This window comes from Stenella coeruleoalba (assembly GCF_951394435.1).
Source record: "Stenella coeruleoalba genome assembly, chromosome: 15".
In the NCBI taxonomy this organism is placed as follows: Eukaryota; Metazoa; Chordata; class Mammalia; order Artiodactyla; family Delphinidae; genus Stenella; species Stenella coeruleoalba.
The window spans coordinates 24,771,837-24,829,425 of NC_137161.1; the positions used below are offsets into that span (position 1 = coordinate 24,771,837).

A 57,589-nucleotide genomic window follows, 5' to 3' on the forward strand; every position below is an offset into this window, starting at 1 on the left:
AGCTGGCAGTTCTTTAGAATCTAAATTTTAAGGGAACAGAAAAAGTGAATGCCTTCTCATTGTCTATAAACTGTTTAAAACTCATTAGCCTGGTATTCAAGGCCCTCCATGAACTGGTCTTAACCGCTCCAACCTTATTTCTCTCTACTACCTTACACTATACCTATGATGAGTAACTTTTGACCCACTAGCTTCGCAATCTAATTTCAATGCAGCCTTTCAGCTTGAAGGGTCTGAGGAACTTATTTAATCTGCTGTAAGGGAAATGCTCCTATTTTATTCTGGCTTATTATATTTCTTTTGTTGTACCTTTACCATCCTTTTGTGAAAATGTGGGCTCCACAAGGGCAGGGACTGTATCTACCTTGCTCACTGTGTATCTCCAGTGCCTAATACAATGCCTGACACATAATAGACATTCAATAAATATTTATTGAATGAATAAAAGAATGGCTTAAATCACTGGAAGACTGTTGGGTTGAAATGGCCAGACAGTGAGTAGGGGATAGGAGAAGAAGAAGTACTCTAGACTGAATAAGAACAAAGTTTGAGGTAATCTTAAAGATGACACTTTCTGAGGCTTAAGAGTAAATCAGTTTTATGGGAATTTCTTTACAGAACAAATGATCAGAGGTAAGAAAGGGGCAGAATTAGAACAGTACTCAAGGAAGATTAACATGGTGGTAACCTGAAGGATGGATTAAGTTGGATGAGGCTGGAGCCAAGGAACTGAGCAGGAGAGCCTGGGCATAGTCAATGGCCATGAGAATGGACCAGAGGCAACTCATTGGAGAGACACTGCAGAGGTGGAATCTATTGTTCCTGCCAAGTGCCAGAAAAGTCAAAGGTGGCTCCAAGGTGCCTGGCCTGGGAAATTGGCACAGAGGTGGTGATGGCAGGAGGAGTAGCAATAACAGAAATAGGGAACACAGGAATCACAGAGGTCACTAGATCACCAGGAAAATTCACATAGTAAAAAAAAAACTATGGCAGAATGTCTAGAAAAATCCAATATCTAAATTTTAAGTAGTCCACCTATGATAATATAATAAATAAAGTTTATGCTAGATCCTTAGGTTAGATTTCCCCACCCCATCCCCCGAATCTCTTTGTCCTCCCCAGGGACAGAGTTAGCCCTGATCTCATGGGTTTCAACTCTTAGCAGTTATTTCAGCCTTGACCATAGCCAAGACATTTAGCCATTAGTATTAACTATAAGGACAGGAGAAACAAGAGAAGGATTTTCTTTACTGAGCTTTACCTGAGATTTGTTACATGAGCCTGCTTTGACGAACTCCATGATGAATTCTTTCTTGCCTCAGGACTAAAACATGATGTTTCCTCTGCCTAGGCTACTTTCTCCCCATTCTTCTCAGGACTAACTCTTACTCATCCTTCAAGTTTCAGTTTAAATGTCATTTCCTTAACAACGCACATCTAAAGTCTCCACTGTTATTTTAATTCATAGCAACTTGTTCTTCTCCTTCATAAAAGTTATCACAATTTGTAATTATATGTTGACTGCATATTTATTTATGTATTTTTTACTATCTAACTCTCCCACATGACTGTAAACTCCACAAGGGCAGGCACTATGTTGTTGTTTTGCGGCTGAAGTGCTTTCCCAGCTTCGTGAGGGGGTTTCCATTGATTCACCCTGGGCACTCGCTGGCTCCCTGCCTCCTCCCCCTCCTCCTCCCCCTCCTCCTCCTCGCCCTCACTCCTCCACCTCATTCACTGGCTGAGGCTGAGGCATCCCACACAATCGGCAGGCACTATGTTTTATTCAGCCACTCTACACCTAGCACCTGACCAAAAAACCTCATGTCCTATATGTATATGTTGAACGAATGAATCATTGATCCCTGGTCTCACCTGAGGACCAATTCTTGCCATGTTTTCTAGTTTCTTTATAAAAAAACTTTGGTGGATTATCAAGGAATATTGTTAGTATTCAGTTTCAATTTTAAGAAAATGTTTTCTCATATGAAAACATGTCAGACTTCTTTGAAGAAACATTCCCCTCTAAGGTATGGTTTTTAGAAGAATTATATGTTTGATCAACTAAATCATCTTTTTAAAAAAGTTGTAAAATCTTTGCATTGACTGAGGTATATAGTTCACAGAAATACTAATTATTATACATAATAACAAACCTAAGTCAATATTTCCAGGAATCATGTCTTGCTAGCAACAATATTAATAATGAGTTGACATTGTCCAGACATACATAAATGATATTAAACAGAACAGTTCCTCTCCTTTCCCTTGAGGTTCTTATAATACTTAAAGAAATGAGACATAAATAAGAAGTCTGAAATAGGAGACATTTTGGGAAAGTCATTGTATTTTTCCTTTCTAGTTTCTTCTCTTATTGTCTTCTGTTTTTATATTCCCTTTTGTGGCTCTCACCCCTTGTTTCTCTGCTTTTGTCTACTTTCTCCCTTCTTTGTTTTAGTGATATTAAATATGCCCCCAAATTCTAGCATTTACTGAAATCAAACTGCACTTTTTTTCTTTCCTGGTAATCAGATCCAAATAACCCAGAGAAGAGTCATATTTTTCTCAAATGTTGATACAACTATCACCCAATCAACTCCTGTGACCTGGGGATCACCATCCAGAAGAAAGAGATACTCTAGGGCTCATATCTAGGGCTCCTGGCGGGTAACTCAATAAATCATAGCCACCAAATTCTCTGTAAAGAATATCTGTTTCCCACTCCCACCTACAGACATAAAAATATCCTTTGGGAGTACCAAGGAGAATAAATAACAAATGTACGGGTCTCTACGAAATACTTTTCATTCATGATCTCATTCAATTCTTTCAACAAACCTGTGAGGTAGATATTATTATCATCCCATTTTACACTAAAAAAGACTCTGAAGTTCAGAGAGATAAAATGACTTCCCCAAGGTTACTCACCTAGTAATTATGGCTCACCAGAATTATGGCTCCAAGTAGCCACAACTCTATAATTTGTGATCTTTCTACCACAGCAAAAACAAATCTCCATAACAAGAGTAGGAACAGGAATAGAAACGGTGACAAGTAAAGGAACACAATCCAAAGTTAGGGAACCTTATAAAACCATGATGTGGTTGAAAAATCCTTCATGGAACTTCTTGCCGCCTAATTCCACCTACCCTTCTCCTCCAAACCAAATGTGCAGAAACATCTTATATAGTGAAAGTTGTCCTAGTGGGAAGAGTCACCAACTGCTCATGGGCCACTCTATCCAGAAGTGACGAATATTCTAATCAGGCAGCAGTCTGTGAGTAGGCTCTCTAATTCAGGCCCTTATCATCTCTTGCCTGGACAATTCCGAAAGCCTCCTAACAAGGCTTCATGCCTCTGGTCTTGTCCTCCTTCAGTCCATCCTCCACACTATTACCAGTAATGTTTCTGAAGTACAGATCTGTTCATGCCCTTCCCTGCTTAAAATCCTTCAATGGCTTCTGTTATGGGCTGAATTGTGTCCCCTAAAAATTCATATGTTTTTATGAAACATATGTCCCCTAACCTCTAGTACCTCTGAATGTCACTGTATTTGAAGATAGGGTCTTTAAGGAGATAATTCAGTTGAAATGAGGCCATTAGAGCGGGCCCTAATCCAATCTGACTGGTGTCCTTAAAAGAAAAGGAAATTTAGACACACATACAGAGGGAAGACCGTGTGAAGACACAGGGAGAAGAGAGCCATCTGCAAGCCAAGGAAAGAAGTCTCAGAAGAAACCAAACTTGTCGATACCTCGATCTTGGAATTCTAGCTTCCAGAATTGTGAGAAAATAAATTTCTGTTGTTTAAGCTCCCAAGTTATGGTACTTTGTTTAGCAGGTCTCAAAAACTAATACAACTTCCCAATGTCTACAAGGTAAAATATAAACGTCTTACATTAGTGTGGCATTCTAGGTCTTTCATGACCCAACTCCTGCTTCTACAGCATTATTTCTGGCTATGCCCTATCTTTGACCATATACTCTAGAACACTAAATGTTTCTTGTCTCCATATCTTTGCCTATAGTGCTCTTGTCTCTTTCTCATTTTATCCTCTAAGATTTAGCTCCTTATAGCCCTCACCTCCAGGCTGAGTGAGTTATCCCTCCTCTACTAGTATGTGAGGTCCTGGAAGGAAGAGACTGTCTTATTCACCTTTATATCCCCAAACTCCACCACACTAGTCTATTCACAGGCAGGTATCAATACATATCTGTTGAAATGAACTGTGGATGGGTGGAGAGGCAAGAGTGGTAGGGAAACGGTTCTCTTAGTGATATCCTTGATCCACGGTGAGGAGTCAACTTACCCCTCTTTGTCAAGGCCTCAGGCTGGCAGCTTCCTTGTTTAATTTCAAAGTTAAGAAAAGGTTGGCATTATGGAACTCAGGACATTGAGAATATGATCCATGAGTTTCAGCTGTCTCCACTATGTCTTTCTCCTTTAGCCTCCATTTGCTCTTTATTAGGTTCTTTGGATTCCCAGTTATGTCTAAATGTGGGTATTCCTGTCAGGCATAAGTAAGTCCTGGAGGAGGCAGGAATTCTCTTTCTCTCTCCCCCCACCCCCATTTCCCCCCATACATTGTTCTTATTCTCTCCTACCACAGAAGGGCTTCCTCTATGGCACCAGGGAAGAAAGATGTGGCACCTTCAAGCTTATATAGTCCCATTTTAGCAACCCAAGGGAAAAAAGATTTTCTTTCTTCTGGGAAAAGACTCTAACTAATCTTTGGTTGCATGCCTGCTCCTCAGACCAATTACTGTTGCAGGGGAATGAGGTACCATGACTGTCCCAACCTGAAACAAATTCTTCTTGCTGCCTTCCCTTCACTCCCAGCAACACACACAGATACTTTGGCTAGAGGTAGTGGGATGGTAGGGTCTTTCCAGAAAATTTATTAGCTACAACACATGTTAAAGTGACTACTGACAAAGACCTATACACAAATGTTTATAGCAGCTTTATAATAGCCAGAAACTGGAAATGACCAATGTCCACCACAGGTGATTAGATAAACAAAATGTGGTATATAAAACTAATGAAATCTCAGCAATAAAAAAAAAAACTACTGTTATACACAACAACATGGGTGAACCTCAAAAATATCATGCTGAGCGAAAGAAATATATACCTACACAAGAGTATATATTATGTAATTCTATTTAATCAAAGCTTTCAAAAATCTGTATCTAATTTATATTGACAGAAATCTATAGTGGTTGCCTAGGTGTGTGTGTTGGGGGTTGGGGAAATTGAGAAGGGGGCACAAGGGAACTTTCTGAGATAATGGTAAAATTCTATAGACTGAGTGGTAGTGGTTACATAGGTATATAAATTTGTCAAGTCACAAAGATGTACACTTAAAATAGGTGCATTTTATTGTATACAAATTATGCCTTGATAAAGGTGATATTAAAAGTACATATAAAACGAGTGCTAAAGTGCTGTGATGGTAATCAAAATATTGATCTTTCAGGATAAAACCCAAGATCTTGGAACGCAAATCCTCTTTAGTCAGACCTCTAACTGCCCATGTAGCCCTGTCTTTCACTGCACCACTCTCAATTGTAGTTCTCCCCACATCCCAAGCTCTTTTCCCCACCTCTAAGTCTTTACATATGCTGTCCCTCTGCTGATAGTAGTGCAGCAGGCAAAACAGCTCTTCTTTTAGGACTCAGGTCAAGCATCATCTGGGCTGACTTTCTGTGTTGCTTTAGGTTGCAGTACTAACCCCTCCTTTTCTCTGTACCATTCCCTGCACATTCTATTGTTTTCATTTGTTTGCACATTGACTCCTCTACTAGACTGAGGGCAAATATGAAAGAAGTTTCTTCCATTGAAATAAGTTTAGGGGTGTTTCAAACACATGAAAAATAGAGATTAACCTAAAATTTCTTAAATGCTTACTATTTGCCAGAAACTACTAGCTTTGTCACTCGCTGGTTGGGACTATTTGGTCTATGGCTGTGACATCAGAGTTTCAGAGGGAATCTTTATAAGCTGAGACAATACAGTCCAGCAACATTTTTTATTTCTCTAACAGCTCAAACATTATCCTAAAACTTTTTTTTGATTAGAAGGAGCTTTCCTGCTAATTATTAAATCCATATGTATTTTAACGAAAATTTAATCCGTTTGATTCATTCACACTCAATCTATCACAGTTTTACTTTTAAGATTTATTTGATGTTCAAGAAGCCATTAGAACCCCCATATAAGGCCCATCTCTGAGAAAACAGGATGTGGGTAAAATTAAGCAAAACCAAATGTTAACAAAATCTTTAAGGATTAAGCAGAATCTTAATGAGGAAAGTTATGCTACACTGTTTTGACTTTTCAGACTCCAAGTAAGTCTGCATTGACTAGAGAGGCTCTCACATCTTTATTACATATTTTCTCCCAAGGGACTGTGAGGAGATGAGAGAAGGAATGATTTGATGGGTACAGAAATATTTAGCATCGTATTCCTACTAATATTTCAGTCTATATTTTCTGAAAACCCCCCTGCTACAAAACACCTAAAATTGCTGATTAAAATACCATAAACATTATTTTAAATAGTACATTTGAGCTCCTAAGAAAGGTTTTTTTTTTTTAAGTTGAGGGACTAAAAATAAAGAGGGAGTTAAAATTGTTGGATAAATATGACTTGATCAGGGGGTGGAGGAGGTTGCCTGTCTCAGTAATCAAGGACCTGGTGTTTTATTTATTTATTTATTATTTATTTATTTATTGGTTGCATTGGGTCTTTGTTGCTGCACGCGGGCTTTCTCTATAGTTGCAGCAAGCGGGGGCTACTCTTCGTTGCAGTGCGTGGGCTTCTCATTGCAGTGGCTTCTCTTGTTGTGGAGCACAGGTTCTAGGTGTGCAGGTTTCAGTAGCTGCATTACGCGGGCTCAGTAGTTGCGGCACGCAGGCCCTTAGAGCATGCGGGCTTCAGTAGTGGTGGCGCATGGGCTCTAGAGCTCAGGCTCAGTAGTTGTGGCGCTTGGGCTTAGTTGCTCTGAGACATGTGGGATCTTCCTGGACCAGTGATCGAACCCATGTCCCCTGCATTGGCAGGCGGATTCTTAACCACTGTGCCACCAGGGAAGTCCCAAGGATTTGGTGTTTTAAAAGACACCTGGACAGAAAGTGAAGCAGGGTACCGAGGAAAAACTGGGATCAGAGTTTTTCCACCATCAAAAAGAAATAACAAGGAAGTATGTCTGTTTTAGCTTGCTCTGCATGAAAAAAAGTCTCCCTCAAGAATCTGTAACCATAGGCTCACCATCAAGTGGGTTTGAGGATCATATTTGCACTAACTGTATGTCTTTAGACCTTCAAGTCAAAACATTAAAGTAAAAAATTGGTCCTACATTAAGACACTTGACAAGAGCAAATACAACCCCTCTCTCGAGGGGAAATCTCAACCCAGATCATATAAAAAGTTGGGTTCTTGAAAATTACAAAATGTAATTCAAAAATTACAAAATTTACAATGAAACATCCCACAATATGCAAGAATTAGCCTATAAGCTCATCAACAGACACCATTAAGAAAGTGAAAAGGTAAGGCACAGACTGGAAGAAAATATTCACAACACATACAACTGTCAAAGGATTTGTATCCATAATATATAAAGAACTATACTAATCCATAAAAAAGAGACCACAACCCAATTAAAAAACGGAGCAAAAGGTTTGAACGTATCACAAAAGATATCCAACTGGCTATCAAACAATTGATAAGATGCTCAACATCATTATTCACCTAGAGAATGCAAATAAGAACCAGAGATACCACTACACATTCACCAGATTGGTTGTTTAAAAGACTGACAATACCAATTGTTGATGAATATGTGGGATAACTGGAATGCTCATACACTGTGGATAGGAGTGCAAAATTAACAACCACTTTAGAAAACTGATTGGAATTTCGAATGAAGTTAAGCATTTTTCAAAACTGATGTAGGAAACAAAACCCTCAGCTTTAGGAAGCATAATGGATACTGAGCATAAAAATAAACCTAAGTCCATACTTAGATACAGTACAGTGAAATTATCAAAAACTAAGGGAAGATGTTAACACAACCAGACAAGGTCTAAAAGCAGTGACCTAACCAGTAGTAATAAGAATCTCTAATGCTCTGATTGTGATGTTGAAATACCATTCCCCACTAAAAGAAACTAGGGTGTCTTAGAGAAATAGTTGATTCTAGAGCCGGGGCAGGAAAAGTACAAGATGAATCTGGAACATTTTGTCATACCACCTAGCAAGGAAGCTGTCAAAGACTACTGGTCGGGCTTCCCTGGTGGTGCAGTGGCTAAGAATCTGCCTGCCAATGCAGGAGACACGGGTTTGAGCCCTGGTCCTGGAAGACCCCACATGCCGCGGAGCAACTAAGCCCATGCGCCACAACTACTGAGCCTGCGCTCTAGAGCCTGCGAGCCAAAACTACTGAGCCCACACGCCACAACTACTGAAGCCCGTGTGCCTAGAGCCTGCGCTCCACAACAAGAGAAGCCACTGCAATGAGAAGCCTGCGCACTGCAACAAAGACCCAACGCAGCCAAAAATAAATAAATTAATAAATTTATTTTTTTAAAAAAAGGACAACTGGTCATGTCAAAATGACTCAGGAAACAACTTGAAAAAGCACTAACTGGGCAAAAATGGGACAATTGGAGTGTCAATATAAAATAGTAAGTGTAATGGATTAAAACTGATTATATATGCTTAAGTCCTTGAGCTCACAGTGATATTTTAAAAAGTTGATCATATTTGGAGTATGAGAGTGAACCAATTCATTATCTTGAAAACTGGCAAATAAAGGGAAAGGATCAAGCATTTATCCTGCCTTCCCATTAGGAATTCTACCATTGGGTAAGTAAGTAGTAGATAATTGGGAGCATGTCTTTATAGATATATTTCAGCAAATAAATCAAAAGGATTAGAACATTTCTAACCTCCATTGAATGAATGGATCTCCATTGAATTAATGGATCTAGGCAAGGAGCATCAGTGGCTGCTAACAGCACACACAAAAAAGCAACAACCAGGCAATCACACGTAATGTGTAGTCTTGTCAAAGGAATCAAACCTGGAGTCTGATAAAGCCTCTGCATTCAGCTTCTAATTTGTAGGTAATACAAAGGACATACAACAATGCTGAACTGTCCTTGAAATGCAGTTAGTAAAATCCAAACTGTGGGAACTATACAAGTCAAATGGACCACGTTCTTCAACAGATAAATTCTAAGGAAAAGAAAAGGATGGAGAAAGAAGCAATAAATTAAAAGAGACTTAAAACACAGAGCAAAGAAAACAGATATATTAATTTTTTAAAAGGGCAAGACTAAACTGTAGTATCACACTCCTATAAAGAAATGCAAGGAGATTATTGCTATAAAAGTCAGGATAGTGGTTATTTTTGAGAGGAGGAAGGTGATTATATGATTGGGATAAGGTACAAGGAAGTGTTCTGAGGGAGCTAACGAAGTTTTATTTCTTGACCTGCGTACAGTAAGTCCCCTACGTGTGAACAAGTTCCGTTCTGAGAGCGCATTCGTAAGTCCAATTTGTTTGTAAGTCCAACAAAGTTAGCCTAAGTACCCAACTAACACAATCAGCTATATAGTACTGTACTGTAATAGGTTTATAATACTTTTCACACAAATAATACTTTAAAAACAAACACAAAAAATGAAGAAAACATTTTTAATCTTACAGTACAGTACCTTGAAAAGTACAGTAGCACAGTACAACAGCTGGCATACATACAGGGGCTGGCACCGAGTGAACAGGCAAGAAGAGTTACTGACTGGATGAGGGAGAGGTGGGAGATGGTAGAGCTGAAGGATCATCAGCAATAGGAGATGGAGGGCAAGCTGCAATTTCACTCACGCCTGATGTTGATGGCACAGGTTGTTCCTTGCTGGATTCAGTTCTATTTACCCTCTTGAAAAAACAATCCAGTGATGTCTGGGTAGTAGCTCTTTTTTTCTCATCATAGATGACATGGTAGTACTGGATTGCATTCTGAACAGCTGCTGCAACCTTCATGTTCTATTCTATGTTCCGGTCCTGTGCCTCAAAAACTAACAGTGCCTCCTTAAATAAAGAAAATCCCCTTGCCAGTTCCTGAGTGGTGAATCTCTTTGGTTCTTCAGTTACTTCTTCTTCCTCTTGTCTCTCTTTGTCCTTTTTCTGGGCCTCCAACTCCATCAGGTCTTCATTAGTAAGCTCCTCATGTTGCATGGCAAGGAATTCAATGAAGTCATCCTCTTGCAGATCTAGCTCCAGCTTCTCTCTGAGGGTCACTAAGTTGCTGAAGACCTCTTTCAGCTCCTCATCCACCTTCTCAAATCCACAAAAATTGTGAACCAATCGCAGGCAAAAGTTCTTCCAAACCCCATTCATGGTGATGGCCGTAACCTCGTGCCAAGCAAAGTCAATGTTTTTTATGGCCTTGTAGATGTTATAGTCCTTCCAAAATGTTTGCAAGGTTGTTCCTGATTTGTCACTTGCCTTTACTTCCTGACGAAAAGTATGACATAAATCATATTTCTTGAAAGTCGCTATAACTCCCTGGTGCATAGGTTGGATGAGTGATGTAGTATTCGGTGGCAGATGCACTATTTTGACACTGGGATGAAAGTCCTCCATGAATGGGGAGTGGCCTGGAGCATTGTGGAGCAGCAAAAGAATGTTGAATGGGACATCCTCCTCCAAGCAATATTTCTCTACCTCCGGGATAAAGTGGTAGAAAAACCAGTCCTGGAAAATGGCCTGTGTTACCCAGGCTTTGGGGTTACTCTTCCACACAACAGGAAAAGAGCTCTTGGCTATGATTTTAAGGATTCTTGGGTCTCTGAATGATAAACTAAGAGTGGCTTCAGCTTCATATTGCTGGGAGCATTGCCACGAAACAACAGAGTTAGCCTATCCTTTGCTGCTTTATAGCCTGCCATCAACTTTTCCTCCTTACTGATGTAACTTCGGTCTGGCATCCTCTTCCTATACAGTCCTGTCTCGTGCACATTAAAAGCCTGCTTGGTTAAGTACGCACCTTCATCAATAATTTCTCAAAGTGTTTCAGGAAATTCCTGGGCAGCTACCGTATCTGCACTCGCTGCCTCACCACTTACTTTTACGTTGTGAAGGTTGGCTCTAGCCTTGAAACGATGAAACCAGCCATGGCTGGCATTAAAAGATGCACCCTCTGATTCTTCACTGTGTTTCTTCTTCAAGTCTTCATAAAGGCTTTTAGCTTTCTCTTGAATCAGCATTAAGCTGAGCCGGGACTCGATGCTGATGCCGATCCTGCATCCACAGACTGAGAAGTTTCTCCATCTCCTCCATCACTTTTCCACGCTTCTTCGGTATTACTGTCAACATCACTGGCACAGCAGACTTCACATATTTCATGGTCTTGTCCTTGTTCTTTAGAATCGCACCAGTGGTTGAACGATTCATATTATAAGAACAGGCGACGTCTACCATCTTTTCGCCTCGCTGCACTCTCTCAGTTATTTTCACTTTTGTTTCCGTCGTTATCACTTGGCGCTTCTTAGCAGTACCAGCTACGTCACCGCTGCTTTTATGCTTGCTTCCGGACATCCTGGGCTTGAAATAAAGATGCTGTACTATATCTATACAGTACTGTACAGTAAAGTACACAAAAGCATAAGCACTTGTAGAGGATGCACGCACGTGACAATGTATGCCAGACACGTGAACTAACTTACATGATTGGACATGCGAACACACGTTTGCATCTTTGAAAGTTCACATCTTTCTGGACTGGCTAAAAAGGAGTGCACTTTGTAATAATTCGCTAAGCTCTGTGTGTGAGTGTGTTTTTCTGTATCTGTTTTATTTTATAATAAAAACCACCAAAAACAAAAACAACCAGACATGTTATATCACATAACAAACATACTAAAACCACTGAAATATATACTCTCAACCTCACTGATAATTAAATAAATTCAATTTTTTTTGACTATGCCGCACGGAGTCCTAACCACTGGACCTCCAGCGACTTCCCTATATAAATTCAAATTAAAACAATAATAGGAATCATACTGGCAAAATTTTAAATGATTAGTGATACCTGTGTTGGTGAATTTGTGGGGGAAGAGTCAGTCTCATGTACTGTAGGTGGTCATATAAGCTGATTCAAATGTTAGTGGCAACATAAGCTGATTTTATTCTGTGGAAGGCAGTTTGGCAATAACATCAAATTTCTAATGTCATCCATTTTGACATTAAATGTCCCATTAGAAGAGGACTGGTTAAATAAATTACAGGATATCCACACAGTGGTATATAGAGTGGCCACAGAGTCTGGAAGCATAAGTTTATTAAAAATCAGATAGAAGAAAAACAAATACCATATGCTAACACATATATATGGAATCTAAGAAAAAAAAAAAGGTCATGAAGAACCTAGGGGCAAGACTGGAATAAAGACACAGACCTACTAGAGAATGGACTTGAGGATATGGGGAGGGGGAAGGGTAAGCTGTGACAAAGTGAGAGAGTGGCATGGACATATATACACTACCAAACGTAAAATAGATAGCTAGTGGGAAGCAGCCGTATAGCACAGGGAGATCAGCTCGGTGCTTTGTGACCACCTAGCGGGGTGGGAGCGAGGGAGACGCAGAGGGAAGAGATATGGGAACATATGTATATGTATAACTAATCCACTTTGTTATAAAACAGAAACTAACACACCATTGTAAAGCAAATATACTCCAATAAAGATGTTAAAAAAAATCAGATAGATACTTACCCCCTTGGTTACTTCTGGTGTACACCAAAGGAACAGGCTTATTCAGTGAAACCAAGTCCACAATCAACTGAGGTAATGCATTTCAGATGCATGTGTAGGAGTTGATAGAAATTCTGTATTTATCTACTATGTTCACTGCAATATTGCACAGAGCATTGAACTACACATTGTTAATGAACGACAAAACATTGAACATATTATGTATTGTAATGTCATATCAATAAATCAATTATGTGTATTTCCCTATTTTTCCAGACTTTATGGCCCCCCTTTATTGCGCAGTTTTTTGGGGTTTTTTTTTTTGCGGTATGTGGGCCTCTCACTGTTGTGGCCTCTCCCGTTGCGGAGCACAGGCTCTGGACGCGCAGGCTCAACGGCCATGGCTCATGGGCCCAGCTGCTCCGCGGCATGTGGGATCTTCCCAGACCGGGGCACAAACCCGTGTCCCCTGCTTCAGCAGGCAGACTCTCAACCACTGCGCCACCAGGGAAGTCCCTATCGTGCAGTTTTAATAATCATAAGATAGATCGGTTAGTACTGACATAGAAAAAAGACCACAATTTATTAACTGAAAAAGTTATAGAAGAGAATGTGTTTTACAATGCCAGTTGTGTAAAAATATATGTGTTTATTTGTATATGCATAATAAAAATTCTGGAGAACTTTCAGTTTTTATTTCTCTATTGTTTCATTTTTTATGAGCCTTTATTTCCTTTATAAACAGAAAAACAATATAAATTTCCATTTTGAAAAACTTGAACAAAGCCAACGTCATGCTTAGGGTTGAATGAGAGTTTTTAATGCCTATAGACTGGCCAATGCTCTGTTCCAAGCTGTCTCTCTGTGAATGATGGGACTGGGGCAGGAGAAAGGAAAGAGGTATTAGTGAAATATCCAGAAAGTGAGAATGAAGGACTCCAGGCTTAAATTGGAAAAGAGGGGAATGCTTAGAAAAAGAAATCTCCTTTCTTTGTAAAACTGAGTAGTAGAGTCAGAATATAAAACCAGTTGATTCGGGACTAAGGAGGGATCAAAAGCAGGGAAAAGAATGGAATCTGACAACACTTCTAGGAATTAGAAGGGGGTAGGGATTAGAAAGGGGGTATCAGAACCCAGACTTAAACACCTCCTTACTTGCTGATTATGGAACTTCCTGGACGACAGGATAGGGAAAAGGGAGTAAATGTACAGAGGTTATATGATTTATTCCTTGCTTTAGATATTTGTCTAATGAAAAGGTAGAGGACTAGATTTAAATATTTTAGCTAGGGGCTTCCCTGGTGGCACAGTGGTTGAGAATCCACCTGCCAATGCAGGGGACACGGGTTCGATCAGTGGTCCAGGAAGATCCCACATGCCACGGAGCAACTAAGCCCGTGTGCCACAACTACTGAGCCTGCGCTCTAGAGCCTGCGTGCTGCAACTACTGCAGCCTGTGCACCTAGAGCCTGTGCTCCACAACAAGAGAAGCCACCGCAATGATGTTGTGTACACTGCAATAAAGAGTAGCCCCCACTCACCGCAACTAGAGAAAGCCCATGTACAGAAATGAAGGACCAACACAGCCAAAAATAAATAAATAAATAAATTAAATTAAAAAATATATTTTAGGGCTTCCCTGGTGGAGCAGTTGTTGGGAGTCCGCCTGCCGATGCAGGGCACACGGGTTCGTGCCCCGGTCTGGGAGGATCCCACATGCTGCGGAGAGGCTGCGCCAGTGAGCCATGGCCGCTGAGCCTGTGCATCCGGAGCCTGTGCTCCGCAATGGGAGAGGCCACAGCGGTGAGAGGCCCGTGTACCGCAAAAGAAAAAAAAAAATATATATATATATATTTTTTACCTACTGTTATAGATATTACTGCTCACCAAATATTCCAATTTCTCTCCTTACTATACCTCTCTCTGCATGAGGATTATATATTCTGCCCCATTGAACTAAGGGGTGGCCGTATGTATTAGTTATCTATAGTTGTACAACAAATTACTCCAAAACTTTACCATTAAAAACAATGAATATTTATTATGTCATAGTTTCTGTATGTCAAGAATCTGGGAGTAGTTTGGCTAGGTAGTCCTGGCTCAGGTCTCTCATGGTTTTGCTGAGGAGAGGAGCATTGGCCAAGATGGCTCACTCTGAGCTCACGTCCTCCCACAGGCACACCAAAATGACAACTATTTATAGAGCAACTATCTATAAGAACGACCTGAAGACTAGCACAAAAGATTTTCTACTATGAAAGATATAAAGAAGGAACCACAACAAGTCTAGTAGGAAGGGCAAAGATGCAGTATAGTCAAGACCCGTACCCCTGGGTAGGTGAGCCACAAACAGGAGGATAATCACAATTGCAGAGGTTCATCCCAACGAGTGAGGGGTATGAGACCCACATCTGGCTCCCCAGCTGAGGGGTCATGCATGAGAAGAGGAGCCCCCAGAACAGAGTCGGAGGGCTCTAGGAAACAGAGGCTCTGCTCTTAAAGGGTGTGTGTAAAATCTCACACTCTGAGTCTCAGCAGAGAGGCAGTAATTTCAAAGTGGGTCAGACCCACTTGCTGATCTTGGAGAGACTGCTGGAGAAGCAGGAGGCAACTGGGACTTCCCCTGGGGATGCAAACACTGGCAGCAGCCCATTTATGGCAGCTTGTTCTACCATGAGGACACTGGTGCTTAGAAGCACCATTTAGAAGTTCTCCCTCTAGCCTATTAGCACTGGGGGTTTACCCACCCACTAGCAGGCTAGCACCAGCCCTGGGAACCCCCAGGTCATGCAGCCAGCTGCTCTGGGACCCAGTCCTCCCCATTAGCAGCCCGACAACCACCACACAAGGACGGGCCTGGCAGCCAACCAGGCCAGGGGTCACCTCTGCCTACTAGTGTACTCTCAGCAGTTGGCCCTACCACAGTAGAAGGGTCCATGCAGCCCACATAGTGAGCACTCCTAGAGCATACAGCTCTGGTGACCAGGAGGAATGTGCTGCTGGGTCCCAAAGGACATCTCTTATATAAGGCCACTTCTCCAAGATTAGGAAACATAACTGACCTACCTAATACATAGAAATAAACCCAGAGAATTAGGCAAAATGAGGAGACAGAGGAATATGTTCCAAACAAAGAAACAAGACAAAACCCCAGAAGAAGACCGAAGTGAAGTGGAAATAAGCAACCTATCCGATAAAGAGTTCAAGGTAATGGTCATAAAGATGTTCAGTGAACTTGGGAGAAGAATGGATGAACACAGGAATAAGTTTAACAGAGTCACATAATTAAAGAAGAAACAAACAGGGCTGAAGAATACAATAACTGAAATTAAAAATACACTGAAGGAATCAACAGTAGATTAGATGATACAAAGAAATGGAGCGAACAGGAAGAAAGAGTAGTGGAAATTACCCAAGCTGAAAAGAAAAAAGTATTTTTAAAAAATGAGGATGGGCTTCCCTGGTGGCGCAGTGGTTGAGAGTCTGCCTGCCGATGCAGGGGACACAGGTTCGTGCCCTGGTCCGTGAGAGGCCCGTGTACCGTAAAAAAAATAAATAAAAATAAAAATAAATAAAAAATGAGGATAGTTTAAGAGACCTCTGGGTCAACATCAAGCATACTAACATTACATTATAGGGGTCCTGGAAGAATAAGAGAGAAAGGGGCAGAGAACTTATTTGAAGAAATAATAGCTGAAAACTTCACTAACCTGATAAAGGACACAGACATCCAAGTTCAGGAAGCACAGAGAGTCTCAAACAAGATGAACCTAAAGGGGTCACACCCAGATACATTATAATTAAAATGGCAAAGATTAAAGATAATGAGAGACTCTTAAAAGCATCAAGAGAAAAGCAACTAGTTACATACAAAGGAACTCCCACAAGACAATCAGCTGACTTTTCAGCAGAATCTTTGAAGGCCAGAAGGAAGTGGCACAATACACTCAAAATGATAGAAGGAAAAAACTTACAACCAGGAATACTCTACCCAGGGGAATTCCCTGGCAGTCCAGTGGTTCCACTGTAGGTGGCATGGGTTCGATCCCTGGTCAGGGAACTAATGTCTCACAAGCCACATGGCACAGCCAAAAAAAAAAAAAAAAAAGAATACTCTACCCAGCAGGGCTATAATTCAGATTTGAAAGAAAGGTCAAGAGTTTCACAGACAAGCAAAAGCTAAAGGAGTTCAGCACCACTACACTGGCTTTACAAGAAACATTAAAGGGACTTCTCTAAGCAGAAAAGAACACAACTAAAATATGAAAAATATGAAAGGAAAAATCTTATTGGTAAAGGCAAACATACAGTAAAAGCAGTAGATCAACCACTTATAAAGCTAGTAGGAAGGTTAAAAGACAAATGAATTAAAATCATCTATATTCACAATAAGTAAAGTATACACAAAACAAAAAGATGTAAAATATGATGTCAAAAAAATTAGACATGGGGGAAGGAGTAAAAATGCAGTGTTATTAGAATGCGTTAAAAATTAAGAGCTCAACAACTTAAAATAATCATATATATATATATATATATATAGAGAGAGAGAGAGAGAGAGAGAGAGAGAGAGAGAGGGAGAGAGGGAGTTATAGTTAGTTATATGAACTTCATGGTAACAACAAACTAAAAATCTATAATAGATACACACACAAAAAGAAAGGAATCCACACATTATACTGAAGATAGTCATCAAATCTTAAAGGGGAGAGAGTAAAAGAAGAAGCAAGGAGCAAAAAAGAACCATAAAACAACAAGAAAACAATTAACAAAATGGCAATAAGTACACACCCATCAATAATTACTTTAAATGTAAATGGGCTAAACGTTCCAACAAGACACATAACAGCTAAATGGATACAAAAACAAGACATACACACACACACACACACACACACATACACATATACATATATACTGCCTACAAGACTTTCACTTCAGATCTAAAGACACACAGACTAAAAGTGACGGGATGAAAAAATATATTCCATGCAAATAGAAACAAAAGGAAAGCTGGGGTAGAAATACTTATATTAGATAAAAGACTTTAAAACAGAAACCATAACAAGAGATAAAGAAGGACATTACACAATGATAAAAGGATCAATCCAACAAGAAGACATAATGATAAAAATATATGCACCCAACATAGGAGCACCTAAATACATAAAGAAAATATTAACAGACATAAAGGGAGAAATTGACAGTAACAGAATAATAGTAGGGGACTTTGACACCCCACATACATCAATGGACAGATCATCCAGACAGAAAATCGATAAGGAAACACTGGCCTTAAATAACATATTAGATCAGATGAAGTTAATAGCTATATATAGAACATTCCATCCAAAAGCAGCAGAGTACACATTCTTTCAAGTGCACATGGAACATTCTCCAGGATAGATCACATGCCAGGCCACAAAACAAGTCTCAATAAATTTAAGAAGACTGAAATCATATCAAGCATCTTTTCTGACCACAATAGTGTGAGATCAGAAATCAACTACAAGGAAGAAACTGGAATAAACACAAACAGATGGAGTCTAAACAACATGGTACTAAACAATCAATGGGTCATTGAAGAAATCAAAGGGAAAATTTAAATTTAAAAATACCTGGAGACAAATGAAAATGAAAACACAATGATTCAAAATCTACATCTACTGGAACTTCCCTGGTGGTGCAGTGGTTAAGAATCTGCCTGCTAACACAGGGGATACAGGTTCGAGCCCTGGTCCGGGAAGATCCCACATGCCATGGAGCAACTAAGCCTGTGCGCCACAACTACTGAGCCTGTGCTCTAGAGCCCACGAGTCACAACTACTGACCTTGTATGCCACAGCTACTGAAGCCTGTGTGCCCAGAGCCCGTGCTCCGCAACAAGAGAAGCCACCACAATGAGAAGCCTGCGCACCACAACAAAGAGTAGCCCCCGCTCACTGCAACTAGAGAAAGCCCGTGCACAGCAATGAAGACCCAATGCAACCAAAAATAAATAAATTAATTAATTAATTAAAAATCTATATCTACTTATCTATTTATCTATCTACAATGGAATATTACTCAGCCATAAAAAAGAATGTAATCTTGCCATTTACGACAACATGGATGGGCCCAGAGAGTATTATGCTAAATGAAATAAGCCATACAGAGAAAGGCAAATACCACATGATTTCACTTACCTGTGTAATCTAAAAAACAAAACAAATGAACAAATATAACAAAACAAAAATAGACTCATAGATACAGAGAACAAACTGGTGGTTGCCAGAGGGGAGGTGAAGGGGGGAATGAGTGTAATAGGTGAGGTAGATTTAGAAGTACAAACTTCCAGTTATAAAGTAAACAAGTCTTGGGGGTGTAATGTAGAGCATAGGGAATATAGTTAATAATATTGTAATAACTTTGCTGGTGACACGTGGAAATTAGCTTTATTGTGGTGATAATTTTGTGATGTATAAAAATATTGAATCACTATGTTGTACACCTGAAACTAATACAAAATTGTAAATCAATTATACTTCAATTTAAAAAAAAGATGTTTCCTGGGGCTGCAGACATTTGAAAGCTTGAGTGAAGCAGGAAGATCCTCTTCCAAGAGAGCTCATTCACATGACTACTGGCAAGAGATCTCTGATCCTCACTGGCTGTTAGTGAAGAGCTTAAGTTCCTCACCATATGGGTCTAACCATTTGGCTACCTAAGTGTCCTCATGACATGGTACCTGGCTTATTCCAGAGTGAGTAGACCAAGAGAGAAGCTGCAATGCTTTTTTTTTGTTTGTTTGTTTGTTTTTTTGGGTTTTTTTTGCAGTACGTGGGCCTCTTACTGCCGTGGCCTCTCCCGTTGCGGAGCATAGGCTCCGGACGCGCAGGCTCAGCGGCCATGGCTCACGGGCCCAGCCGCTCCGCGGCATGTGGGATCTTCCCGGACCGGGGCATGAACCCGCGTCCCCTGCATCGGCAGGCGGACTCTCAACCACTGCACCACCAGGGAAGCCCCTGCAATGCTTTTTATGACCCTGTCTTGGAAGTCACACATCATCACTTCTGTCATCATGTATTTGTGAGAAGCAAGAAACTAAGTCCAGCTCACACTCAAGGGCAGAGGAATTAGACTCCACTTTCTGAAGGGAGGAGTGTCAAAGAATTTGTGGACATATTCTGAAAACCATCACACCATGTGACCTGGTCTAATAAAATTGGTGATGTGTGACTTCTGGGCAGAAGCTTTAAGAGCCAGTGAGTGGTTTGCCTGCTTCTTTTCCCTCTTCCATAAAACAGACAATACTTCAGATAGAAGAACTGGATCCTGGAGTAAAGATGATGTGGAGCAGAGCTTTTATTGTCTACTGTCAAGTATGTTAGGCATAGTACAAAGTACTTAACAAATAGAACCATATTCAATATTTATAGCAATGGTAAATATTATTATACATACTTCATAGAAGGAACAGAACTATCATCCTTCAACGTTTCCTGATATTCTTGACATGATTCACTTTGCCTTGTCTATTTTTTTCTTTTTATCAAAAGCACTTTTCACCTTCTAACAAACTGTAGTCAGTATTCATTTTGTTTATTGTCTGTCTAGCCTTACAAAAATTTAAGTTCCCTAAGGGTAGGGAGGGGAATTCCCTGGCGATCCAGTGGTTAGGATTCTATGCTTCCACTGCAAGGGCCATGGGTTCAATCCCTGGTCAGGGAACTAAGATCCCGCATGCCACACAGTGGGGCCAAACAAACAAAAAACCAACCAAACAAACAGAAACAAGGGCAGGGATCTTTGTTTTGTTCACTGATGGTATCCCAATGTACAGAACAGTGCTGGAACATAAATATTTACTGAAGGTGGATTTTTCTGTCACAATCTTCTCCCTGGAAAGTGTTCCAGTTTGTCTACAAATTTTCTAATGATAATACTCCAAGAGAGGTCTGACAAGCCCAGGTTGTTTCTTACTAGTTCTGTTCTCAGAAGTTAACCATATTTCCAAGATCTCACTGAAGTCTCCAATAAATCCACTGATTATGACCAATATTCTCATGCTATCCTCTGGCTGTCATGGGTTCTTTTTTTTTTTTTTTCAAACTTTTTGTTTTTTTGGCTGTGCCATGCAGCATATGGGGATCTTAGTTCCCCGGCCAGGGGTTGAACCCTGCAATGGAAGGGTGGAGTCCCAACCACTGGACCGCCAGGGAAGTCCCCACGGGTTCTAAGTTGTGACAAATCACCAAAGATAAGCTTGTCCTATCTATCCTACTGGAAATTCCTACACTATCTTGGGTCTCTCTTTATCACCCTTATCCCTTCAAAATCACAAAATATCTGTCCTATTTTTATTCCTCTAGTGTTCTAAAAATGGCTTTTTGCTCTTTTCTTCCGAGGTAACATTTGTGCATTTTAACAAATACCTTGATCCCATATTGTCAAACTAATGGTGAGAATTTTAGAAAACAAGGCAGGTCAGTGAAGAAGGTATTACTGGGCAGCCATGCCACTGTGGAAGAGACAAAATTGTTGCTGCCTGGCTTTCAGTCATTCTCGGGGAGTGTGCAATAAAAGTTTACAAACACATTTCTAAGTGTCATATAATGTACTTTTATGAAACGCAGTCTCTTTTATTCAATAAAAATTTTTTAACTAAACAATAAAGAAACATTAAACGCAAAACTTTTTTTCTCAGCCCATAAAACTCAGGAACAAAATCTGCTCTTTCTCCAAAAACAAATGTGTTAAATCTGTTTGCAAAAGGAACAAAGAGTAGAGAAAGCTGTGTTCTGTTCACTGATGCCTCTTAATTACTATGTGTGGAACTATACTTACGACCTTATCTGAAGTTATACCAAGGAACAAAGCAACAGTAAAACAACATAGAAATGAAGTCAATGTGGTGGCATAAAAAGAAGAAATGACCAGAAGAATGAAGAGCTGGAATCCAGTTTCTGCTTTGCTACTATCTAGATGTATGACATATACAAACCACTTCACTTCTCTGGATCTCAATTTCTTTATCTGTAAAATGTTGAGATTAGAAAAGATGGCTTAGAAACTCTTCAGCTTTTTAATATTAACACAAAGAGGTATATACAGCTTTCTATTATGGAAGAATAGGACCAGTGGTGTGCTGGTAAATGTTTGATAAATACATAACTGTTTAATAATAACTGGCTCTCTGGTGGAAAAAAAAACTTTGTTGTGTTGTGCAACAAAACATTGGTGGGAATACTTCTACCATGGTCAGTTTTCAAGCTACCAATAGTTTAACAGCCTACTAGCAAAATTCCTGAAAATTTAACAATTAGCATTCAGAATCTAGTAAGAGCAACTCTTAACACACCACTAGATAGGACTCCATTTATTCATTTGCCTATTCATTCATTCAACAACACCCACTAAACATTTATTATGTGCAAGGAATACAAAGGAATACAAAAATGTGTAAAATATGGCTCTTGTCCCATGAGGTTTAGATTCTAGCAAACAGTAAAGGAATACAGACAACTCTAATGCTAGAGAGAACATGACAAATAACATCAAGAAAGCAGGCATAAGTGAAGTACTACAAAGTTTCAGCAGAGAAAGAGACTATTTTATACTGAGGTTATTGGGTGGAAGGGACCTTGGGGAAGGAAAAGAGATTTCTCAGAAAGAATAAGGCTATTTAAAGGTATTTTTTTGTTTGTTTAAAAGAGTTATTTAGGGACTTCCCTGGTGGTCCAGTGGTTAGGACTCTGGGCCTGCACCGCAGGAGGTACGGGTTCCATCCCTGGTCGGGGAACTAAGAAGCTGCAAGCCATGCAGCGCCACCAAAAAAAAAAAAAAAAGTTATCTAACAGTAGAGAAGTAACACTGTATGTTGGGAAACCAAGAACCTGAGAAGAAATACTTAGAGGAAGCTAGAAATAAAGAGGCTAACAAGCGATTATACATGTGGGAGGATAATAAAAGCTACCAGGTCATGTGGCTACACCAAGAACAATCTTAAACTGGAATGAGTTTAACACCATCAAAAGGGAATTGGAGGGCTTCCCTGGTGGCGCAGTGGTTGAGAGTCCGCCTGCCGTTGCAGGGGACACGGGTTCGTGCCCCGGTCCGGGAAGATCCCACATGCCGCAGAGCAGCTGGGCCCGTGAGCCATGGCCACTGAGCCTGTGCATCCGGAGCCTGTGCTCCACAACGGGAGAGGCCACAGCAGTGACAGGCCCGCGTACTGCAAAAAAAAAAAAGGGAATTGGAGTACAATTTAGGAAGGAAGATATTAAGAGAGCCTTGGGTCATTTCAAAGGAACCCAACTTTAGGGGGCTTCCCTGGTGGCACAGTGGTTGAGAATCCGCCTCCCAATGCAGGGGACACAGGTTCGAGCCCTGGTCCGGGAAGATCCCACATGCCACGGAGCAATGAAGCCCATGGGCCACAACTACTGAGCCTGCGCTCTAGAGCCCACGAACCACAACTACTGAGCTCGCATGCCACAACTACTGCAGCCTGCGCACCTAGAACCCATGCTCCGCAAAAATAGAAGCAACTGCAATGAGAAGCCCGCACACTGCAACGAAGAGTAGCCCATGCTCGCTGCAACTAGAGAAAGCCTGCATGTAGCAACAAAGACCCAACGCAGCCAAAAATTTAAAAATAAATAAATAAATAAAAGGGGGGAAAAGTTGTCATATTTAAAGAAGGTATAATATCTGGGAACTGATCAGATAGCATCTGGAAGATGATATTTAGTTAATCTCTGAGCCCACTTTCTTATTTGTAAAATGGGGATAATTACAGTACCTATTTCACAGGGTTAGGAAAACAAGATAATATATTAAGGAGCTTAGAGGAGTGTTCAAAAGGAAGCATTCACTAAATATTAGCTATAATAATATAGCCTTAATTGAAAAATTATACTGTTCTCAAATATATGAAATGGTTACTTTTAAAAATTTAAGGTCCAAGGGCTTCCCTGGTGGTGCAGTGGTTGAGAGTCCGCCTGCCAATGCAGGGGACGTGGGTTCGTGCCCCGGTCTGGGAAGATCCCACGTGCCGCAGAGCGGCTGGGCCTGTGAGCCATGGCTGCTGGGCCTGCGCGTCTGGAGCCTGTGCTCCGCAATGGGAGAGGCCACAACAGTGAGAGGCCCGCGTACCGTCAAAAAAAAAAAATAAAAATAAAAAAATTTAAGGTCCACTATGTAGTGGGCATTTTAATTTAATTTTTATTTTCTGAAAGTGTATTTTAAATTTCCAAAGGTGAGTTAAGTTCTAACATTCTAGGTATTGTTGAACAAATTAAGTCTTACTCTGTACTTTTTTTTTTTTTGGCTGTGTTGGGTCTCCGTTGCTGTGCAGGCTTTCTTTAGCTGCGGCAAGCGGAGGCTACTCTTTTTTGTGGTGCACGGGCTTCTCATTGTGGTGGCTTTTCTTGTTGCAGAGTGCGGGCTTTAGTAATTGTGGCTCGTGGGCTCAGTAGTTGTGGCTCGCGGGCTCTAGAGCGCAGGGTCAGTAGCTGTGGCGCACGGGCGTAGTGCGCCCGTGCGCCACAACTACTCCGCAGCATGTGGGATTGTCCCAGACCAGGGATCAAACCCGTGTCCCCTGCATTGGCAGGCAGATTCTTAACCATCGTGCCACCAGGGAAGTCCCGTTTGTACTTTTCAAGATCATAAAAACTCTCTTTATATCTCCTTCATCAGGCTTCCTCTAGATTTCATGCTATAATTTTGTTTAGATGTGTCATAAATTCTTTTGTTAATACTCATAAGAACACAGATATCAGTAACAATAGCAGTTAAGTTTACCAAATCTTTGGGGGTACTCCAGGGTTTTGGAAAAAATCTTTCCTTTTTATAAAAATATAAATCATTATGGGACTTCACTGGTGGCCCAGTGGTTAACACTCAGCACTTCCAATGCAGGGGGCCCAGGTTCGATCCCTGGTCAGGGAACTAAGATCCCACATGCCATCCCACATGCCGTGCAGCATGGCCAAAAATTTTTAAAAATATATTATATATTATATATATATTTATATATATTTACATATATAAAAATCATTAAGGAACTCTTTCTTTGGAAGAAGACAGACTGTTTTGTTTTTACTTTACTGTTTACGTCTAACTTAAGCCTAAATTTAACAATGAAAATAGAATCTTCCTGGAGCATATGGAACTTTTTGTCTTTTCTAAACAAGGAATTATGGGAACATTTAATGACAAACATTCTCCTCACAATATGGTCAGTAAATCTCTGGCAACATTGATTTGGTGCCCATTAGAAGCAAAGAACAGCAATAATAAGATGTGGAAAATTTCAGAGGCAAAGATATAGTTGGTACTTTTAAAGTTCTTATAGTTTAATAGAGGAGACTGAATAATCCCTAATAAGTACACTGGAGCATATTCACTACTAGAGGGATTTAGCATGAAGCAGTTCTTCTTGAACATTTTTCATTGCAATTTAGCTTCTGGAGTAAGCAGAGGAAACGGGAGGGCCAGAATCAATAATATACCTAAGGTGACAGAGCCAGTAAGTCATAGATAGGGGATTTAAACCTAGGTCTCCTAATTCCATATATGAGATAGTCTCACAACATTAATTTTGAGGATAACATCTTTTTGAGATTCCAGAAGATCGATGACATTTGTTTTCACAATTTAAAAAAATCAGCCAGTAAGACTGATTAGAACTCAGAGGATAGCAATGCTCTAGTATCCCACCTTATTTCTCTCATTTTGCAAGAAGGCAGCAACTGTTGACACCCCAAATTAAATGCGATACTTAAAAAAATGGCCTAAATAGTTAGGGTTTTATTCCTCTGAAATATCTAGTGGTGTTATTTTCTAGTATTCTTCCAGGACTTATCTATAAAGAAAATTCATAATGTCATTTTATATCATAGGTCTGGATAGACACAAGATTTTCTGTCTCTCTTTCTTGCTCTCTCTCTCTATGTTTGATATTTTTAACGTTTATCAAGGTAATACATGTAAATACTTTAAGTCTTGTGGTTTAAAAAAAGTCATGTGGAACTACAAGGCTCGTAACAAAACACAGCAGGAGTATATTTTAACACACGCACAGACTTAAAAAAAAAAAAAAAGCCGTGGCCTCCCCAAAGCCTGAGATACTCTCCCAGACTCATTCACTGGCTTTTTTTCTTTGCATATTTACTAATATTTTTCTAAATTAAATATTTTTACTGCTTTCTTTTTGATTTGTAAACTTTAAACAGTACCTGATATAAAAGATAAAGATCCAACACTTTATGCTTTCCCTCCCTTCAGCCTCACAATATTGTTATATCACATTTAAATTAAATCAATGTTTCATATTAACCTTATTATGACTCTAAAAGTGTGGTTTACTTCTGGATCAATTGATTGTATTATGATTACATTTCCTTTCTTATGTAACTTTTTGTTTGTCTTGCAATTAATAATTGCCTCAGTTTTTTGTTTGCCAAATTTTCTGTATCATTATCACTAACTGTTCCAGACTCTCTAACAGAAATGTAAAAATGCCTTAACTATTTTCAGCACACCCAAACATGTCACATACACTAAGAGTTTTACTGGAAATACTCCCCAGGAGCACTCCTTCCCCTTTAGTCTGGACTACCCCTCACTGTACAGGTCTGCTGTAGAGCTATCATCTTAGGACTTCCTTTTACCTTTCTTAGGTTGATTCCCCTCTTTCCTAAAACCTCTATCTTTGTCATTCTTGTTTCAGTAGAGCACATCCTCCAGTAGTGTCCCAGGAAAAGCTTGAGGGTTAGTAAATTTTTTTGATCCTTGAATCTTTAATTGTGCCTCACACTTGATTGATAACATGACTTAGTATAGAATTCTAGGTTGAAAATAATTTTCTCTCAGAATTTTGAAAGCACTGTTTCATCGTCTTCTAACCACCAGTGTCAATGTTAAGGAATATGCTATTCTTATTACCTACTCTTTTATGAATAATCCATTCCCCTTTCCCTGCTCCCTCTTCACCTCCTATCAACAAGATTTTTGGATCTTCTCTTTATCCCTTGTCTTTAGAAATTTCATGATAATGTCCTATAGTTCTTTTGGTTTTGGTTTTTTCCCCTTCATTATGCTGGGCACTCAGCAGGCTCTGTCAATCTGGAAACTCGTGTCCTTCAGTTATCAGAGACCTTGTGATTTCTTTGATAATTTTCTTCCCTTCATTTCTTCTCCATTTCTAAAACTGCAGTTAGCCTAACATTGGACCTTATGGATTCATTCTCTAATTATCTTTTCTCTTTTATTTTCAGGTCTGTCTTTTCATTCTATTTTTCTGGGAGATTTCCTCAATTTTATACATTAATACTTTTATTATTTGTTTTTGCTATTAAAAAAATTTCCCAGAGCTATTATTCTCTGATTCCTCCTTTTTTTTGGAGCAACTTGTCTTTGCTTTATGGATGCACTATTTTATACTATCAGAGGCAGAGGATGCTTATTGTTTTCAAAAAAATATTCTTCTGCTCTCTATATTGCCTGTTTTCCATTTCTATTTGATGCTGTCTTTCTTGGTGAAGGTTTATCTCAACTATCTGGTGATCCTTTGCTGTCCCTTCATATTTAAGAGTGAGTCATTACAAAGGTATTTGGAAGGTCTATGTTAGGCGGAAGAGTTTGTCAGTTGGTGGGTTTCATCACAGGTTGATAAAGTGGGGACCTATTTGTTTTGTTGGGAGACCCTCAAGTATCATTATCTATAGATGTTTCTTCTGGGGTTATCCAATTTTAAGTTTCTCCCAAAATTAATCCTCTGCTGTCCTGCCTCGAGAATATAAGCCTTGCTGTCAGCATCCCTGGAGTGAAGTAGAGCAAGAAGGCTGGGCGAGTTTCATCATTCAGCATGTAGATATTCATCTGATCTCTGTTTTCAGTGTGGTATCCTCCTACCCCAGCCTCCTCAGCTATGACCTTTAGCTGTACCTGGTACCTCAGTCTGGAGCTTCTCTAATTCAATTTTTCACAGAATAAACCAGGGACATAGAGGCATAGCTGCCTAACTGAGCAGGATGAGGAAGGAGCCTGGTAGTTTAACTTCTTAAATAGACTTTCAGCCAATCCCTCTCCTTTTGGCCCCTCACATATCTCTGCTGCTACAGTATCTGCTCCTTTCAATTCCTGATGTTTTAGTGTTCTGCAACATGAACTTACTTGCCTCTCATTAGTATACCCCTCCCCAGTATTTGGAACTCAATTTTCTTGGCTCAACTTTCCATCTTCCAAAATGTTGTTGATATCCTTCATCTGCTGTTATCTTTCTTTTTTTTGCAGTACGCGGGCCTCTCACTGTTGTGGCCTTTCCTGTTGCGGACCACAGCCTCCGGACGCGCAGGCTCAGCGGCCATGGCTCACGGGCCCAGCCGCTCCACGGCATGTGGGATCCTCCTGGACCGGGGCGGGAACCCATGTCCTCTGCATCGGCAGGCGGACTCTCAACCACTGCACCACCAGGGAAGCCCTGTTATCTTTCTCATTCCCTTTGTCCTTGTGGACTGATAACATTAAAAATATTAACTCAATATCATTTTAGTGAATGGAGGAGAGAATAAGGATGAAGACGTGTTTAATCTGTCCATGTATACTGAGAACTGAAGGACTTTCAAGATGCTCACTCTTTCGCTCCCATAAAAAAATGTCAGAACCAGAAAATTCAGAGATAAAATTCTGCTCTCATGAGGCTGATGTGGAAAACACATGGGTCTGAGAATTGCAGTACCTATTTTCAAGTCCTGTTATTATTATTTATTGGCTGGTTGATGTTGGCGTTAGGTAAGTTAAATTTTCTATCTGTTTCATCATCTATAAAGTGGTCATAATTGTTCCTACCACAGTCTATCTTACTTGTAATGACTAAGGTAAGATAATTGATATAAATGTATGAATATATATCAAATATATAATATTTACCATTAACTCTATTACCAAGAGGCATAGTCAAATATATTTTGAGAGGCAGTGTAACAGTAGAAAGAGTATGGGCTTTAGAGTCACACAGACCTGCACTTGATTGCATCTCTGTCATTCATTGTGTGATCCTGGGCAAGTGACAACCTCTCAGCTTTGTTTTCCCCGTTTATAAAACGAGTATGATGCTATTAACCTGACAACGCTGTTGTGAGGATTAAATGAGATAATGCATGTAACACATCTGTTATAGGGCCTAACAGTTATTAGGTATTCAACAGATGTTCATTCTTCCTCTTATCCCCTTAATTTGGGACCAGCTTTATTATGTTCACATGAGAATCCTAAACTTGTATTTGCTCAATTAATGCTAAACCACATTAGTAATTAGGATCTTAGGTCATCAATAGCCCTCATAAAGGCTTTTTATTTGCTGTTTTCCCAGGACCAAATTATAAGGTGAGCAACCCAAGTTGAAAGAGTTCAGCGTATATATCCTTTGAAGTGGTAACAGGTTATCGCTAAGACATCTTTAGGAATATTTTGTTATGAAATAAGACATAAAATTTGTAATGAATATTAAAGGAGATCAGGGACACTGGAATACTGGAACTACTACTCAAAAATATTATCTTAAGAGTTATTCATTTTTTTTTTTTTTTTTTTTCTCTCTGATCCTTACATACACCCAGAAGCTGGGATTGTTTTATTACCCTGTTTAAAGATGAAGAAATCAAGGCATGAGTGAAAAAGTGACTTGCTCAAGATTCATTAGTCATCAAGGAACAAGGAACTCCAACCTTGGTCTTTTGATTCCCTATTCAGTTGTCTTTTGAAAAAAAAATTCTGGTTAAATACACATAACATAAAATTTACCATCTTGGGCTTCCCTGGTGGCGCAGTGGTTGAGAGTCCGCCTGCTGATGCAGGGGACGCGGGTTCGTGCCCCGGTCTGGGAAGATCCCACATGCCGCGGAACGGCTGGGCCCGTGAGCCATGGCTGCTGAGCCTGCGCGTCTGGAGCCTGTGGTCCGCAACGGGAGAGGCCACAACAGTGAGAGGCCCGCGTACCACAAAAAAAAAAAAATGTACCATCTTAACCATTTTTGTGTACAACTAAGTACATTCACCACGTTGTGCAACCAATCTCCAGAACACCTTTTATCCTGCAAAACTAAAACTCTATACCCATTAAACAACAATTCTCCATTCTCCCTCATCCCCCAGACTCTGGCAACCACCATTCTACTTTCTGTTTCTATGAATTTGACTACCCTAAGTACTTCATATAAATGGGATCATACAGTATTTATCTTTTTGTGACTGGCTTATTTCACTTAACATAATGTCCTCGAGTTTCATCCATGTTGTAGCATGTCAGAATTTCCTTCTTTTTAAGGCTGAATAACATTCCATTACATGTATATAACACATTTTGTTTATCCATTCATCTATCAATGGACATTTGGGTTGCTTGCACCTGTTGGCTATTGTGAATAATGCTGCTATACATATAGGTATACAAATATCTCTTTGAGACTCAGCTTTCAATTTTTTTGGATACATACCCAGAATTGGAATTGCTGTATCATACGGTAATACTATTTTTAATTTCCTGAGGAACCACCATATTGTTTTGGGGAACAGCCATACACAGTGGCTGTACTATTTTACATTCCAACTAACAGTACACCAATTTCTCCACATCCTTGTTAACACTTGTCATTTTCTTTCTTTTTTTTTTTCCCTAATAGCCATCCAATTGGTGTGAGGTGGTATATCATTGTGGTTTCCTTAAGAGTTTTGAAGTCTTCTGTAGAGATGCCAAGACACTAAGTAACCCTGTAAATCACAACACAATTTACATCAAGATCCTACTAGACTTAACACACTGTAGGAGGCAACAGTACACATAGTCATTGCCCTCAAGGATTTTATAATCTAGCTGGAAAGAAAGGACATACGCACTTAAAAATAAATAACAGGACTTCCCTGGTGGCACAGTGGTTAAGAATCTGCCTGCCAATGCAGGGGACACAGGTTCGACCCCTGGTCCGGGAAGATCCCACATGCTGCGGAGCAACTAAGCCCGTGTGCCACAACTACTGAGCCTGCGCTCTAGAGCCTGCGAGCCACAACTACTGAGCCCGCGTGCTGCAACTACTGAAGCCCGTGTGCCTAGAGCCTGTGCTCCACAACAAGAGAAGCCACCGCAATGAGAAGTCCGCACACTGCAATGAAGAGTAGCCCCTGCTCACCGCAACTAGAGAAAGCCCACATGCAGCAACGAAGACCCAATGCAGCCAAAAAAAAAAAAGATAGATTTTGTACCTATCCTCAAGCACTTTATATACATTCTAGTAGTAAAGTGAGATTATTAAATCACAAGTAAGAAAAACGGACCAATAAATTAAACAAATTGTGTTAAGTGTTATGAAGTAAAGGGGCAAGAGGAGACTGTTGCAGTATCCAAGAAAGAGATGACCATCGCCTGGACCAGGCTAGTGGCAGTAGAGAAAAAAGTGGTTGGATTTGAGATTTATTTTGGACATTGAATCAATAAGACTTGATAATGAATTGGATGAAGAAAGTGAGGAAAAGGAAGGAACTGAGTTAACTCCTGAGTTTCTGACTTAAGCAACTGGGTAGAGAGCAGTGCCTTGTTAATTGAGATGAGGAAGATTTGCAGTGGGACATTCCCAGAGTTCTGTTATAAACACAATAACTTTGAGATCTCTGTGAGACAAGCAAATGGAAAGAAATAGGCACTTGGACATGTAAGGCTAGAATTCTGAGGAGAAATTTGGATTGGAAATAATGGATTTGAGAATCATTGACATAATGACATTATTTGGAGACAGTATTTCCATTAGACTAGATTCCTAAATCTCCCCATTGACACATTATCTCATAAGTCGTTTCTATATATGATTAAATAATTAAGAATTCATTTCTGTTGGTTTAGTTCTCGGAGGATAAACTATTCAAGACTTCTTTGGGTAAGGGGGCAGTGCTCACTATACCTCCCATCTACCTCATCAACCCAAAGACAAATTTAATTTCAGAGTTACTAAATGCTTTTCATTAATACCTCAGTGACTTTCTCTTTTACTCATCAAAGCTAACTCGTAAAGTCCCCATGAAATGAATGAAAAGGATTGAATAGGTCTGGATTTCCCTGTGCATTAGAATTTCTGTCTTAATTATATTTTCTTTAAGTTAAACATCACCTACAAGAATGTATGGGCTTGCTTAAGTAGACAGAGTACTGGACTAATATCATGAGATCTGGGTTCTAGTTCAAGTACCGTCACTATTTAAAATCATAGCCTCTATAGGCCTGTTTTTGTGGGTCAGGTGAAGAGACTAAGGAATATTTTAAAGCCTATGAAAACATAAAATTCAGTAGCTTACTACTAGGAAGCTGGAGATCTGGGGTGGTGCTGAGCATCAAGAATGGCCCAGAGTGAAGATTCCAGGAGGCTGTTCTGGATTTCTCACTACTTTTTGTGGACTCCATAATTTGGCTTCTGTATCTATAAAATAGGAGAATGTCAATGATTTCCCTCACCATTATAAGAAGAAAATTAATAAATGTCTATATGTTTTACAGATTCCTGGATGAAACAGGTTAGGAAAATACAGATAACTATTGTGCTGATGTTCTTATTAGCTTAATCTAAGTACAATCTATCTCTTGGAAAACCTGGAAACACTTAGCTGCCATTGCTTTGTGACTTTTGCCAACTCCCCAGGGAATCTTGGCTTTCCCAAGAAAACAACTACCTTGAGGGTAACCTGAAATCTCTGAAGAAAGTCTCTTGCAAGCAACCAGTTCAGGGAGGTCATATCTGGTACCATGCTGTAAAAGAAAATAAATCTTTTCACAAAAGTGTTCAACACTATTTGCTAATCAGACCAGCATTTCCCAAACAGGGAGTGGCAGTACAGCGAGGCCTCATTAAGGCTTTGTCTTTATTAATGTGAACTAACTTTGTTAGCGTGAACTAAGTAACTTAAGGGTGATTTCCTATGAGCTCCTCTCTGCCTCTATCATTTCTCTTCTACCTTTGTTTTTTCCCACTTGTCTTCTCTTTGTCTCAGTCTTCATTCTCCTAGTTGGATGGGCTTTTCAAAAACGTAGGCCACATTGCTTCCTTCTCTCCTCTTCAAGGCCTCCCCACTCAAAGTGATTTGGGGACTGTCACGCTCCAAATATTTGTTTGGAGGTCTCAGAGACCAGGAGGATACAAATGGTATTCACCAGTGGCTTTTGACCAGGGGTGATTTGGTAATGGCTGGAGACATTTTTGGTTGTCACAATTAGGGAGAGGGTGCCACTGGCATCTAGTGAATAGAGGCCAGGGATACTGCTAAACATCCTACACTGCACAGAACAGCCACCAATAACAAAGAATTATCTGGCCCAAAATGTCGAGAGTGCTGCTGTTGAGAAATCCTGGTATGCACAGATATCAGTAGCTGAAAATTACTGAGGAGGCAGTGTAGTCCCCTTAGGAATACAGATTGCCTGGGCTTGGATCACTCTCACTGAGCTATAAGCTCCTTGGAGGCAGGGACCTAATTTTACCTACCACACTTACATTAGGGACTAGTATCCAATGGAGAGTACAAACTATTTGTGGATTGTCTCACACAGTTGTTTTGAGGCCCAAAGCATGGAATATACACTAAGTGATATGAAGCACAGTGAGAGGGAGAAAAGCAGCTCCTGAATATGGGGAGCTAGGCTGGTGTTATCAACTAGGATGTGCTGCCCTACTGAACATAAACAATTTCACAAAACACCAACATCAGACAAAGCCACTCTGTGACCATGATGGATAAGACAAAACAAAACCACTCCATAAACATGTTTGAATACAAACAAGAATGCTGTCCCAACCACAAAAGAAAAACAAACAAAAAGACCAAATATCCCCCTATCCTGGCTAACATGAGGGTGCTTCTCCCTTTTTAGATAATAATGATTAAAATACCCCATCACAGAATTACCTTCACCTCCTAATAGCATCCAATCCAGAGAGAAGGCCCGCTTCCTGGAGCCCTCCTCCAAATTACCTAACACAAGCCCAAACCCTGTAAATTCTTTCCAGCACCCTCTTCCTGAGATGTCTCCCTGTGCCTCATGCTGTGTCTCCCCTCCTTACAAGGAGACAATAAGCTCAGGTTTTTTTTAAATTTATGGCTGTGTTGTGTCTTCGTTGCTGCGCTAGTTGCCGCGACTGGGGGGGCTACTCTTCATTGCGGTGCGCGGGCTTCTCATTGCGGTGGCTTCTCTTGTTGCAGAGTAGGGGCTCTAGGCGCCTGGGCTTGTTAATTGTGGCACGTGGGCTTCAGTAGTTGTGGCTCGCGGGCTCTAGAGCACAGGCTCAGTACTCGTGGTGCACAGAGTTAGCTGCTCTGCAGCATGTGGGATCTTCCCGGACCAGAGCTCTAACCGGTATCTCCGCATTGGCAGGCGGATTCTTAACTACTGGACCACCAGGGAAGTCGAAGCCCAGCTTTGATCAACTAGACAGGTGATCTCGGTGGTATTTGGCTGGAAGGCATTGACAATAGTGAAAGCCCCCTGAAGGGTAACTGCTATTATCATGCCTCAAGGGGAACTGCACCCGCAGCGTTCAAGCAGAGACTTCGCAAACAAGGATTTCAAGGTTTCCCGACAGAATGCCTCCTGCCAGGCCGCTTCTCCTCAGGGGACGTCTCCTCTCCCGTCTACAGGGAGAAGCCGACCTCCCAAGTTCAAATCCAGCCTGTTGAGTTAAATTTCTCGTGAAGTAAAACCCTTTAGTGAGGTGTGCGCCTCTAGCTCCAACTTTGAGTTCCTGAAACACTACAACACCCCAATGGGGCACGGTGGAGGGAGCAGCAGGGAAACAAGCCCCGACGGGTTCATATTACTGAGTGCCTTACCCACCACCCTAACCCAGGAGAAACCACCTCGAATTCACTCCGCAAGCGACGCAGAACTGCGCGGCCTCTCCACGCCTCCAAAAGCTAAGGTAAGGACAACCCCCAGGCAAAATCGAACCTTCCGTGCCGGCTTCCTCAGACGTCGCGCACGCGCACGGGTCGCGGGGCGGCCGCGCTAGCGCCCGCCTCTCCTAGGCGGACTACAAGTCCCGGCTTGCCTGTCGCCGCGGCGTCGCCTGGTAACTCGCGCCAGTCGGAGCGCGCTAGGTCGGCTTCGCCGCGCGCCTGCGCCTTGGCGGTCTCTGCGCAGGCGCATTTCTAACTCTTGGGAAGAGAGGGCGGGGTGTTGTTCCCTTTCGCTGATGCAAGAGCCTAGTGCGGTGGTGGGAGAGGTGTCGGCAGGAGCAACGCTGAAGCCTGGGCCTGGGGCTGACCTGTCAGACTTTCCGTCCGTGCCGAGCCCACTCGAGCCGCAGCCATGTCCGGGGACGAGGTGAGGGCCTGAGGCTGGCGCTAGGTCTAGGGACGGAGGCAGTGAGACAGACCCACCCCAGTGTGGGAGACTGGGCCTGCGGCCTAGCGGCCGGCCGCCGCCATGTGGGGCAGCCGGGCCTAGGCGACGCGGAGCGGCAGAGCCGGCGAGGGCTCCGGAACCGCGGCTTGGCCGTGCCCCGCTCTCCTCAGGGTGGCGGCGCTGAGGCCGGCGTCCTCCCGTGGCCGGCGTTTCCGGAATGGAGAGCACGTTGAGTCGCCCTCCAGAAGAGAGCTTGCATGCCCGGTTAATGCCCCAGCTGAACGAGATTGGGGCTGGCGGCCCCTGCATTCCCTTCGATTTGACGGTGCAGCTTCAACTCTCACTCTCTGGGCGCTGGTGGTGCCTAGAGGAGCGTCTCTTGGCTCCGGTGGAGCGCCCTAGTTTAAAACTTTGCAGGCTGGCTTGTCCTGCCCGGCACCCACCCTTGTTCTCATGTAGAGGGGGGTAGGACGAGAGGAAAAGATCCTTCAGCCTGAAAAAGTGATTAACTTTTTCGGAAAGTTTTAGGGCGGGAGTCCCTGAGCCTTCCTTAGCAGAGCTCTCAGCGACGTCAGCGGGAAGTCTGAGTTGCAAAGATGCCTGGGTCTTTTTATACTGTCGTGCTTGTACCTCAGCAAATTTCCTCAAATCTCTTTTTGGCCAGATTTATCCCAGTTTATTTAAAACCAAACGACCTAAAATGAAATTTGACTTTAAGTGATATCCGTAGGTATAAACACTGCTGGGAGAGCTACCGCTTACCGGCCAGCTCTCCCCACCAGAAAAAAACCCCTTGAATTTATAATTAATTTCTGTAAACATTTGAGTGCTTGGCCAATAGGGCCTCGGAGAGAAGGAAGAGAAAAATTCGAGGCTTTTTCGAGCTTTGACTTTTGAGGTAGACCCTGGAAATGCTTTGAATTTCCTCAAGTAGTGGAAAGGCCTGATCCAGGGCAAGGGAGTAGAATATTATCCAATTTGGTTAGAGTTAATCCCTTGAAGTATAGGTAGTAGGTGGGTCATGGAGGGATTTGAAGACCAAGTTAAGGAATTTGGATTTTATTCTGGAGGGGATTCTGAGCTCTCATTTGATTCTCATGACAACCCTTTAAGGTGGGTATTGTTATGCCCATTTTAGAAATGAGAAAACCGAGGCTTTTAGAGAGTTGTATGATGCTCATGATCAAATAGTAAGTGGCTGAGCCAGTAGTAGAATTCGAAATCTCCATTTAGGTGACTAGGAGGGTCTCGCTCTCTTAGGAAGGAAACTGAGTCTAAGGGAGGTGTGTGGTTCTTGCTTGGAGGTCATGGTAGACATTGCTCTAGGCCACTGTATTTCAAAAGTTCTGAGACTGGCAGTGTCTCATGCTTGTTTTGTTTCTACCCATTTTCTAAGCTTTTCATAACCTTTAACAAATAAAGTACCTATATAGTGCAGAGTTCTCTGGGGTGCTATTCTGTGTTTGGTTTTCTGTGGTAAAGTACTTGCAAGTGTTGTAAGAGATTTACTACTAGTTGGTATAGGAGGTAGAAATAGAGCCATTAACAGCGATTTGGAGGGCTGGAGGGTTCAGTTTTAGCAGTGGGGTCAGATGTCAAAGGAAGTGGAATATTACTGAAGGGTGAAAAGGATTTCGTCAAGCAGAGATGTCAGAACTAGCATTCCAGCAGAGGACTTTGGAAGCCCATAAAGTATTAAGCAGCTTTGCATTTCTCAGATCTACCAGTCCATTTTGTAAACAGGAAATAAGGGCTCAGGGAGGTTAAATTGCCCAAGATCACACAGCAAGTTAGTATGACTAGAATCCTGCCTTTGGCTTCCACTCTGAAGGTATGTGCAGGTTCTGGTTCCTTTAATACTGCTGGATAGATAAGTTTTCTTAGGCCGATCCTTAACTTCTGGCTACTTTACAGACGTAAGGATCGAGTGAAAATTTGTACATAGAAATGATTTATAAACTGTGATGGATTCCCTACAGTGGAAGTAGTGCTGCCTGGTAGCCAGGATAGAGCATTAAAGAACCTACTATTAAAAAGTAATTTATTTCTTTTTTCACATTTCCTTTTTTTCTTTTAATAGTTTTTTAATGTATAGTTGTCATAAACTGCACACACTTCCTTTTAAACCTGGCAAATAAGCCCAAAACTCACATAACATAATCTCTTTTAAACTAGTGGAACCATGACCTCTAAAAAGCAGTATTCTAGAAATATGAGTGCTGCCTTGTGAGGAAAAAGTCCCTAATCTGCAGGCATTAAAGTGCTGTCAATAGCTAAGATTATTGCTTATTACTAGGCCCCATCCACAAAGTATCGGAACGTCAGGTTGTCACACAACATAGTAAGGTGTTTTACAAAAGAAACTGATTAAAAATGGAATATGTGTTGTATGACGTATACAAAACACAGAAGAATGCAAAGAGAAATAAAAATCTCCCAGAATCCTATCACCCAGAGATGACGACACATTTCTTCAGAGCATTTGTTCTGCTCACCTTGCTTCTCTGGGTGCTTTTGTAACTCACTCCTGCCTTCTGGGTGGGGTGTGCTGTGGCCTTAAAGTTAACATCCTGAATAAGGTATGATAGATGGGAGTAGGCTTCCAACTTGCTGAAGCACTTTAGGCTATTGTCAGGGTAACTTTTGCTGCTGTCCCTTTTCCTCACTTTCTTCAACCCAACCCAGTGTGGGAAGTTGAAAAGAGAAAACTTGAAGGCTTTGTTCTATCTAGAGTTAAAAAAAAGAAAGCCCAGAAGAGTCTGTGCTTTTCCATAAGTGTACTGTGAGCAACTATTTGCGTCTCACATCCCAGCTAGTTTCATAAACAAAACATATGGACTGTGATAATTTGTTAAGTCAGATATGAAAGTCTTAAAAAAAAACACATTTTAAAAAAAGATTTATTTATTTTATTTTTGGCTGCAATCAGGTCTTAGTTGAGGCACACAGGATCTTCATTGAGGCATGTGGGATCTTTCATTGTGGCACGCGGGCTTCTCTCTAGTTGTGGTGTTGGGTTTTCTCCTCTGTAGCTGTGGTGCCCGGGTTCCAGAGCTCATGGGCTCTCTAATTTGCAGCACACAGGCTCTCTAGTTGAGGTGCGCAAGCTCAGTAGTTGTTGCGCGGGCCCCCGCGGCACGTGGGATCTTAGTTCCCCGATCCCCACGTTCCCTGCATTGTAAGGTGGATTCTTTACCACTGGACCACCAGGGAAGTCCCAGAAACCACATTTTTAAAGTTAAGACTGATGTGACCTTGTGGTTTGGGGGAGGTCTGCTTTGGGCACTATTTTGGAATCCCTATTTCCATATTTTTAAAGTCTGGTTTTGCTGAGTGGTGTGAATAAAATGAGGCAATGAGTTTATGTCTTAAGTATCCAGAGAGAGTAATTGAGAGAGGTGTTAATTACTGCAGTGTACAGTTCTTTCATGTTTATAACCCTTTACAAGGCTACAACCATACTGTTTCCCTGTGGACCTATATGAATGTTTTTCAGAGCATAACAGGGCGGTTGTGAGGATGTCCTTTGATGATTTTAGGATCCCCCTTACCTTTAGTCTGTCTTGCTGAATAATAGTTAAAAGATAATTAATATTCTAGGGAACTTGATGCTTGAAAAAAATGCAGTAAGTGAACTATAAGCCCTGCCAGACAACCAAATTTATAGTGCCTGGAGTGTTGTCTGTCCTTTTGCCAAACTTCCATATTTCAGGAATAAGGATGAATTATAGCTTCTTCCCTGGAACAGATTACAGCACTCCATGTAGGGTGACTCAAGACCCAGTAGGTCAGCAGTGGGGAACTCCTTCCTCCTGGCTCTTCTATCCTCTAAGTTTGCCAGATCATGTTCCTCAGACTGACTGCTTTTCAGAATTGCTCATTTATACAATTAGAGCCTTCTTAAGGTTGGAGGGGATAACTTTGAAATGAGGCTGTATCAATTTCCAGAATGTCTTGCAAATCCTTCTGTATTGGGTGAGGACTATATTTATACTACCCTACCTTATTACAGACCATAGTTTGGTTTCAGTGTAGCTCAGTTTCCTTAATGTACTTGGGACATAAAGGAATTTAAGTTAATCAGAATCAGTTTTGGGAATTTTTTTGAGTTTCATGATATGTCTTGGAAATTAGATCACCCTGAGTTGATGAAATTTCAGTGATAGGGATCAAGAGATACCATGTTTTGTCAACTGTAAAGCATTATATAAATTGTATAATAATTGCTAACATTTATTGAGTACTTTTGTGCCAGGCACTGCGCCAAGTGTTTTATATTTATTTACTTATTTAGTTCTCCTAATAATCTCGTGAGATTTGGTTTTGTTTCTGCTACTGATCTCCATTTTACAGCTGAGGCAAGGAGAGGGCAAGAACTTACCTGGGGTAACAAAAGTAAGAACCAGAGTCAGGATTTGAATTCAGTCAGTTAGGTTCTAGACTTGTGCTTTTAAACACTTTATCTGTATTTTTTAATGTTCCAGAAACAAAAAGCAGAGTAAAAGGTTGTATAGAAGTTTCTTTTACTCAGAGATTTGCTACATGAAGGGCTGCTGATGGATTTCCTTAAAGGCTTGTCTGAGTTTCAGGATAAAAAATTTTTTTAAGTTTTTTTTTTATCAGTTCAAGTCTCCTGGTATAGCAACCCCAGGTTACCAACCTTAAATAAAACACGTATGACTTGTCTAGGCGTTGGTTTTCTCATTCATAAAGCGAGGGGTGAAGCATGAGTTATTGCTAAGATCCCTTTCCTAAATTCTGTTATCTTGTGATAATTTTAAATTAAAAGACATGTACATATGTTTTGGGGAAGCACCCCCTTAACTTCCTTTTTTTTTTTTTTTTTTTTTTTTGCCGTACGTGGCCCTCTCACTGTTGTGGCCTCTCCTGTTGCGGAGCACAGGCTCCGGATGCACAGGCTCAGCGGCCATGGCTCACGGGCCCAGCCACTCCGCAGCATGTGGGATCTTCCTGGACCGGGGCACGAACCTGTGTCCCCTGCATCAGCAGGCGGACTCTCAACCACTGTGCCGCCAGGGAAGCCCACCCCCTCAACTTTTAATAGTATAAGGAAGGTTACGTGTGTGTGTGTGTGTGTACATACATATATATATATTTTTTGTAAAATCCTTTTAGATACTTTAATGCGTCAAATACTCTTTCTTTTAAGAGTATGCCTTTTGAGAATACAGCATACTTGGAATGTGAGTATCATTAAAACTAATCACGTGGTCCCCTTTTCTTTTTAATTATCTTTTAAACAGATGATTTTTGATCCTACTATGAGCAAGAAGAAAAAGAAGAAGAAGAAGCCTTTTATGTTAGATGAGGAAGGGGATGCCCAGACAGAAGAAACCCAGCCCTCAGAAACAAAAGAAGTGGAGCCAGAGCCAACTGAGGACAAAGATGTAGAAGCTGATGAAGAGGACAGTAGGAAAAAAGGTAAGTGGCAGACATGAGAGAGTCACTGTTGTCCTGGGAGACCTGGTTCTCTTCCATCAGTGTGTTTTGGATTTTGTGCACACAGTGTCCTTTCAGCCTGAGAGGCTATCTATTACAGTGAAGCTGAGGCCATCAACAGTCTGTGTGCATGGGACCTTGCCAGATTTCTGATAAGACTTGTTTCAGGGAAAATTCCACTGAATCCACAAGACAGAGATGACAAAACTTTGTTACTCCAGGGCTGGTTCTTCTAGTCTAGCCTTTCGGGATGTCTCTTTTCCAGTTTTAATGGTGGTTGTATTTGAGTGTAGGCAGGAAGAAATGGGACCAAGATAAAGAGTTTTGTGTCTTAACAAGTTTGAAAACATATAGAAGAGATTAAAATTACAGCCTAAAATGTTTGGGTTTAGACACCAGCATGAGTTATTCACTCTGTGCTTTAACACAGACAGCATTTGACAATTAGAAATAAATGATTAAGTAAACATTTATGCCTATTGAATAGAAGACACTGTACTAGGGATAGAGAAAATTAACATTCATTGAGCATATACCATGTGCTAAGCATCTTATACATGTTTAAAACAAACTTGGAAAGTAAATCATTCTTTTATTAAGACAAAATTAATTCATAAATAGCTCCTTGAAAAACTTTGTAGTGGGGCATTTAAAAATATTTCTAGTGTACAGTAGGGCAGAACAAATGGAAAACTTATTGAACCAAACCCATTATTACTCACTAATGGTGGATAAAATCTCATTTTATTCATATTGTAGCCTGATTGATTGAGTAGCTCGTTGAGCTAGGCACTGGGATTTAGGTGAGAAAGGCATAGCCCCTTAATATCTCATTGGGAGATAGACAAGCAGCTGGTAAACACCTCTGTTGAAGTGGTAGAAGGTACTATCAAAGCACCTAGGGGACACCTAACCCAGTTGGGGAACAGGAGGGATAGGCTTAGAGAAGACTTCTTGGTGGAAGTAACTCCTAACAAAGATCCTGTGAGATGAAGGTAAGAGCTGTGTGGGAGGGCCCATAGGAAGGCTTGAAGGTGAGAGACACACACTTCACTAAGAAGTGGAGGTAGTTCAGTTGAGCTGGAACTAGGAATTAAGGTGTCACAGATGAAAGAGTAGCAGAAGTAGAGAGATAAAGCTGGAGAGCCTTGGAAATTATGTTAGAACCCTGACTTTGTCTTGGGAACAATGAGGCATCATATGGTCAGATTACTAAATAAATATTCCCAACATGGTCCCCTAGCCAGATTTCTCCTACAAAGCTTTGAGTTGACCTGCCATTTTGTTTTCAGAACCCTAACCTTTGTGGTTGTGGAGGAATTACTGTGCTAATTAATACCAATCTCGCTATTCTGGTGACTTGATCGATTAATAGCTGAAACATTGGTTTAACTCATAATTTAATGCTTCGCCTTCTGCTGTTAATAACTGAGAATCTCAATTCTCTTTTTAGATGCTTCTGATGATCTAGATGACTTGAACTTCTTTAATCAGAAGAAAAAGAAGAAAAAAACAAAAAAGATATTTGATATTGATGAAGCTGAGGAAGGTGTAAAGGTAGTATTGCTTTCTTATTGAAGGTAAAATTTGACCTCTTGAAAGGTTGCTAGTGGCTGATGTTTCTCCCTGTTTGTCTCATCTCTTACTAGTTTTGCTTTTGTTATTAAGTATTTAGTCACCACTGTTAAGGTCAGTTTCTTGGGATTTTTGTCTGACTAGGTATCTTAAAGGGATGATGGTTCAAAGGAATGTAAAGTTAGGTTTTACACATTGTATTGTGTGCCATTAAGATGATTACAAAATGCCACTTGTCATTAATCATACTGAGATTGGCTGAGGAGAGAGACTTCTGTGAGAAATCCTATAGAGCAAATATAGTTTCTTCTGTTAAACTTTTGGTAGCATGTTGAGGATACACAAATTTATGTGTATTCTTCTGAGCAGCAAAGAATGAACCCCAGCCTGTGGTGGTTGGTGGCTGATGATTTTATAGTCTGTAGGAGAACCAGAGCACTCAGGTTGGTTTTATGGAGTTCTCTGATCTTGTAGGGACTTGAGGCCCTGTAATTGTCTTATTACTGGATTGATTTCTAATACAAATATCTCAGAATTATGAGAGAGAAGGAGTGAGAATACACATACACATGCACTAAGTTGTCCCCTTTTGTGCCCTTTACCCAAATTTTTCTTTGGTAAATTATTTATTTGCTCAAATTCAAGTAAATAAGGTGTATCCCACACATAGCAGTAATTCATTGAGTTTTGGAAACAATGTCACAATTTTAATGACTTGGTTAATTCAGCAAATATATGTTAATGATGATAGTGAGTCAGGCATTGTGTGCTAATTGTTAGGGTACTGAAACAAATAAGATATTTTTCCTGTTTTTGGAGGTTCAGGGATAATTTAGAGTTCTTTAGAACAAGATTATTTTACCTGGATTTATCCTACTCTCTCCCTGTTTGGGGATTTTCTTCTCTTCCTACTGTTATAAGGAAATTGATAAAGAGAAATGCTCAAATTATGTTGAATGAATGAGATATAAATATCCTGGGTAACGAGGTGACACATCAGAGATGTGCCACAGAAAGTCTTGCTTAACAAATTTCTCTAGTAGCTTTTGTCCTGAAGAGCCACTTACAAGCTCTAATTTAGTGCTTGGATACTTTTTTCTCTGCTACTGAAGTCATAACGTAAGAGGTTACAAGTACCCTTATCAGGCAAGACATGGGCATTAACTTGAGGCTGAAGTATTTTAAAGATCTTGGGTTACTCTCCCCCTGAATTTTCAGAGCACCACAGGGCTTTTGCAAAATCTTCAAAAACACTATGTGCTATTCTCTACCTTTCACTGGGTCTTAGCCTCAGGTTGGAAATAGATCTTACTGGGATAAAATAAATAATAATATAGGACTAGAAGCTGGCTGATGTGTGCTCATTTATATTTAGCATGTCTGAGTTTCTCATTTACTGACTGCCATCTTATTAGAGACTAGGTTAGTATCAGATTTCTTGTCTGGTGTTATCCAGCTAATACACATGGGCTGGTTGGTCTTTGATGGCCAAAAGTGGCACTGAGACTACACAGCTGGATTTGGCATCTCAAGGCTGAGCTTCTTTTAGTCCCGGCTATTCCAACTTTTCTGCTGATTAGATTTCTAAAATTACTATAGCCATTTACAGAGTAGTTCAGGATGTAGGTGCACAAAAATAGATATTGATGGGTGATGTGGATGGCACACTTCAGGGCAGGGAGTTGGATACACTGGTGAAAGGAGGTGAGATTAGAAGGCTGGAGACTGAAACTGGCCCTTTCTGCTCTTCTGGGGTTTTTTATATCTCATTTCAAGGTTATGCCCTATTTACATCCATGACTATAGCAGCTAATCTTGGGATCAAGCTTTACCTTGTCTCTATCCATTCATCATAGGACCCTAATTCTCCGTGGGTTCTGCCTTCTCCCTCTTTCATGGATTTATCTATTGAAGTGATGCCCAAAGACCTCCTCAGTCTGGTGCCAGGCTGGCTGTGGTATAAAAAAAAATATTTGGTCTTTGTCCCTGGTTCCTGGCACATAGCTCCTAAGACTCTTGGAATCTCTAGATATGAATTTGGTCACCAAGAACCAGTGATTTCATCAATCATACCTGCATAATGAAGCCTCCACAAAAAACCTTTCATGGGTTTCTTTCATGGGTGAGCTCCATAAAAAACCCTTGAACAGTGGGGTTTGGAGAGCTTCAGGATTGGTGACCACACTGGGGTGTTGGGAGAGTGGTATACTTGAAGAGAGCATGGAAGCACTGCACTCTTGCCTCCCTTTCCTTGCTCTATGCATGTCTTCCATTTGGCTATTTCTGAGCATATCCTTTATAATATTGTGTGTGTGTATATATATATATATATATATATATATATATATAATATAATAAAGTAATAGTTAAGTAAAGTGTTTTCCTGAATTCTTTGAGTCCTTCTAGCAAATTATTGAACCAGGGGTGTGTGGGAACCTCTGAATTTGAAGTAGGACATACGTATGGGAAACGTGGGGACTCTATACTTGTACCTGGCCTCTATGAAGACAGTCTTATGTGACTGAGCCCTTAAACCCATGGAGTTTGTCACTAACTCTGGGTAGTGTTAGAACTGCATTGAATTGTAGGTCACCTAGTTAGTGTCAGAGAGTTGGAGAATTGAGGTGGAAAAACATCACGTATTTGGTGTCAGAAGGAAAAAAAAAACCCTCCTACGAACTGCATCAGAATACTTAGAAACTTATTTAAAACATTCCTGAACCCCATTCCTGCTGAAGATTGTCACTGAGAAGATTTAAGAATCCTTGTTTCTTTGATTCTGACAGTGGCCTGATTTAAAAACATGGACAATAATTATAGTAAGATCCCAAGGCTGGTGGATAAAAGAAAGGAAAAGGTCCCACAAAAGTGTCTTAAAATTTTTCCAGTTTAAATGACAGACTGAACCAGTTTGGTTCACCTGTGAGAGAGAGTTCTGATCTGTAACTTCAGTTTTGAATATCTTTTTTTCCTCCAAAACCATGTCAGCCCATGTCATTTAAAAATAATAATAATCCTAGTAGCAAAATGTTGAGACTCTTATCTCACTTTCTTAGGACCTTAAAATTGAAAGTGATGTTCAAGAACCAGCTGAACCAGAGGATGACCTTGACATTATGCTTGGCAATAAAAAGAAGAAAAAGAAGAATGTCAAGTTCCCAGATGAGGATGAAATACTCGAGAAAGATGAAGGTAATACTGGGAACTTAGCTCATTTCTAGGCTACACAAGCCTTTGGCCTAGTCTCTTCCATGGGTGGCCTCCTTATTTATTTTTTCTTGCCCCTTATTTCCACTGCCTAATAATGGAAGCTAAAAGGAAACAGAATCTAACTTCATAATGACAGTTTAAAAGATTTCATGGGGGAAGAACTTGGCAATTGTGATTATATTAAAGCATACTGATTTAGACTATTGGGACAATTACTGTAACTGAATTTTAAATGTTTAAAAAATCTTTTACTATTTTGTTAAAAGTGCTGTTTATTAGCTTCTAAGTGCTATAGCTGCTTTAGAGAACTTTAGTATAGTCAGCAGATGGGTTTTTATGGATGTATATGTTTCTTAAGTGCTTCAAAACAATTGAACATTTTTTCCTCTATTTATCCCAGTGCATTATTTTATCTTATGTTTGTTAAATCAAGACAGTTCAATGTGTTTGTATTACCACACATTCCTAGAGGGTGGTTTTTGAAAATCGTAACATCCCCTTAAGGAATATGGGGTTATTTGTGAGCCTTGATGCCTTTATGCTTGAGGCTGTTGTGAATGCAGCTGTGGGAAGGAAGACCAGATGTCTTTGAAGCTTTCATTTCTCTAGATCTGCTTCTCCCTTCTCCCCTTTTTGTTACTGTATCAGGCTCTACCCCTCATTCTTACAGTCTTTGTTATCTGTAGCTTTAGAAGATGAAGACAGCAAAAAAGATGATGGTATCTCATTCAGTAACCAGACAGGCCCTGCTTGGGCAGGTTCAGAAAGAGACTACACATATGAGGAGGTAAGACAAATTCTGTTATGAAAGGGGGCTGAACTGTTCAGTAGAACTCAAAACAAAAGCAGGATAAATGTTCCCTGAATTGAAAGGGCCATTGAAGTATAGGTGGATAATGAAACAGACCCAGAGAGGTCGCACTGCCTGATGCCGACGTTTGGGGCAGGCTGTCCACAATGTGGCAGTCATTATAGTACTCACTGTTCCATCTGAATCCATGAACTTCTGAGGCCATTGGAGCCCCACTGAAGGGGGACAGTAGGGAGAGGGAGTGGCGAATAGGGGGCCATAGTAGTCTGGAGTTTGCTTGTTCAGGGTAGTCTGAATTTTACTTCTCCAGGTACTATATACTTTCCCACAGAAACAGTAGAATTAGGGGCTTGTTCATTCCTTTAACTTTGAACAAGGAACTATTAAGCATCCATAAGGGACCAGTTCCTGGTTGAGAATTGAGTCTTGCCTTCAGGGAGCTCCCAGAACATGTGATGTGTGTGTACATTTAGTAAAAAGTAAAGTTTGTTCTGTTTAAAGGAAAAGCACAATGACTCAAGTGGGAACGTTATACTCCTGCTATTAATAAGACTGTACACGAATACCACTTTATCTCTATAGCTACTGAATCGAGTGTTCAACATCATGAGGGAAAAGAATCCAGATATGGTTGCTGGAGAGAAAAGGAAATTTGTCATGAAACCTCCACAGGTCGTCCGAGTAGGAACCAAGAAAACTTCTTTTGTCAACTTTACAGATATCTGTAAATTGTAAGTTGGTTAATGCAGAGTCTCCGTCCCAAATGCTAGATTCTCAGTGGAGTGTATGTTAAATATGCTTATTGTGGACTCTATTAAAAAGTAGAAAGAATGCACAGGTGTCAGGGTGGGGTCGAGGGAGGTCACAGTTCGAGTCCGTCAGTTCTTTTGACTCACAGGTCTTTAGGCTTGTTTTATTGGGCATCCAGGAGTGAGAGAAGCCCACTCATGCTGACTCATGAGACAATCCTAACCAGATGGAGTGAAGAGTAAGAAGGCTGACTGTAGTCCTTAGACAGGGGCCTGGAGAGCCCAGGGAGGTGGAAAAGCTCATCAGCCTGGGGTGGGCCTGCCAAGCAAGTACAAGCAGTGAGCTTTGGGAAAGCAGCTGAATTTAATGTCCTTCTTCCTTGGATGGTTATTGCCAAGACACAGTTGATGAGATTTCGACATTCTTAATTACCATCGCATTCCATGCCTGTCTCACCCCCAGGTCACTGTCTGGGGCTGGCTCTTCTCAAAGCTCCTCAGCTACACCTTTTCTGGCAGGTTCCTTAGGGCAACTGACCTTATCTCCTGTTCTTTTTAGTTTCATAAGTGATACATGCTTGTTGCAGATAAAAGGGAAAACAACAGTAAACAAAGAAAATATAATCACTAAAAATTCCCTGCCCAGAGTAACCACTTGTTTTCATTGCTTAGGCATGACTTAAAAGGTTTTAGACTTTTTTGCTGATGGCAATAGTAGTATATGCTTATTATAGAAAAATTAGAAAATATAGACCTACTAAAGAAAAAAAGTCATCTGTAAGTCCACCATTAAGAGATAGGTAATTATAGTTTAATATTTTTGTTTTGCTACTTTTATGCATCTACATATTTTTAAATAAATTGGTATTGTACTGGTTTTTAACATATTTTTCTCTTAATATATTGTGAAATTTTTACCCTTATCATTAGTCTTTTAAATGTTTTTAGGAGTTATACAACATATTTTTTTATATATATAGATAAATTTTTTTCTCCCATTGTATGGATTGTCTTTTCACTTTCTTGCCATCCTTTGAAGCACAAGGCTTTAAATATTTTATTTATTTATTTATGGCTGCATTGGGATGCATTGGGAGATACATGTATCTCGGCAGAACTCAGAATAGAGCCTTAGGGCAAAAATTCCCAAAATGGAATTGCCTAGTCACAAGGAATGGACATTTTTATGGCAAACATTGGCAGTTGCTTTCCAACAAGTTTATACCAGTTTATACTCCCAGTAGCAACGTAAGTGTTATTATTATTATTATATTTTCACCAACCCTTACTCATTACATTTTTGGGAAAAAGTAACTTTTTAAAATTGTAACTTTTTAAAAATAACTTTTTAAAATTGTAATAGTAATATCTACTTATTGGAACAAGCTCAAACAGTGCCAAATGAATAGAATTAAAAAGTGAAAGGGGCTTCCCTGGTGGCGCAGTGGTTGAGAGTCCACCTGCCGATGCAGGGGACACGAGTTTGTGCCCCAGTCCGGGAAGATCCCACATGCCGCGGAGCGGCTGGGCCCGTGAGCCATGGCCACTGAGCCTGCGTGTCCGGAGCCTGTGCTCCGCAATGGGAGAGGCCACAGCAGTGAGAGGCCCGCGTACAGCCAAAAAAAAAAAAAAAAAAGTGAAAATACTGAGTGGCCTTGCTCTGTATTTGCTTTTTTCATTTTATGTGGATACATCTTTTTGTTTTTTTTGTATTTAGAGACCTGTATTATTTTAAAAGCAAGATAGAATGGATGTACCGTAATTTATTTAACTACTTCCCAGTTGGTGAATATTTTAGCTGTTTTAAATTTTCTGCTATTGTGCTGCTGTGAAACACTTCGCTCTTTTTAAATAAAGAAATTGCAAACAGGAAATATATAGGAATTAGCATAACAAATACCCAAGTATTCATTACCTCAATTTGTTGTATTTTGACCTTTTGACACATTTGCTTCAGATCTTTTTGCTTCGTTACAAAGAGGGCTTTACAGTTACAGTTTAAGGCCATCTTTATATCTTTCTGATCCCTTTTACCTTCCTTCCTAGAAAAAGATTTTATCCTCTAAAGTTCGTATTTACCTTTCCTGTCCCTGTTTATAGACATTTACCAATGTGTATATGTTTGTAAATAAAATGTAATATTGTTTTATGGGCTTTGAAATGTAAACAAATGGTATCATTTATCTTCATTTCAGAGTTTGATGAACTGTGCTAAAATTCACCTAATAGCTGCGTAATAACAAATTAAAACAGTGAACAGGGTGAGGTTTTTAGAAGTTTGGTTAGATTTCCATGAAAGATAAGGTTTATATTATTCGACTTTCTTTTTAGATTACATCGTCAGCCCAAACATCTCCTTGCATTTTTATTGGCTGAATTGGGTACAAGGTAAGAAACTATATTCACATTTATGTATAGTTACTTACAGTATTAATGGACATTTCATAAGAAATTCTCTTAACTTGAAAAGATATGTAACACGCTTAGAAAAAAAAAAAAACATTCACTTTATTGTCAGAGGAACTTTTAGGGCAGTGAAGGAGGAAAACTTGTTCATTTCTGTGGGAGGTTGGTTACTTGGGAATAGGAAACAAAGTTCACATTGGCTCGTCTGTGAACAGGCCTGTTGGTATACCAGAGTGAGCACCATGGCTCTGCCATGTTTAGAGAATTTCCTGTCGTTAATTGGAATTCCTGGGTCTTTTTATGGAGCAAATACCAGATTTCAGAGGAAGCCATTTTCTTAGGACAGAATTTATTTTCTAAATTGTAAATAGGCTGTGGATGAAGTACAGCTTATAAATTGATTAGTGGCATGGGAAAAACATTGAAACAGGTATCCATAATTAAATAGTTACTTCCCTGTCTTTAGGGCTCTCCTGTTGAAGACACCACGCCAGTCCATCACCATTCGGGAGGGCCAGTGTCCCATGGAGCCCATCCCAGTTAGTTTGGCCATAAGTGCTAGGAATAGGAAGCTGAATGTCCCTTTAAAAATAAGTAATGCAGAATTAGGACATAATAAATATGACTAAGACATTGAGTGCCCATTGTATGCCAAGCACTTTTTTGGGTACCATCTCAATCTTTAAACAGTTATGTGAACTGTTAGAAACTAATATTACCCTTGTCTTACACATTTGGAAACAGGTTTGCTGAAATGAAGTTGTATGGTTGGTAACATAGCTAGTTAATTGCAGTCAAGATGTAAACTCAGGTCTGCCTTTCTCAGGAGCTCGAACTCTTAAGAGCCTTAATCCTGTGCCTTGCTGGCAGTATAGAGATAACTGAGGTGTCCTGTTCTCTTCCTACTCTTGAAACTCAGTTTGTTGGAATTGGCTGTATTTGCTTTGGGGTTAAGGAGTAATTTACTTGACCAGTGGTAGATATGTGGACTGTGTTGTGGAAGAATTGTTTTAAATGTAAATTTGTTACAATCATTGTTTTTAACTTGTATTAACTGATGAAGGAGTAAAAGGTAGTGTTTTTCCTACTTCTCAGAATAATTTAGTTTTTGTAGAGGTGAGGTAAATTATAACAAGTTGTGACCAGTGAACTTATGGTCAGTGGGCTAAATATTACAGGGTTGTTGAGAAAATTCAATTTCTTTTGACAGTGAATGAAAAAAATTTCTTGCATCAAGCATTGAAGTCACTGTAGCCTAGAGATTAGGGGTTGCAGTTCATGCAGGATGATAATAAACTCTTATAGTTAAAGGAGAATCACAGGAGAGGTTCTTGCAAAAGTCAGTTTTATAATAAGATACGGAGCAAATATAAATTTAATGCTGCTTGGCTGAATTTTGTTGTTTCACTTTGTGATTTGTAATTTTTAACACATGACGTCTAGCAGAGAGCTTTGCTTTCTCAAAAGTACTTGTCAGCAACTTCTTTTCAAAAAGTTTCTTTTTAAGCACCATTGACAATATGAGGCCTGTGATTTCAACTGTACTTTTGGGGGAGGGTTGTAACAGCTTTACAGATACAATTCACACATGTAAATATGTACAATCCAATGGTTTCTAATTTGTTCACATAGTTAACCATCACCACAGTTTTAGAACATGTTCATCAGCTGTATGTAACTGAATCAAAAGATTTAGTCTTAGAATTTTTAAAGATATCTGTAGTTCCTTTCATATTTTTTGTATTTATAGCCTACCTCACTGCTTTGCATGTGTTTATAGCCTACCTCACTGCTTTGCATGTGGTATGCATTCAGTAAAAGTGTGATTGTCCTTTTGTTGGGTGAATGGGTCATCACACAGACAGTTAAGGAATAAATTTGTTTTAGACTTAAAATCAGTTAACGAATCAGATTTGTTGCTGTAGACTTAATTAATTGAAAATTGAATTTAATGTCAGGAAATAGGGTCATCAGGTACCAACTACTTAATTAAAAATAATTTTTGAGAAACCAGGTAGTACTGCTCCTAGAACTTATCCTGTGCCATTGAATATATTTTAAGTTCATTAAATGTAAAGGCCCTGGAATTTGATTCCTTATAGGAAGAAAATAATAATGGAGATATTTTTGTTTTCTTTCACAGTGGTTCTATAGATGGTAATAACCAACTTGTAATTAAAGGAAGATTCCAACAGAAACAGATAGAAAATGTTTTGAGAAGATATATCAGTAAGTTTATAATTTCTAACATGTCGCTCTGAAATGTTCTTATTGGGCTGAAATATTTTGGGGGACCGCCATTGGTTTTTAATGAAGCTGGAAAGGCTGGCCTTAGATGAGGGAAAATGATAGTGGTGGGGAGCTGGGTGGGAGGTGGCTCTTGGTGGCCGATTAGGGGTCATGGGGAGGGATTTGGATTTCCTAAGACGACCCAGCTGATCAAGGCTGCTGGTTGGTTCCAGGCTGAAGGCCAAGTCAGAGAAATCTGTCTGCACTCACACCTGGCCTGACCCAGTTGTTACCTTCCTAATCACTTAAAATTGGCAGATCTGTTCCCACCTAGGAAAGCTAGTAAGTTCTCTAAGTGGCTCTCCTGTAAACACAGCCAGGAGTAGGCATTTGGCAAATGTCACTGCTTCTTTGGACATTCGGGGTCTTTTTTCAACCTGTTGTTAAGTACGTGAAGCATCACATCAGATAGCTTGTGTTTTCTTACCCCTAGAATACCTAAGTGTAGCTAAGCTAAGCTTTCCTGGTTTGGGTTTGGGTTTGGGTTTGGGTTTCCTGGTTTGGGCTTGCAGTCAGTAGAAGTGTTTCAGAAGAAAGAAACCTCTGGCTCACTGTGGCTACCAGGTAATTCCTTATGTTGCTTTTCCTGCAGAGGAATATGTCACCTGTCACACGTGCCGATCACCGGACACAATCCTGCAAAAGGACACCCGACTCTACTTCTTACAGTGTGAAACTTGTCATTCTCGATGCTCTGTTGCCAGCATCAAAACTGGCTTCCAGGCTGTCACAGGCAAGCGAGCACAGCTCCGTGCCAAAGCTAACTAATTTGCTAATCACCACTGATTTTGCAAAGTGTGTTGTGGAGATTTGGCTGGACAGGTTTACCATCAGAGTGGATATACCACTGTATTAAAAACAAGATAGAAAAGCTGCCAAGTTCTTTGGCGTGTGGCCGGTTGGTCTGAAATTCTTGCAAGATGCCGTTGCTCAAGCTGTTGACATACTCGTTGCCTACTTTAACAACTGTCAGAGAAATATGATGGGGTAAGGCGGTGCTTTTTTAAAATCGTTCATAGACTTCTGTAAAATGCAAGATAAATTAAAGTTATTATAACAGTGATTCTTTCAATTTGGTTTGTCCTTCAGTTTTCTTTTCTATAAAAAAAAATTATGCCTAATGAATTCAGCAGAACAGTTTGTGCCTAGGCTCTGGCGAGGTCTCTGTATCCTAGTCCTGAGAAACTTCAGCTGGGTAGCCATTTTCCTTCTCAGCTTCCCGGTATACCGGGAGTAGACACAGCTTCACGTGAGAGGGTGGTTGGAGGATGAGGTCTGGGAGGACAGCTTGTTTTCAGTGTCCAGAGAACGATTTTATAGACTTGAATTCTTTTCATTATGTGAGGATTGTTGCCACTACCTCACTGCTAAGTCCTCCAGCTGTTACCACATGAGGGAATACAAGGTGCTAAGTACCTTCCTTAGCATTTTCTTCCTTATTGGCCACTAAGAGAAGTTTAGAGATAACAGCCTTTGGGTGTGTCTTGTAACTGGCACTCCAAGAAAAACCCGTTGGGCCTCTGCTGGTGAGGAAGTGGTGCGGCATGTGCAGTAGAGAGAACTCTTGAGAGTCCAAACCATGATGCTAGAGGAAGCTTTTCTTTTTCCTCCCCAACTTGTGTTCTGGATTTGAAAAGGACCCACCACAAATGCTTTTTCTATTTTCTGTATTAAAGTAGCTTTTAAATGTGATCATGAGAAACTAAGAGGTGATATTGCTTGTGTGGTGCTTCTGGGGCTTCCTTCTGGTTCTGCCTTCTGTGGTTTTGGCCGAAAAGGTATTTCTCCACTGAGCACAGGGGAAAAGATCATCTTACATGTCTGCTGTGATCTGCCTTGCACGTACTTGCCAAGGATAAGGGCATAATGCTGCTCCTCACTTTCTTGTTGCCAGACTATTCCAGGAGCAGTCACTCAGCCTTGAATGTCTTGACCGTGTTGTTTTTAATCACTGTGACCCTTAATTTTAAAGTATAGGCCAAGTGTTGTAAAGCATCTTGGCCAAGAAGCAGTGGAGGGGGCAGAGCATTCCCTCAACCCAGTAGGACCTGAGGGGACTACACACTGGCTGAGCTGCCAGCACTGCCCTAATGAACTCAACTGCTGTTTATGATTTCATCTTCCTTCTTTTGTATCTATACCACACAATTCCCAATGTCAGATGTTACCGTGTGAATAAAGCAAGGATCAGTGCCTCTTGTGGAATTAGCGCTTTTGTGCATATATATGTGTGTTTTGTTCATTTCTTTAGTGGGGAGACATGGGACTTTACAGTTTGGTGAGAGGCTGGCAATTTCAACTCCAGTTCTTAACTCCATTCTCAAAACAGATTCTCTGGAATGATCCTAACTCTTTGAGATAGTCCAGTTGAGGTATTGTTTGGTTAAAATTGGATTGACTGTAGCAGACCCATTTAAAATGATGGGTTGCCCTAAGGTTACCCATTCACAATAGCATCAGCCTCTCTTTTGTCTACTATATTACCTCATACCAACCACAGCTCAGCTGGAAGGAACCTTTCATGGAGTGACAAAGCAAAGGCCATTGAGAGTTTCTGATCAAGAGCCATGGTTATAAGGGAACCAGACCACCATTTCCAAAGTGTCTTAGGAAGCAGTCTTGAAGAGTGTTCTAATTATGCCGGGTGCGGGGTGGGATGTTCCATGGTAAAGAAGAGTTTGAGACTAAACATGTTCCGTGACTGCCTGAGTCTTTTGTATGCTGATGTGCATTTTCATAAGCACATAAACATGCAGTTATATCTGTAGTCTTTATAAAAACCTCTTGACTCCATACCTGTCCCCAGCCTCACCTACAAAAAAGCTTAAGCTTTTCCTAAGATGATCTGGCTCACTCTACACTTCAGAGGTCCCTGCCCACTGCATGTCAACTGTTGTTTCCCCTCAGGCCACTGTAGGTGCTGAGAGCCGGGAGTATGCTTGTTCAATGATGTATCCCCATGCCTAGAGCAAGCAGTGCCTAGCTTGTGGATTGTAAGTGGTAGGAAGTGTTCTAGTATCCGAGTTTCTTTAAGAGGAACATAGACTATGCAGACTTGTAGCCCCTTCTCCCCCCAAACATTTTGCAGGCTAAGTAAGTGTTCAGAAAAAATGCTGGGCTGGTCAGCCTGGAAGAAGTACTACTGTGGTGTGTGAGGCCCCAGTTCTGACCTGGCCTCCCCAATCCAGATTCTTTGCCCTGGCAATACTAAGTTTTCACATTTGAACAGACCATTAGATTTTACAATGTGTTTTTAGAAGCTGGGCTTTATAGTATGTGGTATATAGTCTTTTTCTCACTGAGAAGATAAATTTATAATTTCAAAAATTTAATTGCCATAATCCTATCACCATAGAATCTTTCAGTATCAAGAACATTTTTCCAAGTTAGTATCTTTAGAATTTTAAAACTGCATAAGAGGGCTTCCCTGGTGGCGTGGTGGCTGGGAGTCCGCCTGCTGATGCAGGGGACGTGGGTTCGTGCCCCGGTCCGGGAGGATCCCACGTGCCGTGGAGCGGCTGGGCCCGTAAGCCATGGCCGCTGGGCCTGTGCGTCCGGAGCCTGTGCTCCGCAATGGGAGAGGCCACAGCAGTGAGAGGCCCGCGTACCACCAAAAAAACAAACAAACAAACAAAATAACTGCATAAGAGTCTATTCATGTTATGCCATAGTTTATTAAGTCAGTACCCTACTGGTGGGTTTTGCTAATTCTTGAAAATGCTATGAGTGTAGGCTCTCAACAGTCTGGAGTGGCAGTCCTCTACCATTGATTATAGCCTGTATTCTCATCCATAAAATGAGAAAATGCCTACCTCAAAGATGATGACATAGTGTATGTAAAGTTCTTAACGCAGGTCTGCCTTGCACTATGCAGTATCTTCCTTCTGTTGAATACATACTTCCCTTAGGGTGAATTTCCCTGGTCAGAGGGGAGGAGACTTAATGGCTGATAGTACTTGTAAGCATATTCCTTTTCCCAAAGGGTGGCCCTGCCAAGTGTACCAATCCTGAAGACTATAGGTATTGCTTCTATGTTTATGATGACGGTGGGTTTACTGACCTTGTTAAAGACTGCTGTCCTTGGGGTGGTTGCCTGTCTCAGTGATCCTGATAAACCCTGCCACCCTTGGCCATAGGAGCATCAAACTCTCCCAAGGGTTTGCAACAGAGGCATAGTCCTTCAATCTTTGTCCCATTAATCGTGGTGCTCTCCAGAGAAGAAAGGACCAAATACTGGGTCCCCTGTGATTGCCATGAGTCCTGTCCCTTCAAACCTTCCCTAATAGGAGATATTCATGAACCCTTCTAATCACTGTCCCTTGATTTAAGCTTGTCTTCTGTTTTAACACAACATTTGAAGCCACTGGAGAACCAGCTGTTCTAAAGGATAAGTATTAATGGACATTCTTATTGAACACCACCATTTTAATGGACACCTTTTAAAATTATATTCATCAGCTGCAGATTTTCATGAGCTTTTAAATGAGCCAGGAACGAAATTAAAGCCAAAATACTACATGGGAAGTTGGCCAAACCTAATCATATCATGCTGGGCAACATCTTCAGTATCATAAACTATTTTGGCCTCTGAGAATTATAACTGCTTCACTTTTCAGTCCCAGATATACCAATGCACTATGACAGATGCCTCTCACGTGGCCCAGAATCTGGGCTATTCTCCTTTTTTTTGGCTGCACTGCACAGCTTGCAGGATCTTAGTTCCCTGACCAGGGATTGAACGCAGGCCCCAGCAGTGAAAGGGCCGAGTCCTAACCACTGACCACCAGGAAATTCCCTCTGGGCTATTCTTAAATAATCATTTATATAATAAATGGCTAGTACTACCAAAGTTCCTAATTTGTGTGAGGTCCTGTTCTAGGTGCTTATATATATTTATTCATTTAATAAGCACAGCAACCCTTTGAGGTAGGTATACTGTTATCTCCATTTTACAGATGAAATGGAGACTCAGAGGATAAGCAGCTCACCCAAGGAGTCACTTAGTTGGTAAGTGGGGAGTCAGGATGCAGTCCCAGGCACTTGGGCTCCAGACCCTGTTCTCTGCCCTCCAGGAGCTTACAGTTTAGTGAAAATGACCGATGACCAAACCAGTTGTAAATATATATAATCTGTAAGAGCTGTAATAAAAGTAGCACACAGGAGGGGCCAGTGCTAACTCAGGCCAGGAAGGTGTCTGAGAAGGTGACTTCTAAGCTGAGCTATAAAGGATAAATGAGGGTTAACCAGTGGGAGAAGACAACATTCCAGGTAGAGGCAACCTCATGTGTAAAAGCACAGAAATCAGACAGTTCTCTTCACAATTAGTTCTATGCGGCTTAAGAACAGAGGGCAGACTGGGGGAGGTATTGAGCTAGAGAGAGAAAGGAAGAGGGTCAGATCCTAAAGGGCTTACATGCTATGCTAAGGGGTCTGGAATTTACCCACTGAGCCATGGATAACTGATTGGTGGTAAAGAGGAAAGACTGATGGGAAGTAAGTGGCAGGAAGGCTAGTTAAGAAGTTGTAAAGTCTATGTAAGAGATAAAAAGGGCTTAACTATTAAGGCAGTGGGATGAAAAACAGGTTAGAGCAAAGACATACCATGGAAATACTAACATGATTTGACAATTAGGAGTGGAAGATGTTGACATGAGCAACGGGGCAGACAAAAATGCTATTCTTCAAGATGCAGGACTCGAAGATAGATAAAGATGGGGGCTGGTCAGGGCTCAACTGAGATCCTTGTGGACATCCTTGTGGACTATCAGATGGGTATCTGTGTATGTCCCCTGGCACTCCTGGGGAGGATTAAGTTAAGAGTTGGAGATTGTGGAGGCCTGAAAGTGGAGTCTGAAGCCATAGGTTTGGTCAGCCAGGAATTTATACATAAAAATTAAAGCGGATGAAGAGATGCTGGCACAAGAGGAAGAGTCAGCAAAGCAAATTGAGTATGCA

At 40.7% G+C, this 57,589-nt stretch overlaps 2 protein-coding genes across 7 annotated transcripts; one reads left to right on the forward strand and one right to left on the reverse strand.

The window, feature by feature from the left end:
* Positions 1-9,925: 9,925 nt before the first annotated feature.
* Positions 9,926-34,784, reverse strand: LOC307198736 (tigger transposable element-derived protein 1-like). 6 transcript variants are annotated; one of them, XM_079945899.1, is made up of 5 exons: positions 34,648-34,784; positions 32,470-32,545; positions 32,098-32,219; positions 16,479-16,538; positions 9,926-11,615 (listed from the first exon to the last, which is right to left on the reverse strand). In XM_079945899.1, exon 5 carries the CDS (start codon positions 10,653-10,655, stop codon positions 10,056-10,058), a length of 600 nt encoding a protein of 199 aa, XP_079802025.1. In that variant the 5' UTR covers positions 10,656-11,615; positions 16,479-16,538; positions 32,098-32,219; positions 32,470-32,545; positions 34,648-34,784; the 3' UTR covers positions 9,926-10,055. The 6 variants fall into 6 exon arrangements, 5 of the variants coding, with proteins under 5 accessions (XP_079802025.1, XP_079802024.1, XP_079802027.1 ...); XM_079945898.1 differs by lacking the exon at positions 16,479-16,538; XM_079945901.1 differs by lacking the exon at positions 16,479-16,538 and having other exon boundaries at positions 32,467-32,545.
* Positions 34,785-34,962: 178 nt separating this feature from the next.
* Positions 34,963-54,632, forward strand: EIF2S2 (eukaryotic translation initiation factor 2 subunit beta). The gene is made up of 9 exons (XM_079944149.1): positions 34,963-35,113; positions 40,399-40,576; positions 42,048-42,151; positions 45,226-45,361; positions 46,066-46,166; positions 46,773-46,921; positions 49,271-49,327; positions 51,489-51,574; positions 52,227-54,632. The coding sequence occupies exons 1-9, from the start codon at positions 35,099-35,101 to the stop codon at positions 52,400-52,402; spliced, it is 1,002 nt and encodes a 333-aa protein (XP_079800275.1). The 5' UTR covers positions 34,963-35,098; the 3' UTR covers positions 52,403-54,632.
* The last annotated feature ends 2,957 nt before the right edge of the window (positions 54,633-57,589 follow it).

Excerpts from the sequence above, each read along its gene's own strand:
- LOC307198736 (XM_079945898.1), bottom strand. The coding sequence starts at position 10,655 with ATGGAGGACTTTCATCCCAGTGTCAAAATAGTGCATCTGCCACCGAAT.
- EIF2S2 (XM_079944149.1), top strand. Across the intron at positions 45,362-46,065 it reads AATACTCGAGAAAGATGAAG|CTTTAGAAGATGAAGACAGC; the intron begins GTAATACTGGGA and ends TGTTATCTGTAG. Across the intron at positions 49,328-51,488 it reads TTGGCTGAATTGGGTACAAG|TGGTTCTATAGATGGTAATA; the intron begins GTAAGAAACTAT and ends TTTCTTTCACAG.